The following is a 70,068-nucleotide window of genomic DNA, read 5'->3' as shown; positions in this document are numbered from 1 at the left end:
CCACCGATTGACATGCACAAGTTGCATAAGGTGGCTAGCGGGTGTCTGTCTCTCCTACTTTAGTCGGAACGGATTCGATGAAAAGGGTCCTTATGAAGGGTAAATAGAAATTGGCAAATCACGTTGTGGTCATACGTAGGTAAGAAACGTTCTTGCTAGAAACCTACAAACCACGTAAAAACTTGCAACAACAATTAGAGGACATCTAACTTGTTTTTGCAGCAAGTGCTATGTGATGTGATATGGCCAGAAGATGTGATGAATGATATATGTGATGTATGAGATTGATCATATTCTTGTAATAGGAATCACGACTTGCATGTCGATGAGTATGACAACCGGCAGGAGCCATAGGAGTTGTCTTTATTATTTTGCATGACCTGCGTGTCATTGAATAACGCCATGTAAATTACTTTACTTTGTTGCTAAACGCGTTAGCCATAGAAGTAGAAGTAATCGTTGGCGTGACGACTTCATGAAGACACAATGATGGAGATCATGATGATGGAGATCATGGTGTCATGCCGGTGACAAAGATGATCATGGTGCCCCGAAGATGGAGATCAAAGGAGCATAATGATATTGGCCATATCATGTCACTATTTGATTGCATGTGATGTTTATCATGTTTTTGCATCTTATTTGCTTAGAACGACGGTAGTAAGTAAGATGATCCCTTATAATAATTTCAAGAAAGTGTTCACCCTAACTGTGCACCGTTGCGAAGGTTCGTTGTTTCGAAGCACCACGTGATGATCGGGTGTGATAGATTCTAACGTTCGAATACAACGGGTGTTGACGAGCCTAGCATGTACAGACATGGCCTCGGAACACACGCAATACACTTAGGTTGACTTGACGAGCCTAGCATGTACAGACATGGCCTCGGAACACGGAGGACCGAAAGGTCGAGCATGAGTCGTATAGAAGATACGATCAACATGGAGATGTTCACCGATCTTGACTAGTCCGTCTCACGTGATGATCGGACACGGCCTAGTTAAACTCGGATCATGTTTCACTTAGATGACTAGAGGGATGTCTATCTGAGTGGGAGTTCATTAAATAATTTGATTAGATGAACTTAATTATCATGAACTTAGTCTAAAATCTTTACACTATGTATTGTAGATCAAATGGCCAACGTTGTCCTCAATTTCAACGCGTTCCTAGAGAAAACCAAGCTGAAAGATGATGGCAGCAACTATACGGACTGGGTCCGGAACCTGAGGCTCATCCTCATAGTAGCCAAGAAAGATTATGTCTTAGAAGCACCGCTAGGTGATGCACCAATCCCACAGAACCAAGACGTTATGAACGCTTGGCAGCAGCGTGCTGATGATTACTCCCTCGTTCAGTGCGGCATGCTTTACAGCTTAGAACCGGGTCTCCAAAAGCGTTTTGAGAAACATGGAGCATATGAGATGTTCGAGGAGCTGAAATTGGTTTTCCAAGCTCATGCCCGGGTCGAGAGATATGATGTCTCCGACAAGTTCTTCAGCTGTAAAATGGAGGAGAACAGTTCTGTTAGTGAGCACATACTCAGAATGTCTGGGTTGCACAACCGCTTGTCTCAGCTGGGAGTTAATCTCCCGGATGATGCGGTCATTGACAGAATCCTCCAGTCGCTTCCACCAAGCTACAAGAGCTTTGTGATGAACTACAATATGCAGGGGATGGAAAAGACCATTCCTGAGGTATATTCAATGCTGAAATCAGCGGAAGGGGAGATCAGAAAAGAACATCAAGTGTTGATGGTGAATAAAACCACTAAGTTCAAGAAGGGCAAGGGTAAGAAGAACTTCAAGAAGGACGGCAAGGGAGTTGTCGCGCCCGGTAAACCAGTTACTGGGAAGAAGTCAAAGAATGGACCCAAGCCCGAGACTGAGTGCTTTTATTGCAAGGGAAGTGGTCACTGGAAGCGGAACTGCCCCAAATACTTAGCGGACAAGAAGAAGGCCGGCAACACCAAAGGTATATGTGATATACATGTAATTGATGTGTACCTTACCAGTACTCGTAGTAGCTCCTGGGTATTTGATACCGGTGCGGTTGCTCATATTTGTAACTCAAAACAGGAACTACGGAATAAACGGAGACTGGCGAAGGACGAGGTGACGATGCGCGTCGGGAATGGTTCCAAGGTCGATGTGATCGCCGTCGGCACGCTACCTCTGCATCTACCCACGGGATTAGTTTTAAACCTCAATAATTGTTATTTAGTGCCAGCTTTGAGCATGAACATTGTATCTGGATCTCGTTTAATTCGAGATGGCTACTCATTTAAATCCGAGAATAATGGTTGTTCTATTTATTTGAGAGATATGTTTGATGGTCATGCCCCGCTGGTCAATGGTTTATTTTTGATGAATCTCGAACGTGATGTTACACATGTTCATAGTGTGAATACCAAAAGATGTAAAGTTGATAACGATAGTCCCACATACTTGTGGCACTGCCGCCTTGGTCACATTGGTGTCAAGCGCATGAAGAAGCTCCATGCAGATGGACTTTTGGAGTCTCTTGATTACGAATCATTTGACACGTGCGAACCATGCCTCATGGGTAAGATGACCAAGACTCCGTTCTCCGGAACAATGGAGCGAGCAACCAACTTATTGGAAATCATACATACCGATGTGTGCGGTCCAATGAGTGTTGAGGCTCGCGGAGGATATCGTTATGTTCTCACCCTCACTGATGACTTAAGTAGATATGGGTATGTCTACCTAATGAAACACAAGTCTGAAACCTTTGAAAAATTCAAGGAATTTCAGAGTGAGGTTGAGAATCAACGTGACACGAAAATAAAATTCTTACGATCAGATCGTGGTGGAGAATATTTAAGTCACGAATTCGATACACACTTAAGGAAATGTGGAATAGTTTCACAACTCACGCCGCCTGGAACACCTCAGAGAAATGGTGTGTCCGAACGTCGTAATCGCACTCTATTGGATATGGTGCGATCTATGATGTCTCTTACCGATTTACCGCTCTCATTTTGGGGCTATGCTTTAGAGACTGCCGCATTCACTTTAAATAGGGCTCCGTCGAAATCCGTTGAGACGACACCGTATGAATTATGGTTTGGGAAGAAACCTAAGCTGTCGTTTCTAAAAGTTTGGGGATGCGATGCTTATGTCAAGAAACTTCAACCTGAAAAGCTCGAACCCAAGTCGGAAAAATGCGTCTTCATAGGATACCCTAAGGAAACTATTGGGTATACCTTCTACCTCAGATCCGAAGGCAAGATCTTCGTTGCCAAGAATGGGTCCTTTCTAGAGAAGGAGTTTCTCTCGAAAGAATTGAGTGGGAGGAAAGTGGAACTTGATGAGGTGATAGTCACCCCTTCCGGACCGGAAAGTAGCGCAGCGCGGGAAAATGTTCCTGTGGTGCCTACACCGACTGGGGAGGAAGTTAATGATGATGATCATGAAGCTTCGGATCAAGTTACTGAACTTCGTAGGTCCACAAGGACACGTTCCGCACCAGAGTGGTACGGCAACCCTGTCCTGGAAATCATGTTGTTAGACAACGGTGAACCTTCGAACTATGAAGAAGCGATGGCGGGCCCGGATTCCGACAAATGGCTAGAAGCCATGAAATCCGAGATAGAATCCATGTATGAAAACAAAGTATGGACTTTGACTGACTTGCCCGATGAGCGGCGAGCCATAGAAAACAAATGGATCTTTAAGAAGAAGACGGACGCAGATGGTAATGTGACCATCTACAAAGCTCGACTTGTCGCTAAGGGTTATCGACAAGTTCAAGGGGTTGACTACGATGAGACTTTCTCACCCGTAGCGAAGCTGAAGTCCGTCCGAATCATGTTAGCAATTGCCGCATACTATGATTATGAGATATGGCAGATGGACGTCAAAACGGCATTCCTTAACGGCTTCCTTAAGGAAGAGTTGTATATGATGCAACCGGAAGGTTTTGTCGATCCTAAGAATGCTAACAAAGTATGCAAGCTCCAGCGCTCGATCTATGGGCTGGTGCAAGCATCTCGGAGTTGGAACATTCGCTTTGATGAGATGATCAAAGCGTTTGGGTTTACACAGACTTATGGAGAAGCCTGTGTTTACAAGAAAGTGAGTGGGAGCTCTGTAGCATTTCTCATATTATATGTGGATGACATACTATTGATGGGAAATGATATAGAATTCTTGGAAAGTATAAAGGCCTATTTGAATAAGTGTTTTTCAATGAAGGACCTTGGAGAAGCTGCTTATATATTGGGCATCAAGATCTATAGAGATAGATCAAGATGCCTCATTGGTCTTTCACAGAGTACATACCTTGACAAGATATTGAAGAAGTTCAGTATGGATCAGTCCAAGAAGGGGTTCTTGCCTGTATTGCAAGGTGTGCAATTAAGCACGGCTCAATGCCCGACCACGGCAGAAGATATAGAAGAGATGAGTGTCATCCCCTATGCCTCGGCCATAGGGTCTATTATGTATGCCATGCTTTGTACCAGACTTGATGTAAACCTTGCCGTAAGTTTGGTAGGAAGGTACCAAAGTAATCCCGGCAAGGAACACTGGATAGCGGTCAAGAATATCCTGAAGTACCTGAAGAGGACTAAGGATATGTTTCTCGTTTATGGAGGTGACGAAGAGCTCGTCGTAAAGGGTTACGTCGACGCTAGCTTCGACACAGATCTGGATGACTCGAAGTCACAAACCGGATACGTGTATATTTTGAATGGAGGAGCAGTAAGCTGGTGCAGTTGCAAGCAAAGCGTCGTGGCGGGATCTACATGTGAAGCGGAGTACATGGCAGCCTCAGAGGCAGCGCAGGAAGCAGTCTGGATGAAGGAGTTCATTATCGACCTAGGGGTGATTCCCAATGCGTCGGGCCCGATGACTCTCTTCTGTGACAACACTGGAGCTATTGCCCTTGCGAAGGAGCCCAGATTTCACAGGAAGACCAGGCATATCAAGCGTCGCTTCAACTCCATTCGTGAAAGTGTTCAAAATGGAGACATAGATATTTGTAAAGTACATACGGACCTGAATGTAGCAGATCCGTTGACTAAACCTCTCCCTAGGGCAAAACATGATCAACACCAGGACGCAATGGGTGTTCGATTCATCACAATGTAACTAGATTATTGACTCTAGTGCAAGTGGGAGACTGTTGGAAATATGCCCTAGAGGCAATGATAAATGGTTATTATTATATTTCTTTGTTCATGATAATAGTCTATTATTCATGCTATAATTGTATTGTCCGGAAATCGTAATACATGTGTGAATACATAGACCACAACGTGTCCCTAGTAAGCCTCTAGTTGACTAGCTCGTTGATCAACAGATAGTCATGGTTTCCTGACTATGGACATTAGATGTCATTGATAACGGGATCACATCATTAGGAGAATGATGTGATGGACAAGACCCAATCCTAAGCATAGCATAAAAGATCGTGTAGTTTCGTTTGCTAGAGCTTTTCCAATGTCAAGTATCTTTTCCTTAGACCATGAGATCGTGCAACTCCCGGATACCGTAGGAGTGCTTTGGGTGTGCCAAACGTCACAACGTAACTGGGTGACTATAAAGGTGCACTACGGGTATCTCCGAAAGTGTCTGTTGGGTTGGCACGGATCGAGACTGGGATTTGTCACTCCGTATGACAGAGAGGTATCTCTGGGCCCACTCGGTAATGCATCATCATAATGAGCTCAATGTGACTAAGGCGTTAGTCGCGGGATCATGCATTGCGGTACGAGTAAAGAGACTTGCCGGTAACGAGATTGAACAAGGTATTGGGATACCGACGATCGAATCTCGGGCAAGTAACATACCGATTGACAAAGGGAATTGCATACGGGATTGATTGAATCCTCGACACCGTGGTTCATCCAATGAGATCATCGTGGAACATGTGGGAGCCAACATGGGTATCCAGATCCCCCTGTTGGTTATTGACCGGAGAGGCGTCTCTGTCATGTCTGCATGTCTCCCGAACCCGTAGGGTCTACACACTTAAGGTTCGGTGACGCTAGGGTTGTAGAGATATGTGTATGCGGAAACCCGAAAGTTGTTCGGAGTCCCGGATGAGATCCCGGACGTCACGAGAGGTTCCGGAATGGTCCGGAGGTGAAGAATTATATGTAGGAAGTCCAGTTTCGGCCACCGGGAAAGTTTCGGGGGTTACCGGTATTGTACCGGGACCACCGGAAGGGTCCCGGGGGTCCACCGGGTGGGGCCACCTATCCCGGAGGGCCCCGTGGGCTGAAAGTGGAAGGGAACCAGCCCTTAGTGGGCTGGGGCGCCCCCCTTGGGCCTCCCCCCATGCGCCTAGGGTTGGGAACCCTAAGGGGGGGAGCTTCCCCCTTGCCTTGGGGGGCAAGGCACCCCTTCCCCCCTTTGGCCGCCGCCCCCCCTTGGAGATCCCATCTCCCTGGGCCGGCGCCCCCCAGGGGGCCTATATAAAGGGGGGGAGGGAGGGCAGGAACCTACAGCTTTGGGCGCCTCCCTCCTCCCCTGCAACACCTCTCTCTCTCTCGCAGAAGCTCGGCGAAGCCCTGCCGGAGACCCGCTACATCCACCACCACGCCGTCGTGCTGCTGGATCTCCATCAACCTCTCCTTCCCCCTTGCTGGATCAAGAAGGAGGAGACGTCGCTGCACCGTACGTGTGTTGAACGCGGAGGTGCCGTCCGTTCGGCACTCGGTCATCGGTGATTTGGATCACGGCGAGTACGACTCCGTCATCCACGTTCATTGGAACGCTTCCGCTCGCGATCTACAAGGGTATGTAGATGCACTCCTTTCCCCTCGTTGCTAGTAGACTCCATAGATGCATCTTGGTGAGCGTAGGAAAATTTTAAATTATGCTACGATTTCCAACAGGGAACCGCTTTTTCTTCCGTAAAGAATACCCCAAGTCCTCCTACTAAAATTGCCAAGCTTATGTATTTTCCTAAAAATAAGGGTGAATCCTCTAGCAAGGAAACTACGGATCTCAAATCTATAAGTATTCATCCCAATCTTTTTGCTATCATTAAGGAACATTTGCTACAAATGAATTTTTTGATCTTGTGCCTAAAAGTTTGATAATTACTAAAAATAAAGAAATTCCTAAGGATGATAGATGTCTCATTGAAGAACTGCCTACCAAAGATGGCAATACCTAGATCTATCTTTGCTTTTATGCCTAGCTAGGGGCGTTAAACGATAGCGCTTGTTGGGAGGCAACCCAATTTTTTTATTTTTTTTGCTTTTTGCTTCTGTTTAGGAATAAATATTTGTTCTAGCCTCTGGTTAGATGTGTTTTTATGTTTTAATTAGTGTTTGTGCCAAGTTAAACCTATAGGATCTTCTTGGATGATAGTTATTTGATCTTGCTGTAATTTCCAAAAACTTTCTGTTCCCGAAAATAATTGTTAAAAATCACCAGAACGTGATAAAATAGTGATTCCAATTGCTTCTGATCAATGAACAAATTTTCTAGGTCGTCCTATTTTGGCTGATTTTTTGGAGTTCCAGAAGTTTGCGTTAGTTACAGATTACTACAGACTGTTCTGTTTTTGACAGATTCTGTTTTTCGTGTGTTGTTTGCTTATTTTGATGAATCTATGGCTAGTAAAATAGTTTATAAACCATAGAGAAGTTGGAATACAGTAGGTTTAACACCAATATAAATAAAGAATGAGTTCATTACAGTACCTTGAAGTGGTCTTTTGTTTTCTTTCGCTAACGGAGCTCACGAGATTTTCTGTTAAGTTTTGTGTTGTGAAGTTTTCAAGTTTTGGGTGAAAGATTTGATGGATTATGGAACAAGGAGTGGCAAGAGCCTAAGCTTGGGGAGCCCATGGAACCCCCAAGATAATCTAAGGACACCATAAAGCCAAACCTTGGGGATGCCCCGGAAGGCATCCCCTCTTTCGTCTACTTCCATCAGTAACTTTACTTGGAGCTATATTTTTATTCACCACATGATATGTGTTTTGCTTGGAGCGTCTTGTATGATATGAGTCTTTGCTTTTTTAGTTTACCACAATCATCCTTGTTGTACACACCTTTTGAGAGAGCCATACATGATTTGGAATTTGTTAGAATACTCTATGTGCTTCGCTTATATCTTTTGAGTTATATAGTTTTGCTCTAGTACTTCACTTATATCTTTTAGAGCACGGTGGTGGATTTGTTTTATAGAAACTATTGATCTCTCATGCTTCACTTAGATTATTTTGAGAGTCTTAAATAGCATGGTAATTTGCTTAAATAATCCTAATATGCTTGGTATTCAAGATTAGTAAAAACTTTCTTATGAGTGTGTTGAATACTATGAAAAGTTTGATGCTTGATAATTGTTTTGAGATATAAAGATGGTGATATTAGAGTCAAGCTAGTTGAGTAGATGTGAATTTGAGAAATACTTGTGTTAAAGTTTGTGATTCCCGTAGCATGCACGTGTGGTGAACCGTTATGTGATGAAGTCGGAGCATGATTTATTTATTGATTGTCTTCCTTATGAGTGGCGGTCGGGGACGAGCGATGGTCTTTTCCTACCAATCTATCCCCCTAGGAGCATGCACGTAATACTTTGCTTTGATAACTTGTAGATTTTTGCAATAAGTATATGAGTTCTTTATGACTAATGTTGAGTCCATGGATCATACGCACTTTCTTCCTTCCACTATTGCTAGCCTCTCTAATACCGCGCACTTTTCGCCGGTATCATACACCCACCATAAACCTTCCTCAAAACAGCCACCATACCTACCTATCATGGCATTTCCATAGCCATTCCGAGATATATTGCCATGCAACTTTCCACCGTTCCGTTTATTATGACACGCTCCATCATTGTCATATTGCTTAGCATGATCATGTAGTTGACATCGTATTTGTGGCAAAGCCACCGTTCATAATTCTTTCATACATGTCTCTCTTGATTCATTGCATATCCCGGTACACCGCCGGAGGCATTCATATAGAGTCATATTTTGTTCTAATTATTGAGTTGTAATTGTTGAGTTGTAAGAAAATAAAGTGTGATGATCTTCATTTTTAGAGCATTGTCTCAAATGAGGAAAAGGATGATGGAGACCATGATTCCCCCACAAGTCGGGATGAGACTCCGGACGAAAAAAAAGAGAAAAGAAAGAGGCCATAAAAAAAGAAGAAAAGGCCCAAATAAAAAAAATGAGAGAAAAAGAGAGAAGGGACAATGTTACTATCCTTTTACCACACTTGTGCTTCAAAGTAGCACCATGATCTTCATGATAGAGAGTCTCTCATTTTGTCACTTTCATATACTAGTGGGAATTTTTCATTATAGAACTTGGCTTGTATATTCCAATGATGGGCTTCCTCAAAATGCCCTAGGTCTTCGTGAGCAAGCGAGTTGGATGCACACCCACTTAGTTTCTTTTGTTGAGCTTTCATATACTTATAGCTCTAGTGCATCCGTTGCATGTCAATCCCTACTCACTCACATTGATATCTATTGATGGGCATCTCCATAGCCCGTTGATACGCCTAGTTGATGTGAGACTATCTTCTCCCTTTTTGTCTTCTCCACAACCACCATTCTATTCCATATATAGTGCTATGTCCATGGCTCACGCTCATGTATTGCGTGAAGATTGAAAAAGTTTGAGAACGTCAAAAGTATGAAACAATTGCTTGGCTTGTCATCGGGGTTGTGCATGATTTAAATACTTTGTGTGGTGAAGATAGAGCATAGTCAGACTATATGATTTTGTAGGGATAACTTTCTTTGGCCATGTTATTTTAAGAAGACATGATTGCTTTGTTAGTATGCTTGAAGTATTATTATTTTTATGTCAATATTAAACTTTTGTCTTGAATATTTCGGATCTGAATATTCATACCACAATTAAGAAGAATTATATTGAAATTATGCCAAGTAGCACTCCACATCAAAAATTCTGTTTTTATCATTTACCTACTCGAGGACGAGCAGGAATTAAGCTTGGGGATGCTTGATACGTCTCCAACGTATCTATAATTTTTGATTGCTCCATGCTATATTATCTACTGTTTTGGACATTATTGGGTTTTATTATTCACTTTTATATTATTTTTGGGACTAACCTATTAACCGGAGGCCCAACCCAGAATTGCTGTTTTTTGCCTATTTCAGAGTTTCGCAGAAAAGGAATATCAAACGGAGTCCAAACGGAATGAAACCTTCGGGAACGTGATTTTTAGGAAGAATATGATCCAGGAGACTTGGACCCTACGTCAAGAAACAAAAGAGGAGGCCACAAGGTAGGGGGCGCGCCCTCCACCCTCGTGGGCCCCCTGTTGCTCCACCGACATACTCCTTCCTCCTATATATACCTACGTACCCCGAAATGATCAGATACAGAGCCAAAAACCTAATTCCACCGCCGCAACCTTCTGTACCCATGAGATCCCATCTTGGGGCCTGTTCCGGAGCTCCGCCGGAGGGGGCATCAATCACGGAGGGCTTCTACATCAACACCATAGCCCCTCCGATGAAGTGTGAGTAGTTTACCTCAGACCTTTGGGTCCATAGTTAGTAGCTAGATGGCTTCTTCTCTCCTTTTGGATCTCAATACAATGTTCTCCCCCTCTCTCGTGGAGATCTATTCGATGTAATCTTCTTTTTGCGGTGTGTTTGTTGAGACCGATGATTTGTGGGTTTATGATCAAGTTTATCTATGAACAATATTTGAATCTTCTCTGAATTCTTTTATGTATGATTGGTTATCTTTGCAAGTCTCTTCGAATTATCAGTTTGGTTTGGCCTACTAGATTGATCTTTCTTGCAATGGGAGAAGTGCTTAGCTTTGGGTTCAATCTTGCGGTGTCCTTTCCCAATGACAGTAGGGGCAGCAAGGCACGTATTGTATTCTTGCCATCGAGGATAACAAGATGGGGTTTCTATAATATTGCATGAATTTATCCCTCTACATCATGTCATCTTGCATAAGGCGTTACTCTGCTTTCATGAACTTAATACTCTAGATGCATGCTGGATAGCGGTCGATGAGTGGAGTAATAGTAGTAGATGCAGGCAGGAGTCGGTCTACTTGTCTCGGACGTGATGCCTATATACATGATCATACCTAGATATTCTCATAACTATGCTCAATTCTGTCAATTGCTCAACAGTAATTCGTTCACCCACCGTAAAATACTTACGCTCTTGAGAGAAGCCACTAGTGAAACCTATGGCCCCCGGGTCTATCTTCATCATATTAATCTTCCAACACTTAGTTATTTCCTTTGCTTTTTACTTTGCTTTTATTTTACTTTGCATCTTTATCACAAAAATACCAAAAATATTATCCTATCATATCTATCAGATCTCACTCTCGTAAGTGACTGTGAAGGGATTGACAACCCCTTATCGCGTTGGTTGCGAGGATTTATTTGTTTTGTGTAGGTGCGAGGGACTCGCGCGTAGCCTCCTACTGGATTGATACCTTGGTTCTCAAAAAATGAGGGAAATACTTACACTACTTTGTTTCATCACCCTTTCCTCTTCAAGGGAAAACCAACGCAGTGCTCAAGAGGTAGCAAGAAGGATTTCTGGCGCCGTTGAGTGGGAGCTCTGTAGCATTTCTAATATTATATGTGGAAGACATATTTTTGATTGCAAATGATATAGAATTTCTGGATAGCATAAAAGGATACTTGAATAAGAGTTTTTCAATGAAAGACCCCGGTGAAGCTGCTTATATATTGGGCATTAAGATCTATAGAGATAGATCAAGACGCTTAATTGGACTTTCACAGAGCACATACCTTGACAAAGTTTTGAAGAAGTTCAAAATGGATCGGTCAAAGAAAGGGTTCTTGCCTGTGTTACAAGGTGTGAAGTTGAGTCAGACTCAATGCCCGACCACTGCAGAAGATAGAGAGAAAATGAAAGTCATTCCCTATGCTTCGACCATAGGTTCTATCATGTATGAATGTTGTGTACCAGACCTGATGTGTGCCTTGCTATTACTTTAGCAGGGAGGTACCAAAGTAATCCAGGAGTGGATCATTGGACAGCGGTCAAGAACATCCTGAAATACCTGAAAATGACTAAGGATATGTTTCTTGTTTATGGAGGTGACAAAGTGCTTGTCGTAAATGGTTACGTCGATGCAAGCTTTGACACTGATCCGGTTGAATCTAAGTCACAAACCGGATACGTACTTATATTGAACGGTGGAGCTGTCAGTTGGTGCAGTTCTAAGCAAAGCGTCGTGGCGGGATCTACGTGTGAAGCAGAGTACATAGCTGCTTCGGAAGCAGCAAATGAAGGAGTTCATATCTGATCTAGGTGTCATACCTAGTGCATCGGGTCCAATGAAAATCTTTTGTGACAATACTGGTGCAATTGCCTTGGCAAAGAAATCCAGATTTCACAAGAGAACCAAGCACATCAAGAGACGCTTCAACTCCATCGGCGATCAAGTCAAGGAGGGAGACATAAAGATTTGCAAGATACACACGGATCTGAATGTTGCAGACCCATTGACTAAGCCTCTCTCACGAGCAAAACATGATCAACACCAAGACTCCATGGGTGTTAGAATCATTACTGTGTAATCTAGATTATTGACTCTAGTGCAAGTGGGAGACTGAAGGAAATATGCCCTAGAGGCAATAATAAAGTTGTTATTTATATTTCCTTATATTATGATAACTTAGTACATGTGTGAATACATAGACCAACAGAGTGTCACTAGTATGCCTATACTTGACTATCTCGTTGAATCAAAGATGGTTAAGTTTCCTAGCCATAGACATGAGTTGTCATTTGATTAACGGGATCACATCATTAGAGAATGATGTGTTTGGCTTGACCCATTCCGTTAGCTTAGCACTTGATCTTTTAGTATATTGCTATTGCTTTCTTCATGACTTATACATGTTCCTATGACTATGAGATTATGCAACTCCCGAATACCGGAGGAACACTTAGTGTGCTACCAAACATCACAACGTAACTGGGTGATTATAAAGGTGCTCTACAGGTGTCTCCGATGGTACTTGTTGAGTTGGCATAGATCGAGATTAGGATTTGTCACTCCGATTGTCGGAGAGGTATCTCTAGGCTCTCTCGGTAATGCACATCACTATAAGCCTTGCAAGCAATGTGACTAATGAGTTAGTTGCGGGGTGGTGCATTACGGAACGAGTAAAGAGACTTGCCGGTAACGAGATTGAACTAGGTATTGAGATACCGACGATTGAATCTCGGGCAAGTAACATACCGAGATGACAAAGGGAACAACGTATATCATTATGCGGTTTGACCTATAAAGATCTTCGTAGAATATGTGGGAGCCAATATGAACATCTAGGTTCTGCTATTGGTTATTGACCGGAGATGAGTCTCGGTCATGTCTACATAGTTCTCGAACCCGTAGGGTCCGCACGCTTAACGTTCGGCGATGATCGGTATTATGAGTTTATGTGTTTTGATGTACAGAAGATAGTTCAGAGTCCTGGATGTGATCACAGACATGACGAGGAGTCTCGAGATGGTCGATACATAAAGATTGATATATTGGATGACTATATTCGGACACCAGATGAGTTCTGGGGGTCACCGGATAATTGTCGGAGTGCCGGGGGGTTATCGGAGACCCCGGGGGGACTAATGGGCCAACATGGGCCTTGTGAGAGAGAGGAGGGGGCCATATGGCTGGCCGCGCGCCCTCCCCTTGAGGAGACCAAATTGGACAAGGAGGGGGGGGCGGCGCCCCCTCTTTCCCTTCTCTCCCCCTCTCCTTCCTTTCCCCTTCCCCCTCCTAGTTGCACTAGGAAAGGGGGAGTCCTACTCCTACTTGGAGGAGGACTCCTCTCCTCCTTGGCGCGACCCAAGGGTCGGCCGGCCTCCCCCTCTCTCCTTTATATAGGGGGGCAGGGGGGCACCCTAGAACACAACAACAGACATTGTCTTAGCCGTGTGCGGTGCCCCCCTCCACCATAATCCACCTCGGTCATATCGTTGCAGTGCTTAGGCGAAGCCCTGCGCCGATAGCTTCATCATCACCATCATCACGCCGTCGTGTTGACGAAGTTCTCCCTCAACAGTCAGCTAGATCCAGAGTTCGTGGGACGTCACCGAGCCGAACGTGTGCAGATCGCGGAGGTGCCATACTTTCGGTACTAGGATCGGTCGGATCGTGAAGACGTACGACTACATCAACCGCGTTGTCATAACGCTTCCGCTTACGGTCTACGAGGGTACGTGGACTACACTCTCCCCTCTCGTTGCTATGCATCACCATGATCTTGCCTGTGCGTAGGATTTTTTTTGAAATTACTGCATTCCCCAAGAAAAGCAAATACTTGCACCCAACGCGGGCAAGAAGGTTGTCAATCCCCTTGAACTTGTTACTTGCAAGGATCAAATCTTGTATAGGTAGATGGATAAATTGCAAAACTAAATAAAATTAAAGAAATTGCAACAAGGTATTTTGGTTTTTATAATATGATTAAAGTAGACCCGGGGGCCATAGTTTTAACTAGAGTCTTCTCTCTCGAACACATAACATACGGTGGGTAAACAAACTACTATTGGGCAGTTGATAGAAAAGCGCATAGTTATGACGTGTTCGTCACAATGATCATGTATAGGCATCACGTCCGTGACCATGGCCGGTCCTGAGATTTTCGGGGCCCGGGGCGAGACTAGAAACGGGGGTCCTTAATATAAATATCAAAATAATACTTGATATATGTATATGTGAAATGTTTTAGTAAACACTAAAGTGCATCCAAAATCAAATAATTTATACATTTAACTTAATTTATTCTTCTAAATTCCTTGATGCAATTACATTAATGATGGTATATGAATATTAATCTCATTCAAAAATTTCTGAAGTTATCAAACCATTAAACCTCTCTTGGGACATTTACAAACCTCACATCGTTTTGCATCACTATATAGCTATTTAAAATATGCACATGCTTTCTACAGTATAACAACAAACAATCACATAATGTATCATACCTCGGCCATCAACGCATCCAGTGCCTCCTTATGCATGTCCTCAATGAAAAAAAATGTTCTTTGACGAAGCATTAGAACCATCTTCGGAAGATTCAATATATTTCTTGCTATCATCTGGAAATCCACAAAACTTTATTTTTGTCAACTTTGATCCTCGAGATGTAAGTTCAACTTCTGTAAAAATGAAAGAACCATATGAATGTGTTTGAGATGGTGCTTTTCCAGCATCACTACGAAACCATAAAATCGATCATCGAGTTAATTAAATAGACTAGTTCATAAATAATTCGACATAACTCCCTCAAAGAAAAAAGAATTCGACTTAACTTAGGGGTTAATCCTACTTTAGTAGACATCATCCTATTCTCCTAATTTCCCTAATTCCAAAAGTAACATCATGGCTCCTATTTCGAATTCCAAATGAAAATTCTCTTCACAGTGACTATAATTTTTCCTGTTGAGAGCAAGGAAGGGGAGAAATCTCAGAATCCATACAAGCGCATAGGATTCTAAGGGGCGAAGCGATCTTCACCAGGACCTGAAGACGAGCTTCCCGGTTTGCTCCCTCAGTCTTCCTCCCCACGTTGCCGCCATTGTGGTGTTGACGGCGATGGATTGACGCGATTGGCGGCTAAATTTTGGCCTGGGCGGTCGACATCCATGATGGAAGAAAAGAGATATGGGTGTTGTACGCGCTGGGGCTTCAAAAGCGATTGATAATGCTGCCCACACACTGGGCCAGGCCCAACATTTTAGCGTGGATGATGTTGTGCGCTGCTAGGGGCCCCTGCAATTGCAAGTAAGAAAACATGACGATCGTCGTCTCGGCTACGTCTGCGTGGGGTTTCCTAAAATAATCTGCTACGTCGAGCGGCGTCATCACTACATGGCTTGATGAACTGACCTACATACCTGGCCGGTGGGCCCCCCCCTAGATTTTGGGGGTCCGGGGCGGCCGCCCCCTGCCCCCCTCGGGGCCAGCCCTGTTTGTGATAAGTAGACCGACTCTTGCCTGCATCTACTACTATTACTCCACCAATTGACCGCTATCTAGCATGCATCTATGGTATTAAGTTCATGACAAACAGAGTAACGCCTTAAGCAAGATGACATGATGTAGACAAAGTAAACCCGATCAATATGAATAAAACCCGTCGTTTTACTCTTAATAGCAACAATACAATACATGCCTCACTACCTCTTCTATCACTGGGTGAGGACACCACAAGATTAAACCAATTACAAAGCACCTCTCCTACTGAAGATAAATCAATTTACTTGGCCAAACCCAATGGATAGCTCGGAGAGAAATACAAAGCTATAACAATAATGCATAATAAAGTTCTGAAAATACTTAATTACTTTCAATGAATAATCTGATCATAAACCCACAATTCATCGGATCTCAACAAACACACCGCAAAAGAAGATTACATCAGATAGAATTCCAAGAAGATCGAGGAGAACATGGCATTGAAGATCAAAGAGAGAGAGAAAACCATCTAGCTACTAGCTATGGACCCGTAGGTCTGTGGTGAACTACTCAGGCATCATCGGAAGGCGACAAGGATGATGTAGAAACCCCCCGTGATCGATTCCCCCTCCGACAGAGTGCCTGAAAAGGCCTCCAGATGGGATCGCGAAAGAACAGAAGCTTGCGACGGCGGAAAAAGTGTTTCGGGTGGCTCTTTGTTGGTTTGGGAATATATGTGAATTTATAGGTTTGGAATTAGGTCAAATGGAGTTGCGTGGGGCCCACGAGCTCAGGGGGCCGCCCTGTGAGCTCGTGGCTCTCTCGTAGCTCTTCTGGCCTCCACCCGGACCTTCCAGGGTCCCTTCTGGTCCAGAAAAAATTGCCGTAAAGTTTCATCGTGTTTGGACTTTGTTTGGTATTGATTTTCTGAATGCCAAAAACAAGTAAAAAACATGAATTGGTAGTGGGCACTGGGTTAATAGGTTAGTCCCAAAAATGGTATAGAATAGAAAAAAATGCATACAAAGCATCTAAGATTGATAATTTAATAGCATGAAACAATAAAAAATTATAGATACGTTGGAGACATATCAATAAGTTATGTAGCTTGAGCATGATACCTTATACTACGTCAGCCTGATAACTTTTGGGGTGTCAGCATGGTAACTCTCACTTTTTAGTTACCCTCTTTAACTCATTTTGTTTCTCGGTAATGGTAACTTCAATTGTTTCTACCAGGTAATTCATATTGATTTAGCTTGATAAATTACATCACGTCAGCATGTTTAACTCTCTAACCGCTTTCAACACTTATAATTTACTTCAACAACATAACTTATGCAACTTGAGCTTGATAGCATGTAATATGTCAGTCTGATAACTTGTGATGTGTTACAATGTTTAACTCAAACCGCTATCAACACTCATGTTACTTGATGATTTATGTAGCTTGAGCCTGATAACTTATAATATATAGCCTGATAACTTCAAGCAGGTCAGCATGCTAACAACCACTTTTGTTAGTCTGGTTAATTCATTCTATTTTTTCAGCATGGTAACTCTTCTACTTGATAATTCATATTATTTTAGCCCAATAAATTATATTGTGTGTAGTAGTTTAACTTGATCCGCTTTCAATGCATTTTCTATTTTCAACCTGATAATTTTACGCAACTTGATAACTTATGAAGTGCGAGTATGTTTAGCTCACACTTTGTTAGCATGTTTAACTCATTTTTTAGCATGGTAACTTAAATTGGTTCTACCTGATAACTCATATTGCTTTAGCCTCATAACTCACACTGCTTTGGCCTGATAACTTATACCGTGTCAACATGCTTAACTCTACCCTTGTGTTTTTGTTATGGCATATCCCATTCTAACAAATAACTAGGAGGATGCATCTCTGATCATATCCCTAGGTTTAGGAAGAATTTAACGTAGTTACCAGATTGATTATGCTATAATTATCACCATGGCACGATGCAGGTTACCCAACTTGCTAGGTTATAGCCAAAATACTACAGTAGTGATGTAGTTACATGTGTGGTTATGGTAATATCTAGTATTGGAATCGATAACTATCACCGAGTAGTTCAAACAACGCCATACTGTTGCCGGTAAAAACATATGAATAGTATGGGTCCCTTATAGTATCCAGTGATAAAATTTGACCTACAAAAGTCATTGAAACGGTGCAAAAAACTTTCAGTTTTTCATGCCTGATAAGTTCAGTGTGAACAGGTTGGTAAGTTATGTAGCCGAGACATGGTAACTTTTGACAAAAAAAAGACATAGAAACATACCAACATAGGATCTAGTTTCGAAGATCTCGCCACGATGGATTTATTGGTGAAAATGGATTTTGAATAGGACCAATGGTTTAAGCTACAAAACATTTAGAATTTTTGAATTTAGATGGAATTCTTGCCGACATCAGATTTTTCGTCTTATATGCATGCATGCATGCATGCATGGAGTGATCTAAGTGTGCATGTTGGAGGAGGCGTTCCGATCTGTACCTAAGTTTGAAAACGATCAGAAATTAGCAACGTCCATATGAATATGAGATTAATACATCAGTAGATTCATCATCAATTTTTGCATTTCTTCAATTCTTGTATTCAATCACGCATACCAAGAAAAGTCATGCATGCTAATATTTGATTTTTTGGATAGCGCACGCATGGAATTGAAATAGACAAGAGTGCTTGAGCTACTGGTCCATGTATTATTTTTAGTATATGATGAATATAAAAAAAATTGACCAACGGGGGAGGAGCCCCGCGGCATTATTATTAAGAAGGAAGGTGTGAGTCACCGAGTTTTACATCCGCAAAATAAATTCCACTCACAGGATTCTTACTCGGGTCTGCCAAGGCACACAGCCGTGCTCTTGCCACTGGGCTAGATGCCCATCCACTATATATATGAATATGGGATTAATACATCAGTAGATTCATCATCAATTGTGCCATTTCTTCAATTCTTGTATTCAATCATGCATACCAAGAAAAGTCATGCATGCCATTTGATTTTTCGGATTGCACAAGCACGGAATTGAAATAAACAAGAATGCACGAGCTACTGGTCCATGTATTTTTCAATATATATATGAATATGAGATCTTTTTTTTTTGCGGGAATATATGAATATGAGATCTGACTTGGTAAGGATGTCATGGAGGCGCATCCACATAATAAATAATCTAAGCAAAATGATGAGCTACTATTGCTGAAAAGAAGGGATATATTTGAAAACGAGATAGCAGACACGTTATCTGGGTACTATTCCGATGCAGACCTGCTAACAAACTGTGGACTAAATGCAACAAATGGACTATCTCACACATCAAAATCAGTGCGGGCATATTCTCTTCTCCGGCCACACGCATGCGCACATGGCCTTCCGTTTCTGATCCCTTTTGAGCCGAACTTCTGCCTCTCGGCGGCGGCGTCACGTCAACTGTGAAGCACAGTGCGATGCGACCGGGACATTGTGGAGAGTTGAAAACGCGCATGTGCCTGGGCCTATAAGTAGTCCTGCCCCGTCGCCACCAACACACCAAGAGATGGACATTCAGAGACCATCATCATGATCATGAGGTGCAATATTAATAGTAGTCCGGCCATGAAGGGTTTTGCTGCTAGGCTTGTTATGATCTCCATGCAGGTGTGGTCGATCAGTGCGGCCGCCGCCGCCGGACCGAGTAGCAAGATGGTAAGGCTGGTGCCGGCGATGTACGTGTTGGGCGACTCGACGCTGGATGTCGGCAACAACAACTACCTGGCGGGGCCGAACGTGCCCAGGGCCAACATGCCCCTCAACGGCGTCGACTTCCCCGGCGGCGCCCGGGCAACGGGGCGGTTCAGCAACGGCTACAACGTCGCCGACTTCATCGGTACGTACCTTTTGCTTGCTACTATCGTTCAGGTCGTACGTGATTACTGTATATGATATGCATGATTGATCGATCGTTTGAATGCATGAATGCATATGTGCACGCATGCAGCAATGAAACTGGGACTGAAGGAGAGCCCGCAGGCGTATCTGTCGCTGGCGCCACGCCCCACCGCCTTGGTCCTCAGCGCTCTCGCCACCGGCGTGAGCTATGCTTCTGCCGGAGCCGGCATCCTGGACTCCACTGTATGTTTCCATCCATCCATGTTCTTTCTCCACGTAGTACCCACGTGCATGCATGCATGTAACGATGGATCAATCACGAGTTCCACACGCACGCACGCATGGAGATCAATACCTGACCTGACAAATGCGATGCATGCAGAACGCCGGGAACAACATCCCGCTGTCGAAGCAGGTGCGCTACTTTGGGTCAACCAAGGCGGCAATGGAGGCCAGGGTGGGCGGCGCCGCGGCCCGCGTCCTGCTCTCGAGGTCATTCTTCCTCTTCAGCGTCGGCAGCAACGACCTCTTCGTGTTCGCGGCGGCGCAGCCAACAACGGGCGACGTCGCCGCGCTCTACGCCAGCCTCATCTCCGGGTACTCCGCCGCCATCACGGACATGTATGGCATGGGCGCGAGGAAGTTCGGGGTCATCAACGTGGGGCTGCTGGGCTGCGTGCCGGCGGTGCGGGCGCTGAGCGCGACGGGCGGGTGCAACGACGGCCTCAACCTCCTGTCGGCCGGGTTCGACGGCGCGCTGAGGTCCCTCCTGGCCGGCCTCGCCGCCCGGCTGCCGGGCCTCGCCTACTCCCTCGCCGACTCCTACAACCTCACGCAAGTCACCTTCGCCAACCCAGCAGCATCCGGTACGGTACCTTACCTACCATGTTGCTTTATTTTGCATGGATTTACACGTGATTGATTGGTGGTCGGATCGGATCGGATCGGATGGTGTGTAGGGTACGTGAGCATAGACAGCGCGTGCTGCGGGAGCGGGAGGCTGGGAGCGGAGACCGACTGCCTGCCTAACTCCACGCTGTGCGCCGACCACGACCGCTTCGTCTTCTGGGACCGAACGCATCCTTCGCAGCGGGCCGGCGAGCTCAGCGCCGCCGCCTACTTCGACGGAGCCGCCGGCTTCACCGCGCCCATCAGCTTCCACCAGCTGGCCCGCAAGATTTAGCTGGCTAGCTAGGTCGGCGCTCCACCTCCACGCGCGGACGATGCAACTAGTGCTAGCTACCTAGGCTGCTACTCGTGCACGCCGCGTTCATCTCTACTTATAGATAAAGCTACCACGATACGAATATTCCTTTGTAAACTACAGTACTCTCTCTGTCTGGGTGAATAAGTCATCTTAGGTTGTTCACCGCAACCAAGGTGAAGAGAAAAACGAGAGGACTTAATGTTTATTTGCTAATTAATACCATTGCATGCAACAAACTGACCACTGCATGTCATGTTTTGTAGTCTCAAGTCATTAAAATCATACACGCCCCATATCTCTTATTGGTTGATTCCTTTATTCATGTCAAAAAATAAGAAACAACGTGAGAGTTAATGCATCACGTCTATGTATTTGATTATCATGAAGTGACTTATACACCTAGACGAAGGGAGTAGTATAAGATGTTTTAGATCACTCTTTACTGAACTAAAGCGTCTTATGTTAGTTTTATAGAGGGAGTAGTTCATTAATTAGCTGCGCAACAGAGTAATTCAGTGTCTGGAAGCGAAATGTGTAAGTACAGTCAGGAATCTGGTTCTGATGATATTTTTCTTTTTTGAAATGGAGGAAGACCCCCGGCCTCTACATCTGGATGATGCATACAGCCATTTTATTAATTATTAACACAAGACCTTACAAAGTCATACAACAGTAAGACTAAAGCCACCGTCTAAGCAACATCTGTTGCTACTCCTATCCAGTTGATGAAGGGGCGCAGATAGTCTAGGTCTACTACCCAACAGACCTCGCAGCCAAACCTAACATCTAAGACCTGAGGCCCCAATCAGGACGCCTGCCGGGTATGGGCACCCACCAGTCCGGCGTGCTCCTCAACCAGGACGCCTGCCGGGTATGAGGCCGCCGCAGCCACGTGCCACCAATCCATCTTCAGAGCTATACTGCTGCATCAACCTTGCCCGGTCTCGCTGGCATCGACGCCACCATGGCACCAGACAGATCCACCGCCCTGCGCTCGTCCATCCAGCCGCATCCATCATCGATATGTAGCCGCACCATGCCGCCAAAATCATCGTCATCGACGCGGAAGATACAACGTCGTACCACCTGGCAACCTCCACACCGTCGCCATTGCTGGAGGTACTCGGAGCCCACCATCCACATCATCTCTCCCCCGAACAGCAGGTCCTCCCAAGATGGCGCCTCCATGGAGGATACGACGCGTAGGACACTGCCGCCGCCCAATCCAGAATGAATTTTGGACTTTCGTCCGGGATGGGTTCGGAGGTGGATAGGAGAGACCTCGGCTTCGCCTCCACGGAGGATAACAGCGTTGAGTGACGTCGCCGATGCCAGGCCGGCCTAGCCGACCAAAGTTTCCTCCGGTCCCCATCATATGCCACCAATCCTCCGCCTGCTCCGGATCCGGCGACAAGCCACGATCCAAAACCTGCGAAGATGGAAGATCCATGGGGCTCGACCCACCGGAAAGGAGGATCGAGAAGAACCCGTTGTAGATCTCCAGACGCCGAAACCAGCAATCTGACGTTGCCAGTGACGACTAACATCACCCCGCGGCGGCCGACGGAGTCCGAAGCCAGGATCCAAATGGATCCGATCCGGATCCGGCGGCACCCGCGACCACCGGGCAGTTCCAACGCAGCCACCACCTCGCGACTCACGGGCCGCCACCACCGCGCCGCTCACGACGCCGCCGGGAGACCCGCCGCCGCGTCGCCGAACCCTGCGTTAGCCCGGTGCTCCTCTCGTCCCCACTGTCCCGCGCCAGCCAGAATGAGATGGATGGGAAGAAGCCCCGCCGCCGCCCAGCCGGCCAGGCTTCGCCGGCGGCGTTGCGGACGGCGGTGAGGAGGGAGAGGGGCGGAGGAAATTGCGTAGAGCGGCGGCTAGGGTTTCCCCTCGGGTCGCCCGCGGGGAAAATAAAGTGGAATAAATAAATAATAGAGTAAAGGAATAAAGTGGAATAAATAAATAATAGAGTAAAGGAATAAAGTGGAATAAAAGACTAGCTTCTCTCGTCTACGTCATGTTTCTGTCTACAAATTGGTCCATGAAATACCATCTGATAAATCATTTTTTATCTGAAATCTTGATTATTTTTCTAGAGTTTTATCTAGAGCATCTCCAACCGTGGCTGTAAAAAATGCACACGCGGTAAAAGTCGGTTTTCGCGCGCAGGGGGCGGTTTCCCGCGCTCCAGCGGGCGCGGGAAACTGAGGGCATATACAATGGTGCTATCTTAGGAGTGTCATATAGGATAAATGATGAGGTGAAGGAGAGAGAACTCATAAGAAAAGGCTTGTCTTCTCTTATTTAAGAGAAGACAAGTGATGATCTCTTAGCACGATATGTCTCACCACATTTTTAGGAATGGCTAATTATTGAAGATAAGGCTAAGAGATGACCCATTATAGATATCTTTTTTGTCATCTCTAAATTATATGCAAAACTTAAGATAAGACTATCTTATCAACCATTGTACATGCCCTAAGGCGCGCGGGAAAGGAAAGCGCGCGCGTGAAAAAGCGGCCGGGCACGCGCTAGTTTTGGCGCGCGGCATCCTACGCGCTTTATAAATACAACGTCCGCCACGCGCCCTCACACCGCTCTACACCTCACCACGCGCCCCTACCATCGCTCTCCCCCGAATCTTTCTCGCCCCGCCGCGGCCGCGCCGCCGGGGAGCTTTGGGCTACCGCGGCGTCCGCGCGCGCCCCTCCGGCTCCTTCTCCGCCAAAATCCGGTTAGGCGACATGCGCCTCGGCCTCGGCACTTTCGAGACACCCCACAAGGCCGCCCGCGCGTACGACGCGGCGGCGTGGCGCCTCTGGTGGCATCACAGGGACTTGAACTTCCTGGAAGTGCCGACGCGGGAGATGGCGCAGGAGCTCGTGCCTCCCCGCGGCTTGTCACCGACGAGGGTCGTCGCGAGAACCGGAGGCGGGAGCGCCGTCTCACCCTCGCCGAGATGGACGAGGAAGCTATGGAGTAGTGACGCCAACGCTTTCTGCAAGACGTCATCAACGAGCAGCAGTTCTTCACGCAAAGGAGGGCGGAGAGGGAGGAGAGGAGGGCGGAGCGAGCCGCCTATCGCGAGGACAAGCGTACACGGAAGCAGACCGCGCTCTTCAACATCGAGCTAGGAGCAGCGTCGTCCTGGGACTCCGAGGACGATCGCTATCTTGACGCCTTCATTTAGACGTCAGAGGAGGACATCACTGAGGCGGAGTCGGAATCGGAGGAGTGGGACGAGGTGTAGTAGTAGAACTATCCTTTTTTGTATCTATCTATGCTAGAACTATCTATGTATCGTTTTTATCTATCGTTTTCTATTTATGTATCTTTTTTTATTTAATCTATCTATGCCTACCTATGAAGTTTCGAGTCAGAGTCGAGTGCGTATCTAGTTGGAGTAGATGGAGAAGACGAAAAAAATTAGCGCGTCTGCTGGAGCGGCGCACGCGCACAACTTTTTGCAGCTGCTGCTGGAGCTAGCGCGCCGCGGCGAGCAAAAACCGGCTACTCCGGCGATGTAAAAGGTTTCTTAGCGCGCGGCGCGTTGCGCGCCCGTTGGAGATGCTCTTAGCACATCCTTTTAAGGTTTTTTTAAGACCCAACATTCGCTGGTGTTTCATTGATTTAGCAGATAGATAGCACATGAAGAACAGGATTTGATCAAGTGATCAAATGGATGACAGAAGCAAATAAGATGAAAAGAAGAGAAAGTAAAGGAGGACATAGGCCAAAAATTTTTCTTTCGCGAATACACAAAGATTGTATATCTTTTCATTGTCAGAAGGAATTTGATGAAAGTACAGGTGCCGTAATGGCCAGGGCGCGTACGCGCAGCCGGCGCGAGGCCATCACCTGAGCAGAGAGAGGGGATGCTCAGCCCAGTACAACGCACGAATCTCGGATTGCTATCTCACGGCATATGCCGAAGGGACTTTGTAGGCTGCTTACTCCTGCCAGACGCCGTTGGTCCAAATTCCTTCGTATTGCCCAATTACGTCTTGTTTTGCTGGGATCTTTGCCCTGAAGGTGCAGTCATTTCGTTCATGCCCCGAACATATGAGCATGTCCATCTAGCGGATGACTTTTCTCGCAGCCGGCCGGAGGAGAGCTACCGATGGTGGTTAAGAGCATCTCCAGCCGTTCGGCCCGTCAGAGGCTTAAAAAAGTGCCGCCTAGGAACGCGCCGGCGAAAATATGGACGTGGAGGCGGTCGGTTTCCCAACTGCCGACCCAAACCGAACCCAGACGTCGTTTTTTGAATTAAAAAGTCGGCCAAACATGACACAGATCAGGCAAAATAGGCGATTTTTCATTAATGTTTGTACATTAAAGTCTTAAAAACATAATAGAAAAACTAAAACATGCGCTGTAGCCCTCCGCCCGCCCTACAGGCCGAAGAACGCGCCGAAGACGCTGTAGTCGTCGCCGTAGCCACCGTCGTCAGCCTCCTCCTCCTTCACGCCGCCGCCGTCCTTGCTGCTCCCTTGCCCTGCGTCGCCTTGGCGGACGGGCTTCGGTGGCGGCGGTGGCGCGTCCTCGTCACTGTCCTCGAGGACGATGACGCCGCCCTCGCCGCGGCCGCGGCGCCGGGCCACGATCTCCTCGAGGGCGCGGCATTGGGGCTCTATCTCCAGCTTCGCGTAGTCCTCGTGCGCCCACTTCAGGGCGGCCTCGTCGTCGGCGGCCAGGTCATCGTACTCGTTCTTGACGGCGACGAGGCCCGGCTCCGTCTTGGGCTTGACGACGCGGGGGGAGGAGGAGCCGTCGCCGCCCTCGTTGATGACGATGCCGCGGGTGCGCCGCCCGAGCGGCGTCCCCACGGGCTCGGCCTTCACGCTGGCGAGCCGGAGGAGAGGGAGGAGGAGGAGGACGACGAACCCGCCATACGTCGCGGCAGCCAAATGCTGCCGCTCCGGCGGGGGGCAGGCGCCGTGGCCGCCGGGTACTGGAGCGGCGGCTCGTTGCCACCCTCAAGGTGTGACATGACGTAATGGAGTGTCCGCCCGGGGACGCCCCACCACAGGCGGCGGCCGTCAGTGCTGTGGCGCCCCCTCACCGGCGCGTTGTTGGTGGAGGCGAGCTGCTACTCATGGCGGCGTTGGAAGTACGCCGCCCAGCTCGCGTGGTTGTCGGCGGCGTACTCCTGGCGGCCGCGCACCTCATCCGGCAGGGAGGCCCGGACACGCTCGATCTCGTCGTGGAAGTGGCCGGGGTGCTCGGGGTCGGGCCGCAGGGGGACTGGGACGCCTCCGGCGCTGAGCCTCCACCTCCCCGGCGTGCGCATGTTCGGCGGCGCCGGGTAGTTGGCCTCGTGGAGGAGGTGCGCCTCCCACTCGTGCAGAGTGCGGCGGCCGAAGCCGTTGGCCGCCGCAGCATCGCCGGGGAACCGTTCACCCATCGGAGGTTGGTGGCGGGGGGGGGGGGGGGGGGAACGAGAAGGGCGCCGGCGACGAGAGAGAGAGAGAGATAGGGCGCCGGAGTGTGCGTCCACCGGCGAGGAGGGTGGCTTTTTATAGCCGCCGGGGGGGCAGGCATGTGTGTACGCGTGGCGGGAGGGAAATTAGCAGAAGGCTGACCGACGGCATTACTGCGCCGCCCGTGGGGAATCAGCGGAAGACTGACCGGTGGCAGCCTTGGCATTGATTCCCCACGGGAAAACGAGGCGACGAGGGAGGACGACGATGCGCCCGTGTGTCGCTGACTCGGTGGTCCCACCGGGCTTTCGCGCCAAAAAAGTTTCACCCGGCGCCTCCCAGCGCGCCGGGCTCGACCTGGGTCCGCCGGCACCAATTTTAGGCCGAACCGGTGAAAATTGGGCTTCTTGGGACGCGGCTTGGCCGTTTTTTAACGCTGACGCTAAAAAAATGCATTGGAAGGGTTTATTAGAGACCCGGCTGGAGATGCTATAAGATAATGTCAGTCGTCGTCTTTCTGTCGGCCCAGCCATCCTGGCCGTGCCTGCCGTAGCACCGCCTGGTTCCAAATGGATGTGGCCATGTTGCAGTCACAGAAATCCAGCCGGACATGCACTGATTGACAATGGCACCAGCGGCTGGATTAGCACGTCGTGCATAGATCGTGTAGCACTGTCGTCTGGGTAGCAGTTTCGTCACAGAAAAGGTGGACGGAGGATTCCAGGTTTCTCATGCACCGGCACAGAAATAGCCATTCGACAAGCCACGACGCTGTCATTGCACCAGAGGTGGTGATTCTGGTGCAGCAACCAGGAGAACATTTTGTTTTCCTCAATACCCACGCCTTCCGAAAGGTGGACTCATCGCACATACTTCCTCCGTTTAAAAAAACTTGTTCCAAATTTGTGCCTCAAATGGATGTATCTGGCACTAACTTAATGCTAGAACAAGTTTTTTCGAACGAAGAGAGTACAGAGTACTTAGCAGCGTTGGCCGGGAATGACAGACGATAGGCCGAGCTAGCACTGTATTCTCCAGATGCTGCAGGGATCCATCTTATCTTGTCTTGAACATAAGCACACAGAGTAGTGCCCGTGCTGGAAGTTAATCTCTAAAGACTAATGAACTCGTTTGCGATTGTTGCCGCACATGTGATCACGCACCCAACAGTGGTTATACAGAGCCGCCGCCACAATCCTGTTTTTGCTCCTGGAGTTCCTGAACACCTGGGAACAATGTGTAGAGGGGAAAATTGCCGATCTACCGATTGATTGTTTTTTCTCTGGTCCATTTTCAAGCCCTCTTCTGACCGTCCTGGCTCATCCAAAACCTCATCTGTCCTTTTCGCACTTTTCTTCCGATGCACGCGCCGTTTACCGCGCCACATTCATGCCACCCTAGAGAACGGACCGGTCGGCATTCATATCGCGCGATGTGACCGGATGAAGGGCGGTGCTGACCGACACGACCTCTCGTCAGCTGCCACTTCAATCTGGACGCAACTTTTCAAGGAACCAACTCCGGCTGTTGCACCGTATTGAAGCGGGCTGACCACTCCTTCGCATGGGCCTTACCGCGGTTATTTAAGCTGTGCGCCGGCAACGCACAGAGCCGCACTCCCCTCTCCCGTCTCTGTGCCGAGCCCCTCCTCCTCTTCGACACCAGCTAAGGCGATGCAGAAGTGGTGGTGCTCTGCACCAGCAGGCAGAGTAGGCGGAAGCTCATCCTCCGGCGGTTCTTGGCGCTGCCGCCCACGCTCTCTAGGCCGTCAGCGTTCACGGTGACCGGATCCTCCGTAGCAGCCGCGCCGACTCTTTAAGGAGGCCGCTCTGATGGAAGAAGATTTCGTCCGCCGGATCGAGATAATGACGGGGCGGTCGCGCCGTCACATGGGCCAGTTGCCGCTATTGCCGGCGCGTGTGAAGGAGGAGCGGGCGTCCCCGCTCCTGCATGTGATGGAGGAGCCGGCCTCGCCCCCGAACAACTGTGGCGTCTAGATCAGACGCCGCGTGAAGGAGGAGTCGGCCTTGCCCCAGCACAACCACGGCGTCCCCGCCAAATAGCCGGTACGGCCGCCTGGACGATTGAAATGAAGGATTTAGGAGTAGCAGATGTTATTATAAACATCAAGCTATTGAGAGATGATGATGGTGGGATACATTGTTTCAATCTCACTATGTGAAAAAGATCTTGAGTCGCTTTGGCTATAGTGACTGCAAGCCCTCTCCAACACCACATGATGCTAGCGTGCTGCTTCGAAAGAACCGAAGAACTGCTAGAGATCAATTGAAATATTCTTAGATTATTAGCTCGCTTATGTATTTAGCCAGTGCTACAAGACCTGACATCTCTTTTGCTGTTAGCAAATTAAGCCGATTTGATTCAAAACCGGGAGCTGGTTCATTTGAAAGCTCTAAAGAAAGTTATGCGTTATTTGAAAGGCACTACGAATTATGGAATTCACTACACTGGGTACCCAAAGGTGCTTGAAGGGTATAGTGACTCAAACAGGATCTTAGATACTGATGAGATAAAGGCCACGAGCGGATATGCCTTCACTCATGGAGGTGGCGTTGTTTCTTGAAAGTCTTGCAAGCAGACCATCTTAACGAGGTTAACAATAAAAGCAGAACTCACAACACTGGATACAGCTACGGTCAAAGCTGTTTGGCTTCGTTGGCTTTTGAATGATTTGCCTGTTGTTGTGAAACCTGTACCGGGTATCCTTATGAACTGCGACAATCAAATTGTGATCACGAAAGTGAGCAGCTAAAGGATAATATGAATTCATCAAGATATGTTCAGAGAAGGTTAAAGTCTGTCATAAAAATGAGAAACTCTGGAGTTATTACATTGGATTATATCCAAACATCTAAAAATCTGGCAGATCCTTTTACTAAGGGTCTATCACGTAATGTGATAGATAATGCATCGAATGAGATGGGTATGAGACCCACAATATGAGTCGTTCACAGTGGTAACCTAGTCTATGTGATCGGAGATCCCATGAATTAGATGTTGAAGACAAGCTGTTGTCAACTGAGAAGATAGTATCCTTACTACTAACAATACCACTCCATGAAGATGCAATACTATCCTAATCTGCATGGTAGGTTGATGTACATCTTAATGTATTCTAAGTGGCTTATTTAAGCAGAGATGTTGTCATGCAGAACATCTTTTGAAGAACACACCTATATGAGTCTGATTGTTAAACGTCGCAATCTATGGGAGTACGGTGCTCTTTAGTAAACTCATGAAAGGCCTCGGAGTATGACGCATAAGCTCCACCCGCGGGGAAGTCCCATAGTAGCCTAGTATCTGTCAAGGCTTTGTGTGAAGCTAGATTCACAGAACACTTGCAGTTCAAGGCCTAGTCCATTGTTCAAGTTGCTTACTAGTGTAGCATAGATTTCTAGGTGGAAATTCAACTTAACAGTCTCCACTGTAGTACCGGTATATAAAACAGTGTTTTGGAACCAAAGGCAAATTTTGTGTGTCTCTGGAATCTGGTGAGGGATTGCTGGAATTTGGTCTATTTCGGGCTAGCCCAATAGCCATTTCAGAATTTCTAAGAAATATTAGAGGCCCACTTAGCCCATTCGTGCAAGGCAAGAGGTGGGACTAAAGTTTAGTACAACATTGCTAGTTTGGTAGGAGTTGGACCTCCTTATAAGGGAGGATGTTTCTCCACATGTATGAGCATGAGAACAAGAGAGACATTTACGCACGCTCCTCCTCTGTCGTGCTGCGGGTTGCCGGAATGAGCCGAGCCATTGTCTAAATTTTTGTTGCGCATGTCTCGTATACGAAAGGTCACACGAAGACTGAAAAGTTTTTACTATAGTGGAGATTGAATGCGAACGACTGCTGGTTGTTCGCTTCGTCTCCATCTCTTCGTTTCACCTCCCGTCGCTGCCCATTCGCCTCCTTAGAGACACACCAGAACATCATCTTCCTCTCGCCACCGAGTTCCAAACTCTGATCTACTGCTAGGTCCTTCCCCATCCCAGCTTACAGCATGCACCGCAGGTGGGGACAGTAGGTCTCCGAAACCCCGCCACTTCGAGTCCTGTACGGGAGAAGGGTGATAAGGTTTTTGGGGAGCGCTCTGCGCGACTACTGACCTCTTCATCACGGAAGCCACAGACTCCGATGACTACTTCCTAAACGACGACTTCTTCCCGACGTTGACAACCTCTTCGACAGACATGGCCGGCGAGGATGTTAACCCCGACACCAATGCTTCTGCCGCGGCTCCGTACGTCTTCGTGTTCTTTCTGTTTGAGATCCCGCCACAGTTTCTTGTTCCAGTTTCTGCTCTAGATATATTCTATTCATATTCACTACTTCAGATGCCATTTCCATACTCTCTGTCGGATTGCATGACTTATCTTGTCTCTGCTGTGATAGTCATGTTTTATCTACTATTTCTGTTAATAAAATCATAGGGTAAATTGCTCATATTTCCAACAGATTGTATTTATCCATGATCTGTTAGGAAGAGCAGGGCACGTGATTTTGAGGAACAAGACTACCAATAAGGTGTTATGGCGAATCAAAACAGATAAACTTAGAAGATATTCTTCAATAAACTTTTATTTTCCATGTATGTTTTTTCTATTTTCCCTTTTTTATCTACCTTTTCTTTTTCCGTGTTTGCCCATTTCTGTTTCATTTTGGTATTTTTGATTTTTGTGTTTATTTTTCTGGGAGATAGGCCCAACATTTTAAAAAAAATTGTGTTTTCTTAAAACTATATGAGTATTTTTTAGGCCCGACATTAAAAAAATTGTTTTCTTAAAACTATATGAGTATTTTTTTATATATATATAAAATACGTGATCATTTGAAAATTACATTGATATTTTTTACAAAAAGGCGAAGATTTTATTTAATTACAAGAACTTTAAAAAATGGTAAACACTTTATAAATTAACAATAAATTTTTTAAGTGCCAACACTTTTGAAGAACTACATGCACAATTCTTATAAACATGTGAACATCTTTAAGACTTACCCGAGTATTTGTAGAAACGCATTAGCACTTTTTAAGTAGACAAACATTTGAATAAAATGCGCCAACACTTTTTGAAATTACGTGAACACATTCTTGAGATTACATGAAATGCGTGAAAGTTTTTGTAAAAATCATATGAACATTTTTATAAATATATGTAACAAATATTTTAGTTAGATGAATATTTTTCAGAATATTTGAACGCTTTTGTAAAAAAAAGTTAAATTTTTTCTTTTTATTAAAAAGATCATATAAATCAATGGAACACATGTTTATTATTATTGTTACATACATTTAAAATATTATTAGTAAAATGGATACATTTTTGTGATCTATAGCACAGATAAGATAGTCGCGTGCATCATAATGGAATAAGAAGGCCCACGTAAGAACAGAGTGAATGGATATGGACTCGCGGCGGAGGAGGCCGAACGAAACCAAAATTAACGTGAGCAGAGCAGCGAGACACGTCGTGCTAGAGCAATGGAGCCAGCCGTAATCACAGCAGTGCCGCCGGCCTCGGTGGCCACGCGGCTCCTCCCCACGTCCATCGGCGGAGGCGGAGACAGGGGCGGCGGTCGCTCCGATGGAGGAGGAGGCGGCGGCGGCGGCGGAGGAGGAGACTCTGGTGCCGGCGCTGCAGCGGCGATGGCGCTCGTCGAGGCCGGGATGCTGGACGGCAGCGACGTCATCCTGCTCCACGTCGGGGTACGTAGTTCTCATTAGAATTGCTGGGACGATTTTTTTTCAAAAAGGAGGACTCCCCGGCCTCTGCATGGGAACGATACATACGGCCACATTTATAGATAAATAAAGAGGTTCAACAAGGTTTTATAGTCTGAAAACAGAAAAACGGCAAGCTCACAAAGAGCCACAACGCCAAAAACAAAAGGCCCAAAAGCCACAACCTGCTGGCAAAATAAAGATAGGTAAATTAATCGTCTATCCTATTACATGACCGCCATCCAAACCGGTTGAAAATATCCCGCACTACCATCTCCCACCGGACAGATCCAGTAACCAAACACTCCCTGGCCTCCGTCGGAGTGAGTAATGACCACATACGGATCAGCGCAGTAGCTCGGAATAAAACCTGCAAAAAATGAATAGTTGTTGTTCTGTTAAAAGCCAAATCATTTCTGCAGTTCCAAATTGCCCATAACAACGCACATACTCCTACGCGAATGTGTCTAGCTGTTTCGGACTCTATCCCAACAAGCCACGTTCCAAATAACGTACTGACCGAATTCGAAGGAGTAATGTTAAAGGCAATTTGCACCGTGCGCCACAAAACTCTCGCCAACGGGCAATCAAAGAAGAGGTGCTTGATAGTTTTGTCCCGATCACAAAACTACACCTAGTAGATCCTGTCCAGTCGCGCTTAATCAAATTATCCTTTGTTAAAATGACTTGTTTATGTACAAACGACATAAACACTTTAATTTTCAAAGAAACTTTGACTTTCCAAATAGGTTTGGAACTAGGAATATCACTAGAGTTAATGACATCGATATACATCGACTTGACTGTGAACTCTTCAGACCTAGTAAGCTTCCAACACAACTGATCGGGCTGATGAGCTAGCTGAACCTCCATCAGTCTACTCATCAAATGAAGCCATGCTTCCCACCGTTCGCCAACAAGCACCCTCCTAAACTGAATATTAAGGGGAATTGACTGCATAACCGTTGCAACAAGAGCATCACGTCGTTGAACAATACGATACAGAGACGGATACTGAAGCGCCAACGGCGTTTCACCAAGCCAAGTATCCTCCCAGAAGCGAGTGGTGTTTCCATTACCGACAATAAACTTTGTTCTATTAAAGAAGGCCGCTTTGACCCTCATAAGCCCCTTCCAAAACGGCGAGTCAGTCGGTCTCACTGTCACCTGGGACAAAGTCTTGGACTGCAGATATTTACTACGGAGAATCTGCGCCCATGTTGCCTCAGTCTCAACTGACAACTTGTACAGCCACATACTGAGAAGACATCTGTTCTTGACTTCAAGATTCTCAATACCAAGGCCCTCCTGGTCCTTTGGTCGATAGATGATATCCCATTTGGCGAGTCGGTATTTTCTCTTTAGTTCATCACTCTACCAGAAGAACCGGGATCTATAGAAGTCCAGCCTTTTCCTAACCCCAACTGGTACTTCGAAGAAAGATAAGAGAAACATAGGCATACTCGTGAGCACCGAATTAATAAGAATCAATCGGCCTTCATATGACATGAGTTTGCCCATCTAGCAAATCAGTTTCTTCTCAAACCGATCCTCGATGCATTTCCATTCTCTGTTTGTCAGCTTACGATGGTGAATGGGTATACCTAAGTATGTGAAAGGTAATGCCCCCAATTCGCATCCAAACAATCGTCATTCACTTTAATTCCAACACTCCCTTTTTGCGTGAAAGATTCTACCTGGCGTCGTCAAGCTTCATCAAAACCCTTCATGCGTAAGGCCTGTTGAAGGAAAGGCCATTTGAATTTATCATACGCTTTCTTGAAATCCACCTTGAAAACAACACCATCAAGTTTTTTCGTGTGAATATCATGGAGCATTTCATGAAGAACCACAACCCCTTCTAGGATGTTCCTGTCCGGCATGAAAGCAGTTTGAGTAGGCTGCACCACAGCATGTGCAATCTGTGTGAGCCTAATAGTCCCGACCTTGGTAAATTTTTTTGAAACTAACATTAAGAAGACAGATGGGCCTGAATTGCTCGATTCTCACAACCTCTGTTTTCTTAGGAAGCAGGGTTATCGTTCCAAAATTCAGTTGAAAAAGCTGAAGCTGTCCAGAGAATAAATCATGGAACAACAGCAACAGATCCCCTTTAATAATATGCCAGCACTTCTTATAAAACTCAGCCGGAAATCCATCCGGGCCGGGAGCCTTATTATTTTTCATCTGCGATATGGCCTCAAACACCTCTTTCTCAGAAAAAGGAGCAGCTAAAATATCATTCTCAACAGCAGTAAGTTGAGGCACATCCTCAATCCTAGACTCGTCGAGAGACACACAGTTATCCTCCGGAGAAATGCTGGGACGATGCCTCCCTTTTTCATTTGGTAATTGGTAAGCATTGAAGGGTATGTCGTGCGGCGGATGCGCCGCCAAAGTGAAGCGGATTCTCGAGAGCCAGGTCCGCTCCTCGGCTTTTGCAAAATGTTTCATCGCTTGCACGTTTGCTACGAATACTACTCCCTCACTTTGAAAAAACTTGTCCAAACTTGTCCCTCAAATGTACTCCCTCCATCCGAAAATACTTGTCAAAGAAATGGATGTATCTAGATATATTTTAGTTCTAGATACATCCGCTTTTATCCATTTTTGCGACAAGTAATTCCAGACGGAGGGAGTATATATCTAGCACCAAGTTAGTGCTAGATACATATATTTGAGGGACAATCTTTTTCGAACGGAGGAAGTACGTTATATGCTCGTGTTCATCTTTGTACAGCCTGAGGTTGCTTCTGCCACGATCGACTTGGCCAAGGCGGCCGCGGTGGTGCGGACAACACCGGAAGCCATGGCGACCAAGGACTGGCACAAGGAACTTGGGGAGAAGCTTGCAAATCACCTAAGAAATTGTGGATTTGAATCTCATATGCTTGGTACGGGTTTGTGCTTTTCTGTCTTCCAAGTTTCGATCCAGTTAGATGATGCATGTGGTTTAAGTTCAATAGGTACATTTACATTACCGTACGTGTCAGCACTTGTTTTATACAGCAAATGGCCTTCTCTAATTCTCTTGGAAACTCAAGTGCGCGTGTCTTTCCCATTTGCAGATGAAGCCGAACAAAGTTGATTCAGCGTCGGCACTCTTGAAGTTCTTGACAGTCGGATGGTCTTGTTGAAGGCAGTAACTACTCTTGCAAAAGTTGTACATGTGGTTGTGGCAATATGAGAAATGTTTTGCGTCGAGTTCTGTAGTCTTAAGTCAAATCTCCATTAATTGCATAAACCATCACATTGTGGGCTAGATTTGCAGGACACACGGGTTTACAGGTTTGGAATAAAAAAACCACGGATTCTCAGCCTAATCTTTTGAAGAAGAAAAAAACATTGTTGGCGTCTTTGCCCCATTTGGTGACAACTATGACATTGTTTGTACTTGAGTCACTAGAGGAGACGGCCGAGTTGTTTCAATCAAAACCGGAACGAATCGGTACGGGGTCAAACCTCTCCTCACCCCCCCCCCCCCCCCCCCCCCTCTCGCTCGCACTTTCTCCCTCATAGAAATCCATAAGAATCTGATTTGTTATGAACTTTCGAAACCGGAACCTGTCTTTGAAGTTCAAAAATAAACTGTTAATCCTTGACTTGGAGTACTCTTTGAAGCTTCACAAAAGAATAGTTCTAGTAGGCATGCAATTAGACCATAAACAGGAACCGCTAGCAATTTCTCTTTTATGTTCTATAGCTATTTCCAATTTTATAGATCATGCGCGTGCATATTTTTTTTAAAAGGATCTTCGATCTTTGATGTGGCACTCTGAAACCAGCATCACTTTCGGGTTAGGCTCTCATAAAGATATGCAGTCAAGTGGGGGACTTCTTAAAATGAAAGAGTTATGTCCTTTACTAATTCCACTTTTTGCTAGAAAAAGTGTGGTTAACTCGAATCTAGATTTTGTTTTCTTATCCTCCACACTTCCAGCTTCCCAAATTAGTTTGCCACGTTCGGATGCATACATAGTTGTCCTTATTTTCTATTATGTTATAAAGAAAAAAATGATTTCTAAGTTTACATATATATATATATATAGTAATTTATCCTATCTAATTTGGTGTATTGTCCATAAAATATTATTTCATGTCCCCTTGGTCAATGTATGATCCGCATGCTGAGCACCGTATTGTACTCTTTCTTTTTTTCAAAAGGCCGTTCTACTTTTATCTACATATGTGAGTAGAAACCTTTGATCTAGCTTTGGGGGAGGGGGTACTACAAAGAAAATGTTCTGGTAGGAATTTATGAAAGAAGGGCATACGGAGAGCGGGGATCTTCAATTTCCTCAAAGTTGGTACTGAAATTTCTGGTTTTCTAAATATAGATCTTAAACATTACACGCTATGCATACAAATTCGCAAAAAAAATGTATGCATACTGTTAGAATTAAACACGCATGTTTAATTGGAAGGGAATCTCCCCTTGTTAACTACCATACAGTTGCCATCAGGCAACCGACGCGTCTCTCCCTTCGCGTCCCTCAGTATCGTCGCGTCCCTACAGGATGTATATATTGTAACAAACCCAATCAATGAGAACGGGGATTCCACTACTTGTCAATTGTCTCTCGCTTTTACTTTACAACACATACAAAATTTCTGGCCTTCTAAATATATATAGATCAATCATAATGTGTTGTACTCCCTCCGTAAAGAAATATAAGAGTGTTTAGATCACTAAAATAGTGTTCTAAACGCTCTTATATTTGTTTACAGAGGAGGTAGAAAAGACAAGTGCTTTGTTCCAGAAAAAAGATGGTGAGATGTGAGGAGAAACATAAACATCTAGTTAGTTCACATGTGCTTCGACATTACTTTTGTTGTTTTATTTCCAACATCTATCCCTTTTTTTGCGGGAATCTATCCTATAAACCTATGCACTTCATTGTGGGGAAAATATACAAATGCACAATCTATCATCACCATTATCAAGCTCAAGCAGGAAAAAATGTCAATACAAAGTTCAGCAGACAAAAAATAAAATTAAAAAAACAGCAATAATAATAAGAATAAACAACCCCAGCAAAAAAGAACTTGGCATCGTCCGGATTTGAACCGGAGATCTTCAGCGTGTTAAACTGACGTGCTAGACCAACTACACCACGACACCTTTCAATTTTATTAATGCAACAAGCATATATATTTTATTCAGACGATATTGTCACCAGACCAATTATGACGTCACTGTCACCTGGACAAAACGGAGCAAAACAATTGTGGCATCATCCGGGTTCGAACCGGAGACGCAGCATATTTAATTTATTAATCCAGTATTACTGGTCTAATTATGACGTCACCCTGGGATACAGCCCTTTTCCTGTCTAATCCTGACACGACGGCGACGGCGACAAACTGCAGCAAACAAATTAAACCCTGGCTTCAATGTACTGGAACAGCAATCTCCAAAAAAGAAAAAGATGTACTGAAACATCGACTTGTGAACATCAGCAAACAAATATCAAGACACCATCTTCAAGCGCCAGAACGCACACCGTTGCATGCAGCATCATACAGCGGTACAAACTTCGGAAGAATAAACCTAGTATTCCCTCCGTAAACTAATATAAGAGCGTTTAGATTACTACTTTAGTAATCTAAACACTCTTATATTTCTTTACGGAGGTAGTACATAAGAAGATGAAGGAATATATAGGTGCATAACAAGTTGAAATTAACACTGCAACACTAGATAGTTCCCACAAAGCAAGCAAAAGAAGACGACCGACTCGAGCATACATGCAATTTCTTCCTGATAACAAGCAATCTATCATCGCTCAGCAGAGTACATCATTGACATTCATCAATACTTCAGTCATGTTCATCAAAGTAAGAGCCGTCGTCCGGAAAAGCACCAGGAAGAAGGTCCTGTACAAAAGTTTCCATCTCAATAGCTGGAGAGGAGCTGCAGGATGGTGAAAGGAGGTTTGGCAAAGGTTGGCCTGATGGGGTGTAAGAAGGGTTGCATGATGATGGTGGGGGTTAAGGGATCTATGGCTTCACAGACCCTCTCTTCTTTTTTTGTCTTCAGGTCATACTGATAGATGTCATGTGACGAATCTGTGCACTTGATGTAGTAGATGCAGTTGGAGACGACAGAGGGGAACTTGTCCGCACTGACAGACACGCACCTACGATAACCGATGAAGATGGCACGGCTGCCGATGCTCTCCACTGGCTCGAGCTCATCGCTGTCAGTGTCCAGCCTGAAAATTTTCAGATGTGGCTGCACGTTCTCTATAGCCAGCAATTCTCCAGCAGATTCAACCAGGAAGAAGCGGTTGGCATCTCCTGTCCAGGAACGATCAGCAAACCCCATAAAAACTTTGTCCACATACATCCTGTAAGGATCAATGTGGAGCAGCCTCATCACACGGAAGATCTTGGCAGCCAAAGCAACCGGAAGCGGCGCCACCCTTCCCTGCCAACCATCAGCAGCGTAGATGCCGCCAGCAATGGCAAACGGCATCAGAAAGAATGAGCTCATGGCTTCAATAATCTCTTCTCCATCCAAATCCCGGCAGAAATCGTCGGTGTCAGGAGCAGCCATGTATTGACCGCAACCACTATCCCAGACCAAGATGAGGGTGGGTGAAGAACGGAGGTCTGCAGAAGTGAGCGACAGCGCAAAAAGGCCGGAGAGAGCGGCGGCAGCAGGACCCCTGTAGCAGGGCACGGGCGCCTTGAAGCGGATCATGTGGCCGGTGAAGGGGTTGAGCACGACCGCCGGGTGAGGGGGCTTCTTGTCGGCGAGGACGAATAAGCCGCCGTGGGTAGTAGCAACAAAGCAGTACCGGCGGAGCAGAGGCAGGTCCAGGCGGACGACGCGGCCGCTGACGGTGTTCACCAGGAGGCGTGAGTCGCTTCCGACGTCGAAGAGCTCGTCGATGACGATCCACCGGCACGGGCGGAAGCGGAGCTCGGAGGAGTTCTTGGGGTCATCGGTGGCGGAGCGCCGGCTACGGCAGACGGCGCGGAAGCCCATGTAGAGGTCGAGGTCGTAAGTCGTTGGTGTCCAGGAGGCGGTCGGCGATCCGTCGGACGAGCTCGGGCAGGAGCGAGGACCAGTCCGCCATGGCTGGCTTGATGGATGAGAGGTTTGACATGAGTGTGTGGGAGTTGGATTCTTGCTGCTGTGGGTAGGAACTCTGAACGTGGGTAGATGAAGGTGGTTAAGTAGGGGTTCGGAGTGTGAAATGTGAAGGCGGGGAGGCGGCATTGCGATGGGGCGCATGCGTTGGCGATTGGGGGCGCGGGAACCGAAGGGTGGGTGTGGGTTCAAATTCAATGGGCGTGCATGGCCACCATTGGAGTACTAGCTCTCTTGGAAATGACAACAATGGGCGGCGCAGCTTCGTCTAAATGACTGATTAAATGTACGAGAGAAGATCAAACGACTGATTAAATGCATTTGAGCGAGATGAGTGAGATGAAACTTGAATGATTCAAAATAGAACCTGAAATGCTGAATCTACACAGACCAATTTGCGAGATGAGTGAGATGAAACTTAAATGTACGGTGCGCATTCATTTTTTTTCTTTTCTAGGAATTAAAAATAGAACCTGAAATGCTGAATCTACACACAAACCAATTTGCAAGAGCCAAGAGATACGTACTCCAAAGTGTGCAGGAATCATTCATTGAATGAATGGGACGGGGACTGGTTGCCCTCTGGCTCCAAAAAACACCGTGGTTGGCAGAAAATGTGAAAATCCATGCGCACAATGCTATCCCACTCCATATATGCAAAAAACAGTCGGTACTCGAATAATGCTTAGCAGCTTCAAAAGAGTACTTCAAGATGATCTTCGCATATCTGTAGTTACATCGATTGTTGAAAAATTATAGGACACCACCCACGCGTATCACAAGTCACAGCCCGCGTTATATTCACAACGGCAATAGGATCTTTTTGAGATGGCAAACATGACTATTCTCTGCATGTTTGACGCACTATCAGGTAATGATACTCTGCTCTCTCGTCCGTCTACCAGAGCAGATTCAGCAATCGGCACACAGCCATATTTATATGTGTAAATGTATTTCTTGACCTTTTTCGCATTAGACAGCCATCTTCCCGGCAGCAGCAATGGTGACGTGCGGTTGTTTAGGATGATGCTAGGGACGCTGGCACTAAACATTTCCGTTCACACTGGCCGTGGGAGTATTGACGGCGGGCTTCTGGAAGTCCCTTACCACCGCCGTTCCATCGCTGCCATCGTTGCTAGCCCTCCAGGACCGGTCCTTCTTCCGCTGGGGTTTCCTGCGCTGCTTCTGTGATGCCTGGTGCTGCTTCTTATTTCCAGTGACATTGGATCCTTCGGCGGCGGCCAAGTCGAAAGACTCGAGGTCACTCAAGAGACACCTCATGTCTGGAACTCCTGTTGTATCATCCTGTTCATCGGAGTCATCACTGTCAGATTCATCAGCTGCTGAAGCAGTCGGGCCTTCTGCTGCTGCAACAGTAGGTTCTGTTGTTGCTACTTCATCGTCTGTGACAACACCAGGAGGGAGCTCATAGTGCGGGATTTTGCCGTCGATGTAGTCCTTGAGTATCTGCCTAGCAGCCCTGGTCTCGTCAGGCTGCCCACCATGGCTGACATGGCCCCGAGACGCGCAGTATGCCCGCAACAGCTCAGCTGCAGTTGGTGGCCGAGATTGTGGTTCGTAAGGCTTTGGCTTTGCCAAGGTGATTTTGTAAATCTGCTCCAGGATGTCTCTTGGGACACGATCTGCCACCACTTGGATGGCTTCCCTGTGCTTTGTCATCCGATCGATCGGCAAGACACCGCATGACACCATCTCATGCCTCGAGCTTGAGAATGAAGGGAAGACCAGACCAGGACAATCACACAGCATGAGCTCTTCAGAGATTATCAATGTCTGGAAATGTTTTGTCTTGCCAGGTGTGTGAGTAACACCGGTCTTCTTCTCGCCAACCAAAGCATTTATGGTGGAACTCTTCCCAACATTTGGATAACCAACAAATCCAGCAACTACATGTTTAGCCACTGATGAAACAGAATCGGTAGAACTTGCTTCTTGTTCCCCTTTACTAGCTGAAGTCCTTCTTTGTGCTGCGATAGATTTCGCTTCAGCTTGCAGCCTCATCAGAAGTTCTTCCCTGCCATATATTTTGGTATCCATATCAGGTGAAGCAGAATCTTCTTCACCACTCGACATTTTTCCTTCTAATGTGGCAGTAGCAGCTTTAGCAGACCAGAAAACATGAAGAATATCGTGCTCCTTGAAATAATCTGCCCATATTTTTCTGTATTTAGGCCAAATTTACAAGGACGTCATTTCATAGTCATGCTATATAGTACAACAAATTGATCACAATGGACAAGGTGCAGACCTGATATTTAAAGGTAGTAGATCAGCCTTGTTGACAAGGAGCATTGTTCTCTTGTGTTCATCAAGTTCCTTGGCATATACCTAGTACATATAAGACTCGTCAGATCAACAAAAGGCTGCAGAATCCGCAATAGAACACATTAGGTACAACAACTGATTTTGGTGCCAAACACATAAACCTATCATGAATGCACAACACTAGATTCAGATTAACATATTTTACTTTTGTAGCAGAGAACATGGAAAGTTCATCTTAATATGGAGAAAAGAAAAACAAGACTGAGATCACAGATCATGCTAGCAAGATAATTTTAACAGAGAAGAACTATGAGAAGGTTGAATTATGTATGTTTGCTCACGATAGACAGAAAACCTGGATTTGCTTCGGCCACAAATACAGGGAACAAGCACGTTCTAATAATATAGCTGTTGCAAGCTTCCAACTTGCAAATACTTGCATCAGAAAATTACTAAGCATGTAGTCTCCGAATGAGAATTCATGAACAGCTCTTCTGGACCAATTTTACTACTATTGGCTTCCATGCACAAAACTGGACACTGGACAAACTTAAACCAGGGACAAGCTGCAATCATTTTGCTATGCATATTAGATATTCCTTGAGTTAACCAAATTACTACAGGAACATGACAAGAAGTACCTCAAGATCAGGACATCGGTAGAATAAGGGATCTCGAGCATCAACTACCATGACCAGCTTCATGGAAGAAAAAACAATAGTCAGTACTTCTGCATGATATTCATTATGAGTTGCTTATCTTCAACCAAGGCACAGTAATAGGATTGAGCACAACAGAGTAGCATATTTACAGGATAGTATATACAGCAGTAAGAGTACAAGTTATATTAATTCAGCGTCATTACATAGCACAGAAAGACCACGTGTGACCTTACAAATGCATCTGCCACTCATTTCTTAGAGAATATAACACAGCGGATGGGATAAATCCAAAAAATTGTGCTAACACCTAACAGTTGGGATCACAAGACTGGTAGGCAAGCAGTGAATCACAGGATTTATGGGTGACAATGGCAGCAAAAGTGGAGCATTACTCACCAAATCACTGCGTTCAATTACTCTCCAGAGCTGTCTCCAGATGTCAATGTTCTTCTCGAAGGGTGTAAGGACAAGCTTGTCATTCTCTTCCAATCTAAGTACAAGAATTGATCAAAGCTTTCAATATGTCAAATGGCACAATAAGACACAGCAAGCAGCACATTTGTAAGAAAAATAGCTGTCACAACATATGCAGAAGATGTACACTGATGCTTACGCACGCAACCCATGAGAAGAATCCGTAACACAAATGCTCAAAACATGGTACTACTACCAAATACCATTACCAGTTCCATACAAAAATCAATGGTACAGCTAATAAGTTTAGCTGAGATTATCAGTCCTACAACATGCATTTTGCAGCCGAATTCTCTTCAAACTAGAAAGTTCCAAATCATAAACTGAGTAAAAACACAACTCGGTACCAACCTCGCAAGATTCCTCCGCCACTCAAGGAACGCCTGCCTCTCGCTTGTGTCGAGCTCCTCCGCGGTCATCCGATTAGTCCACGGTGGACTGCAATCACGGGCCACAAACACAGTCAGATCAAAACCACAACCCCTAATGAACTCAAAACAACAGAACAATTAAAGCAAGAGCAATCAGGGGCACTCACCGCCTTGGAACCCCCAGGCTGTTAGCGTACAGCGCCTCTTGCTCCTTCCGAAGCCTTCGCCTCTCCTCGGCTGTCTCCCCGGTCGCGTCCCTGCGCCCAATCAACCCAACCATTTCAGACCAAACACCATTCCAACCAACACAGCCCGGAACCGACGAACATGTCTCACTGGAGGGACGGGAGGAGGCTTACAGGTCGATGACGAGGTCGGAGGAGGAGGCGGAAGCGGCGGCAGCGAGGGCGGAATGGAGGCGGTCCTCCTCGGCGGCGCGCTGGAGGACGGCGTCGATCTCGCTGACGTCGATGACGGACTCGAGGGGCGGGGCGCGGCGGCGGGAGGAGGAGGCGAGCGCCTCGCCCCGCTCCTTGGCGGCCGCCGCCGCCCTGTTCTGCTGGCGTATGAGCGCGCGGCCCAGGTCCTCCGCCCCCTTCCCGCTCTTCTTCCCGCGGCCGGACATCGCGTGGAGACAAGAGACGCCGGCCCTGGCCCACGGACCGTCGGGGATATCGGCCGGCGGCGAGAAGCTCGGAGGCGGAGCGCTAGGGTTTTAGCGAGGAGGACAGGGGAGGAGAAGGAGGCGTGCTGGAGGAAGAGGACGATGCGACGAAGAAGAGGAGAAAAGGTCTGGCAAAGGGGAGACATGGAGTTCGTTTTCTCCTGTGGGTGAGCCTCTGACGCCCCGGCCCCACCTGACAGAGGGCGTATGTGCTGACGCAGCCCACCAGCCAGTTTCAAATCTCTGCTCCTAACCTGAGTTGGTAGTCTCGCCTCACTCCGGTTAATCCTTTCTTTATCCCACCAACACATTTAAACCGGATTTTATCCATGATCTATTTAAATCGATTTTAGCTGCCAATAAAATCAAGTTTCTCTACTTCTAATGTCTGAATTGGTAGTCTCGCCTCACTCCGGTTAATACTTCCCCACTGGTTTTTATCCCACCAACACATTTAAACCGGATTTTATCCATGATCTATTTAAACCGATTTTATCTGCCAATAAAATCAAGTTTCGGCAGTATTTGGTAACTTTTATATGGAAAAGAATAAATCATAATCAATATATAATCAATTCCTGAAGACTAAATCTCTAACTAAAATGGCAGACCGTACGTCATTTCCTTCCTTCGCAGCCCAAACATCTATCAAAAGCATCTTGCATTCCCTCGACCGTCTCAGAAAATAATCCTCCCGATTCTGATTTTTCTCTCGGCCACCGTGGCCGTGATGGCCCTCGCCCGCACACCTCTCGTGAAAGCCCTCCCCGTCGGTTCAACTACAAAAAAATTCAAAAACAAAGTACTATTATTGGCTAATGCAGTATACATGATATTATGCAACTGATTGAAATTTCATAAAACCAAATGTATAAATGCAAACTTACTGCAAATATAACACCTCAGTCTCATCAAAATAAGAAACAATCATCACCTATCCGTGACACAACACAGGGAGGTCAGCAACAAAAGACACCCACATATCTGAATAAGTTCATAGTTTTCGTATAATAAACATAGAAATAAACAGATCCACACAATCATCCATTATCAAGCACAACAAAGTCCATAACCAGAGTCTCATCAGTGTCACCTGCATGTGTACCATTCTTCTGAGCAACATCCTTTTAGCAACAAGATGAGCTCGCGGTAGGAGTCGCCTTCGACAATATGTTGCTTGAGGTTGTTCATGAACTGCAATAGAGTGTAGAATGCAGTATCCTGGAGGTGAGAGATGCTTCCATGGCGCCACACAACCTCAGTCAAGTACCCTTCATCGTTCATGATTGTCAGGAGGGTAGTGAAGTTAGGTGGTTGGAGGTTCAGGATCTCGTGGTAGGGGTTTAATATCTCATTCCACGAGAAGTAGACACTAGTGCTTGTCTGCCTTTAAGATAAGCGTAAAATCCTAAAGTATTAGCCCGGTGGTACATAGATTCAAAACACATTCTAAATGGTAAAGTAGGTTCATTTTTTAAAGCTAGCTATTGTCAAATGCATTTGAATGTAGTTGTTATTTCTTGTAAGTGAACAAGGAGAATTTACCTGGCCACGACTTATGTCACAACCCTCAAAGGCTTGTGGTCCATCACCTGGATCCCAATGCCACAAACCATGTGTATTATCAATAAAAATATTCAAGTGAACTAAGACCAAAAGGTTGCGACAGATAACCAAAACCCCGTTAACCAGTATAACAAAAAAAATCTAGGACTCATTATCTGTCGAATCCCTTTAACCAAACTGATAGCGGGTTTCATAGAGAACTAAACATAGGTTTGGTTGAAGGGATTCGACAGATCTTTCTAGTTCAATAAGTCCTAGGTTTTTTTATACTGTTTAAAGGTGTTTTAGTTATCTGTGACAACCTTTTGGTCTTAGTTCACTTGAATATTTTTATTGATAATACACATGGTTTGTGGCATATCGATCAGGCGAGGGACCACAAGCCTCTGAGGGTTGTGACATCAGTCGTGGCCAGGTAAATTCTCCTTGTTTACATACAAGAAACAACAACTACATTCAAAAGCATTTGACAATAGCTAGCTTAATAAAATAAATTGGAACCTAGTTTACCAATTAGAATACATTTTGAATCTCTATACCACTGAGCTAATACTTTAAGATTTTACGATTATCTTAAACACAGGCAAGCACTAGTGTCTACTTCTCATGGAATGAGATAAACCCCTATGACGGGATCCTGAACCTTCAACCACCTGACTTCACTACCCTCCTCACCATCGTGAACGGTGAAGGGTACTTGACTGAGGTTGTCGAGCACCATGGTAGCATTGCTTACCTCCAGGATAATGCATTCTCCACTCTATTGCAGTTCATGAACAACCTCGAGCAACATACCATCGAAGACAAGCCCTACGACGAGCTCGTCATGTTCCTAAAAGGGTGTTGGTCAAAACAATGGTACACATGCATGTGCCACTGATGAGACCCTGGTTATGTACTTTCTTATGCTTGATAATGAATGACCGTGTGGATCTGGGTCATTTCTATGTTTATACGATATATGAAAACTATGCATTTTATTCAGATGGGTGGGTGTGTTTTGTGGTTGATCTCCCCGTGTTGTGGGGCTGGTAGGTGATGATTGTTTCTTATTTTGATGAGACGGTGGTGTTGTATTTACAGTGATTTTCATCTATATATTTGGTTTTATGAAATTTCAGTAAGTTGTAGAATCTCAGGTATATTACAAAAGCCAATAATAGTACTTTGTTTTTCAAATTTTCTATAATTGAATTATTTGGCATGTTAGGTATATTTTGTGGCAAAGGAAGCTGGATGGAGAAACTGTATTGGTAACTTATCAAAAGTGTATTCCATAAATTATCAAATTTAAAATTTGAGATAGTTTTGGAATAATTTTACATGGATTTGATTGGAAGTTTGGCATGCAAAGTTAGAAACCTTTGCACTTTTTTGGATGGTGGAAATTTCCTAAGATGTTAGTATAATTTAATCCTTAGAAATAATTTTATAGTAGGTCCTTTATGGCACTTCCCATGCCTAAATTTAAAGTGGAATTTAAAACATGCCACACCTCGTACGAATAAAACACTGAAAATGTTACTTTCAACACAAAACCTAGAAACTATAGCAATCACTAAGACCATGTCCAAGTCTTAAGATAGAGCCCACCTAATAGAAACACTTGTACATGTGAACCATCATTTTCTGTAAAATAATAAATTTTAATTGATTGTACAAGTGTTGCGTTATTATATATCTCATTATATTTGCTTGGCTTTCGGTGGCCGAGCCAGGAACGTCACAATATATTTCTATGAGTATGAAAAACCTTACCGTGTATAACTACCCAAAAAATACCCCAAGACGTCATGTGAAAACATACAAAATATTGCTTAACCGCACAATAAATCAAACATTTTAACTCAGTGTTTAACGATACAAAAAAAGATAAAACATGAGGCAAACTACAAATAGCAATACGGGTATGAAAAAGGCTCTAAGAATTCCTTTCTTTTAAGGCACATTCATGTTATATCTATAATATTTAGGTCTAGACCCTTGAGCTACAACCTAAACTTATCACTCAAGATCTATATATTTCTACATCATAGATGGTCGGCACATCATGGACAATGATATTTTATAAGTACTAACATTTCTAGATAGCTTTAATGTTATGCCTTCATTGGTACGGATTTCAACATTCACTCCAATTAATTTTTGCAATCTTACTCGTGTATCCTAACAACATTAGCGTGTTTTCTTCACCTTGTAAGTGTATCTATGTATTTGTCTAAAGTTTCAAGTTGCATTTATTGCTTATGATCCATTTTTTATATATTAGAGATGCTGCCATATTGTATGTATATTGATTTGTATAGATAACACACATTTTTCGAGATTGCTTTCAAGTTATGTCTTCGCCGGTAGGGTTTTCATAATTGTCCACTTTTCATTTCTACGATTTTATAGCAAGAATTTGTGCAGGAAATGATTTTAAGTGTTTGAGACTGACTAGTGGCCTACGTTAGTGCACATGCCCTCTGCCAAGTGGGCCCTCGCCATCAGAGGCTCACCCACATGAGAAAGTGAACTCGATGTCGAGAACATATCATGTGAAACGGGAAAATCTATGCACCTAGTTAACCACGTGATTTTGAGCCATTGGATGGAAATCTGAGGAATGTGGTCGGGCTGGAAGATGGATTGTTGGCATATTTGAAAATTTCTCCTCTGTTTTTTTGAATTCAATCCACACACTACATCTTACTCTCACATCCATAAATATATTTGTTTAATTTTTTGTTCTAGACATAAAAAGGGTTATATATTTTTTAACAAAATGTTTGATTTTGGATGCGTTCTGGCTATAATATTTGTTTTGACGTGATGCTTGAAACAAGATTAATACTGATTAATATCTTTTTGTTTCACTTGGAACTTATGAATGTTGCGGTCAAGTCTCAAAATAATAATAATAATATCCAACATTAGCCTTGTTTTGAACATCTCATAAAAACAAAGATGATGCTCAAACCAAATCTAAATTAGGATATAAGGTTCAACATATATGGTCATTCATATGTTTGGAGAAAGAAATTACAAATATGATGAGAGGAGAAAATGGTGGAGTGTGGGCTGATTTTTATAATGCGTGAGGGTTTTGTTGCTAATGTGCCAACAATCCATTTCCCAGCTAGCTTACATCCGTCAGATATACATCTAATGGTCCAAAGTACCTTGGTGCACCCGGAGCACATATTCCTTCACTTCATTTGATATGTTCACACTACACCCACTTGTGCATGTACACAACATTCTCCATATAAAATTTTGTAAGATTTCACAAAATATTTGACTATAAAATTTGTTGTCAAGCTTGTATATGGGAGACCTTCAATGTCTAGAGTGACGTTATTATGGTAGTGGAGGGATTATAAGACATAATAGCATATTTTAGATAATATACGGTTGATCATCTCTGGTACTGTCTTGCATGCACACCTAGGTATCTAATTTACTCAGCAAAATCCATGCACCACTACGTCAAAGAAATTCAGAGAAATCCCTAGAATATGATTTTACTATAATAACTTTATGTTTTACTTATAAAAGTCATCATGATGATAATTTCTTCTTTTTTGGGGTGGATCATGATAATTTCTACAACAGTGATAGGGCAAGTTAAGAAAGATTATCTCACATCTATGTTGTTGTCTGTTTTGAGATGGATATTAAGGAACATGGGGTTGTGACTTAGGTAAATGCAGAAGAACACAAAGCATTGGCTCCAGGGATTTGTATTGACACCGAAAAATGTTTAGGCAAGGAATACTGAGATAAAATTATGTTTTACTTCTATTTCTGTATCTATTCGATATCCTGGAGTCCATCTTTCACTATCATAAGTACATGTGCAGTTTGGCTCAAGCTGTCTATTAAGGAATTGTCTAGAAAGTCCAAATCATGTATAGTAGACAATATTATATTTGTATAAAAAATATAGCTAAGTAACAAGAACAGTATCTACTAGTCCTATTCCAAGTTCCAGCTATAACTCGATATAAATGGTCGCATTCCAAGAAACCATTGGATAAACTTGAAGAAAAACATGCAACAGACGCCACATCAAGCACCAACATATTTCTTTTTTACATAATTCTGATGACTCCATATTATCGCTAGTGGTAAAAAAATCCAGCTAGAACCGGATGATGGCACTATCGTTGGTGAGGACCGACTTAATTAAAATCCGCATTACTAATTTTATAAATTGCTTTTTAGTTCCCCTACCTCCAATTATCCCCTACTTGATCAGGATGTCAGAGGTAACAATCCTTAGCTATCGACGGAGAAGGATGCCATCCTGCAAGCCCCATTTTCTTACAAAGAAGTTTGTGAAGCTATCTCATAGATGGATCAGAATAAAGCGTCGGGACCAAATGGGTTCGATGAGGAGTTCTATCAGTGCTTCTTGCGAGTCATAAAAAGGATTTTTTGTGTATGTTTGTTGAATTATACAATGGGGATTTGGCTTTGTATAATTTCATTTTTTGTATTTTTTCCATTATTCTAAAGTGACAGCTAATCGGTGATCGCTCACAATGTGTATAGAACGACACAGACGACGTTCATGCCAGGGTGACACATCCTGGAGGGGATTGTTGTATTACATGAAAGGATCCATACGTTGTGGTCGACAAAACTTGACATAGCTATCTTCAAAGTAGATTTTGGAAAGGCCTACAACAAATTTAAATGGCCATTCTTGCAACAATATATGCAAATGAAAGGCTTTCCAACAAAATGGCGTCAATGGATTGACTCATTTGTTTGAACGCTGGAGCCTCCTCATTCCTCTATTTCCTCTTCAAATTGCCCTCTAATTCTTTTCAACGAGGCCAGAGGCCAAATGCTTTCCCCTTCACCCTCGGCATTTGTTTGTACCTTTCCTGGGCTATCCCATACTACAACATACAAATGAGCAATGATTTAATGCTCAATATTATATGCAAATATGGCATTTAAAATGACGACAAGAGTGCTCACATACTTGTTAATGGTAACACTGCTAGGAGATGAGTTCCTTACTTGCTCCAAAAACCTTCCTCGACGGTTGGAACTCTCTTTTGGTCGCTTCCAATCCTTTACACTAGTTTGACCATTCTTGGCGACCGCATGCAGAGTGGTATCATGCCATGCCAACAACATAGAAGGTCTTCTTCATTGATGTAGTTTGAAACTGGAGACGCTTTCTTCATAGAAGATTGGGAGGCATGGAATTGATCCAATTTCGCATCTTTGCTCGCAGCATCCGACCACCCAGTGTGCTCAACAACATTTAACGAAGAGAGAAGTCTCTACTATTCAAATCATTGGTCTCAACTGAATCTTGCATCATACCCCTCAAGGAGGATTCATTATTAACAAGCAATCCTCTGAAATACGTAAAAGCATCACTACGCACAAATATTACACAATTGCCACCATTGTTCTACTAACACCTTGCATTGAAGCAAACAAATCAAAGGACAAAAAAAGGAGCTTTATTTACCAACTTTGCATATCACCAAATGCTTCAAAGTTTGAAGGTGCCAATGCTTTGACAGCTGCTTGAACAAAGTGGGGAGTTGAAATTCGCCTTCTTCCTCCATTTTGTATTGTTCTTCGCTACGGTTGCGCGACCAACACTTGTGGTGGCTGCGGGGGAGGTCGGAGGATGGAGGTGATGCCTGACAGCAGAGGGTCTGTAGCCTGTGCGGTTGCATCGTCGATGGAAGATCCAACAAGGTGGTGTCCTCGGCAACGTGATGTTGAGGGAGGTTGCGGGGAATAGTATGGAGGAGTAGGATGAGCGGAAGCGCATGATCCCGTGGGACACCGGAGGAATGGGATGTAGGGGTCGTGTCGGAGTTCATGGTGTCATCGACATGTCATGTGGCCGAACGGAGGTTGTGCTACGACGAGGTATGTTAGGTGGCGTTGCGGGCGGGAAGAGGGGAGGGAGGGGAAATGTCGCTCATGCCAAGTAGCAATTTTCGGGATGGAGTGCGCTCTAAATGTCCCTCTCCCCGTCCTCCAAATATTGAGGCAGGTCTTGATTCGGTGTTCCCTTCAAACATATGGCAATCGGAGTGGTGGATGGCGACTCTGCTAGAACGACATTTTGGTCAAAGTTGCCAGACAGGTTATTATGTGTTTGGCTTGATATGACAACTATGCTAGAGTTGTTCTAATACCACAAATTTCCTCATGAAGTATTAGACTAAAAATTGTAAACGAGGAAAGTTTGCTACATACGGAAAGAAGACAACTAGTGTTTACTATTTCAAGTATGATTACTTCGAAATTTGAACTCAAATGGAAAAAATAACTCCTGGTTTCTTAAGAAAAAAACTACGGAGAAAAACAAACAAACTTAAATGCCCTCTAATTAAAATCGAACCCGCAAATTCCCACTTGGTAATAAGCAGCCTGAGGGCGCCTCCAGTGCAAATCCCTAAAACAGACACTACAAATGTCCTCAAACGTGTCCGGACGTGGTACGCGGACAAGATGCGGAAGGCAACCATCCAAAGCTACTTGCAAATTTCGTGAGAGAAATTGCAATGGGAGAAAGGAGGAGAGGGCAAGTGGGTGCGTGGTCCCTGTATGCATCGCTGCTCCTCTTGCTTTTGGAGGAGAGATGGGAGAACGGAATGGGTGGTAGCGTAGGCACGTGGTAGCTTTTTGTTGGTCAAGAGGATGTTCGAACTCCCGCATAGCCCCCTCACTCGGGATTTCGAACATGCGGACTGGTCCATGACATACGAGTTCGTATTGAATGACAAAAGCTGATCCAAACATTGTGGTCCGGATAGATACGTGGACTTTGAGGGTCCGTTTTAGAGATGCTCTTAAGCAACGATATTATCAGTAACCTATACTCTAGTCAAGACGGCAAAGATATGTGTGGCCATTGCAGAATCTTTCCAGTTTACTATAATACAATACGGTACTATTTCAATATTCAGTCCATGATAGCTCGTGTGGCCGAGCATCAAAGTACGACTGAGCATTCCGCCTATCGTGATACCAAAGAGAAATATTCTCCGCGGTGCAAGTTTTCGTGCGACATGGAAACTTGGTACAAGTTTCAGACTTTCAGTTCCCACATGCTAAAAATCAAAGTTTAAGGCAAACCTCATGGGGCATCCGGTGGCATCAATCGCCTCCCCTAGATCGACATAGTGTCCCATGGCTGCAGCCAGCTGCAAGCAAAACAAGTCATCACAATCCACAAAGTGAAGAAGAATAACAAAGAGATCCGAACAAAGGTAACTGAAGCTCACCATCGCAGGGCAGAACTTGGATCTGCTCCTCCTCGTGCTCCTCCTCTACCCTGTGTCCTCCAACCAATCCTGTCGGTCAAAGTTCATCAATACAACACGAGCACCTGATGAAGTGAGGTAAAAGTAGAACTGAACCCTTACAGATCTCGGAGGAAGACGGCTGGACGAGGAAGGTAACGTACGGGCTGCTGCGGCGTCGGCGGCCGAGGAGAAGCGCCCGCTCGGTGCCTCTCCCTGACGTACGGCCACCGCGCCGCACCAGAGAGATTCGGCATCCGCTTGCATCAAGGTCCCCCTGGATCATCCTAGCGTCCCATGGCTGCAGCCTGCGAGCAACGGAAATCATCATGATCCACAAAGCTGAGAAGAACATCAAAGGTAAATGGACCGTTACCACCGCTGAACCCGGATCTGCTCCTCCTCCTGATCTGCGGGCTGCTCCTCTGCTCCCCGTCTACCCTCTGTCCAGCCAATCAGATCGGTCAAAGTTCACCAGTGCAGCACGCGAAGAAATGAGGTGCAATACTTACATGTCTATGGGGAAGAAGGCTGGACGAGGAGGTGTTGACGGCCGCGGCGGCGGCCGAGGAGAAGCGCCCGGTGCCTCTCTCTGACCGTTTGACGCCTCCCGGGCAGGCGGCCACCATGCTCCGCCGCGGCGCCGGGTTCCAGTTCCAGCGCGTAGCCCAGCCACCGCCAACTCGGGATCCGGCGGGCGGGAAGCCGTGCCTAGATGGAATTCTAGCGGGATGGAAGGGATCGCGTCGGATCGAATTGAAGATTTGGGGTCCTGGCCTCCCTCGTGGGTATAGACGGGTGCGACGAACTGTAACGGACGCGCGTGAATGAGCAGGCAAGGCTGGCAATTTGAATCAATTTGGTAGGTAGGCAGTGGCCTTTTAGCTATCGGAGTGAATTAGTAATAGACAAGTAATAAATGTACTAGTAGCAAGATTTGCATGCTTATTTCTATTTCTAAAAAATACAGATTTGCTATATTGAGTAATGGTGCAATATTTGGTGAAATAATAGGCAAGTAATAAATGCATTAGCAAGATTTTTTTTTGAGAGCATGGTTAATAAGAGAGCCCGCTGCTGGCTACTCCCTCCGTTCCTAAATACTTGTCTTTCTAGGCATTTCAAATGACTATCACATACGGATGTATGTAGACATATTTTAGAGTGTAGATTCACTCATTTTACTCCGTATGTAGTCACTTGTTGAAATGCCTAGAAAGACAAGTATTTAAGAACGGAGGGAGTATATAGCAAAGCCATGTCACACATAGCTTTCATTAAAGCCCACTAATACAATAGCTTGGCTGTAGACTAGCTATTGAAATAACTATAGCACTTATTACTTGCATGCAAAGGGAGGCAAGGAAGGCCACGTGATTGGAGGAGAGGATGAAAAGTCTGCGTTTTAGCTTTCACATGGCTGCATGGGAGCTGCTTTTTTCTTGTTTCTTGCGCTTCAGCGGACTGCAAGTGAAGCGCCCGCCTCCTTCTCTTTCCTCTTTTCTCTCCCTTTCAAGTAGGATTTTGATGACATGGAATAAGTTATAGCCTGCTGACTAGGACCTATTGTACTTGCTCTGAATGGATGTATAACTCCCTCCGTCCAGTTGCATAGGGCGTCTAACAAAAATTAGTTTTCCAAATATATAAACCACCATGCATGAAAGAATCTATTCATTCCCCGTGATCATTAATTTTTATTTTGCATGCTATTATTCTCATTGGTTAGCGCATTAAATAGGATTTGCGTGCTATTATTTTCATTGGTTGGCGCATTAAATAGGATTCCATGTTACTATTCATGAATTAATGATATGGGAAACCAACATTGTAGTTGGCTCCTCCCAATTTTCCAAGTGGGTCAAATAGGAGTCATTATTGACATTGATTTTTGGTTTAATATTCTCCATCCAATCTTTACGCACCTAGATTGCAATGCGGCTCTTTAGATGCCCTAGAGTAGCAAGATTCACATCCGTATATTTCTTCAAAAAGGTATATTTGTATTCGTATGTTGTATGAGTATTTGTATTTGTTATCCCCTCGCGGGTGAGTTAAATGCAAAGAACCATCACTTTCATGTCACGATTAGTGGAAAGCCGTCACTTTATGATTTGTGACATTTCGCGCTGAAATGAAATTCTGATAGTGGCAAGAAATACTAAGTAAAAAAATGATCTCATTTTGACGTGGCCGATCACCAGCCAGCAGGTAGCGATGACGGCGCGGCATTAACGACCGTTAGTGGCCGCCATTTTTTTCTGCGCTCGGGACGAAGATGCTGGGTCGGGCCGGCATGTTCGCTCGTTTACGTTTGGGCTGGGTTTGTTCGTAAACTGGGCTGGCGCTTTCATTCTGCTCGTTCGATTCTTCTTAAAAAGAAAGAAAACCTAGCGGTCGTTCGATCGATTGACTGGTTTCTCCTTCTTCCAAAAAACCCCAGTCTCCGCACTGCATTCATTCACTCTCCTCTCGCACAGATAATCACCATCCTCTCCATCCAGCCTCCCTCTTCCACAGAAACCAGAACCACAAAGTTTCCAAATATGGAACCCTAGAGTTCCAGCTTCAAAACTTGCTAATACAGAGAGGTAGGCAACTCAACTAGGGGCCCAACCACCACCGTGAGGGTGCGGGCGACATCTGCCGCCGCCGGCAGTGGCGACGATGAAATACTCGAGTCTCTGAAATACTCTAAAACAAATATGTGGTGGCTGCAGCAATCTTCCTCCTCGCTCTGGGTGCCCCTGCCACGCCGGCAAGCCACGCTTCATGCTCTATCCACCACGCCTTGTCCTCACCATTCCCTCGCCGATGGATCCGGAGCCGCCAACCGTCGCCATGTCCGTGAGAGAAAGGAGAGGGAGATAGAGCGAGGGAGGGGAGTGACGGAGGGAGCAGTCGGGTTGGGCTGGCCCAGTCGCTTCGGACAGAGCTGAACGGAGCGATGTCACCGCTGTCGGCCCGCAAGTGATCAGTCACGTCAAAACGCGCTCAGAAATTGGCTCGGTGTTTTTGTCACTGCCAAATTTTCGGTTTGGTGCAAAATGTCACGAATCGTAAAGTGATGGATTTCGGCTAGTCGCGACATGAAAGTAGTGGTTCTGTGCATTTAACTCCCTTTACACAATGCAACTTTTTTTGAGATAATAAATATATCATCATTGTTCTTCGTCGCCGACCTGACAACGCACATGTTGCCGTCACACCTCGTGTTGAACCCTGATTATTACAAAGCTCCTTTTGGGTGAGATATAAAACAAGTATTTTAGACATGTCAAAAATGTTAGAGGTAATATCACCGAGAATCATTGAACTTGTGCTTGATGTTTAGTTTGGTGCTAAAACTTTAAAAATACGGATTTGTGGTTATCAAACTTGGGTTCTCATGCAAATACGGTCACTCCGCTCGCATCGTATGGCCTGCCCACATGGCGCGCTAGCCTCGCGAAGGCCCACCTGTCAGTGGCTGGGAGTGTACAAGGCGTTGGGTGACCCTAGCATGTCGTTGTTTATTTTGCAAACACTCCCTTGTCAACATAAGCTTTCAAATCTATACCTAATAATAAAGGGGCTATTGCTTCCTGCGGTATGCCGTTAAAATTACCCCCAAAGTTGCAAAATATTGCCTACCAATGCATCTATAAGTGACAAAAAAATATTTTGCAGGGAATCCCCCCCCCCCCCCCACACTGGAGAACACACAGCGCGCCCGTTTGGGCCGGCCCATGAGCGGGCACCTGTTTTTTTAGTTTTGTTTTTTATTTTTATATTTTTCTTCCATTTTGTTTTTATCTATTTCAAATAATTTGAAACTTCAAAACACTGAGAATTTTGAAATAAAATGTTCAAGAAAACATAAAATGTTTGTGAATTCAAAAAATGCTTGGGATTTTTCTAAAAATGTTCGCATATTCAAAAAATGTTCGCAATTTAAAAAAAATGTTCGTAAAATAAAAAAGTCCATGATTTTGAAAAAGTCTATGCATTAAAAAATATTAATAAAAAATGAACATAAAAACAGTTCGTTAATTACAAAAGAGTTTATTGATTCATAAAATGTTTGCTGATTCAGAAAATGTTCATGCATTTAAAAAAAAAATCGTGAATTTTAAAAAAAAATCTACCAATTTCGAAAAAATTGTTCTTCTATTCTAGAATTGTTCATCGATTCAAAAGAAAATGCTTAAAAACCGTTTACAATATAAAAAAGTTCAAAATTAAAAAAATGTTTGTAAATAGTAAAAAATGTTCCAGATTTGTAAAAATGTTCACGAATGATCGAAGGTATGTAGTTAAATAGTAATGCTTCTGAATCTTTGTGACTATATACCCGCGTGAATTTTGAAGAATTAACTGTCCGGGTGGATCGAAATATTATAATATATTTTAAAAAAATATTTTTTCAAATTCAGAATAATTCTTTGAATTACCAAGTTTTTTGACAACCATGATATTTTTTCAAAAATGTGAACATTGCTTCAATTTGTGAATAAATTTTTAAAAAGAATCATTTTCTTGCATTTGTAAACAAATTTTCAAAATCATGCGATGAGATGTGAACAAAATATGGTCATCTGTATTGAAGATTATAATTTTTTTCTCCCGTTGCAACGCACGGGCCCTCTTGCTAGTGTAATGAAAAAAGGCTAGTGCAAATGGGGTTTGAACCCTCAACCTTTTTATCTAAAGACTCGAACGTATATCCATCCCACCAGTGCCGGTTCGTGGTGATCATGCACAACTAAAATTTATTTAATTACACACAAAAGCATGTCAAGTTTGTCTCCAACAATCAAATAAATAGGCCCAATGTCTAACTGGGTGATTTAGTTGTGGGGCCACTAGATTCTCAAAAAAAAAAGAGTTGTGGGGCCACTAGTCACTGGGATACTAACAACGGGTTAGGCTCACTAGGTAATTCGGCTTATGTACAAAGGGACCACCTATTGATGGACAAAGGGACCACCTATTGATGGACAGTTTGTCAACCAGAAGTCTTAAGAGCATCTCCAACAGATGCGCAACGCGCTAAAAAACAGAATATAGCGTCGGGTGAGCCAGCTTTTGCGCGCGGCGGTGCGCTGGCTCCAGCGGCCGTCGCAAAATAAAGCGCGCCCGAGCCGCTCCAGCAGGCGCGCTATATTTCATCTTTTTTTAACTACGATTCGATACACATTTGGCTCCGATAATACATAGCCTTCTCCTACGATAGATAGATAAAACGAAAAACTACTACTACTCGTCATCCTCTGACTCGGACTCTGCCTCGGTGATGTCCTCCTCCGACGTCTGAGCGTAGGCGTTAAGGAACCGCTCATTGTTGGAGTCCCAGGACGACGCATCTCCTAGCGCGATGTTGAATTTAGCGACCGCCTTCCGCGTTCGCCTGTCCTCGCGATAGTCGGCTCGCTCCTCCCTCCTCTCCTCCCTCTCCACTCTCCTCTCGGCGAAAAACTGTTGCTCATTGATGACGTCTTGCGGGAATCGTTAGCGCCATGGCTTCCTCGTCCATCTCGGCCAGGCTGAGACGGCGCTCCCGCCTCCAGTTCTCGCGACGATCCTCGTCGGTGATAAGCCGCGGGGGAGGCGCCAACTCCTACGCCCGCTCCCGCGTCACCATGTCTGGGAAGTTCATGTCCCAACGGGACCGCCGGGGGCGCCACGCCGCAGTGTTGTACGCGCGGGCGCCCTCCTGAGCGGTGTCGAAGGTTCCGAGGCCGAGGCGCACGTCACCGGACCGAATCTCGGCGAAGTAGGTGCCGGACGGACGCACGTGGACTCCGCGGTAGCCCAAAGCTCCCCGGCGGCGCGGCGGCATGGTGGCTCGATGGTGGCGTGTCGGCGACGAGGAGAGAAAGCGGTAGAGGGAGCGACGAGAGAGCGGCAGAGGGCGCTGCAATTTATAGGCGCGCCGGACGCGGTGCGCCAAATCTAGCGCGCGAGCTTCCGCTTTTTCCTACGCACGTGCAATCGTTCCCCGCACGCGCTAGTTTTCCGCCTCCGCTGGAGCGCGCGAAAACGTCCCACGCGCGCTAAAATGCGAGTTTACCGCATGCGTGCGTCTTTTGGCGCCGCTGTTGGAGATGTTCTTAACCTGAGTGCATGGATTATTTGGCAGAATAAAGGGGCCTGGCAGATTCGATCTATCTTGAGTGTCGAATCGCAGGAGCTAACCACTACACCAAGTACTCATTGGTGTCTACAAAGAGAAACACTTAATTTTACATTTGGACCAAGATAACTACCCGTATTCAGGTTTTTTTATCCCGGACCGAATTTATGATAACTAATCTATTACCGGAAATTTCGGTCGTCCCCGGAAAAATTTGTTATCGCCTGAAAATTTCAAGTTTAAACGAAAAAACTATGTCAAATATAATATCTATTGTATGCATACAATATCATAACGACCCATCTAGCTAAGCGGTAGGGTCTATGGTTCTATTCCATGTATTGTGAAATATATATTGTTAGAACGAAGAGAGGGATTTGGTGGAATAGTTGATTGTATTGCTTAAGCCTCGTGGGCATATATATAGGAGTACAATGATCAACTTGGAGTACAAGACAAGCCAGGACCGAATCCTATTCTACCTCATCTTTCCTAATAATCAATATACTCAACATCCCCCTGCAGTCACAACGGTAGCGACGCAGACGGTGAGACTAGAGAAGAATCTGAAGGCAAGCCGACGGACACCCCCCCCCCACACACACAGTCGTAACGGGCGACGCATCGCGGAAGTCGTGGCTGGAGTGGAAACCGACGAGGTTGCTCAAGCAAGGCGGTAGCCCTTTGTGTCGATGTCGATGTAGCCGAGAGCGTAGGGTGGTGTAGCCGTGGTCGAGGTAGCCGTGCAAAGAATGCCGTGGTCGATGTCGAGTCGGGGTAGCCGGTGTTGAGGAAGTCGCCGTGGAGCCGCGGGCGCAAGGAGGCGCCGAGTTAGTCATGGGCGCAGAAGTGTCGAAGTAGTGGTGCGCCGGGAAGAAGACGTTGTTGACGACGCGTCGCGCCGGGGTTGCCAACCCCGGGGACACATCGTAGACGAAGGCACGCGTCGGTGTTGCTCGCACTGGGCATGCGTAGACGGACGAAGACGAAGTTGACGAAGCGCCGCACCAGGCTTGCCAGGCCCGGGGACACGTCGTGGACGAAGGCACGCGGCGGTGTTGCCAGCACCGGGCATGCGTAGACTGGGACCTGCACGAGCTGTACACCATGTCGAAGAAGTCGGAGAGGCCAGCAGAGAAGGACTCAATGACGGTTGGGGCGCCAATCGGCACGGGGCCAATGTCGCCCGCGGTTGTCGGAGTAGATGAAGCGGTCGGGGTACATGACGGCGACGCTGGCGACGGGCTAGTGCTGGACAAAGACGAAGGGGGTGGACGGGCGGCTGCGGCGGCTACGGGGGTAGCGGCTCGACGACTAAAGAAGAGCGGCGGCGGCGGCTAGGTTACGAGTGCGGCGGCGATGCTCGAAGTAGGCGAAGAACCCTGACAACGTGACGAAGACCGGCGCAGACAGTGGCGTTCCCGCGCCAAGGGAGACGGCGCGGCGCATACCACGGAAGTCGACGCGCGGGGACGGCGAAGTGGACAGCGGGCCGCGGCGTGATACGTCTCCAACGTATCTATATTTTATGAAGTATTCATGCCATATTTACAACAATTTATATGGTTTTGGTATGATTTGCATGGAACTAACCCGGACCGACGCTATTTTCAGCAGAACTACTGTCGTGGGTTTGTCACGGCAGATGTCCTCGTGAAAGGACTTAGTCGTGGAGCCATCGCTACGGGTTAGCTTAAAGGGGTTAAACTGGACAAGGGACACGAGAGTTTTATACTAGTTCGGCCCCTTACGATGAAGGTAAAAGCCTACGTCTAGTTGTGATGAAATTGTTGGGGTTTCGATGATCAGGGAGCGAATACGCTTTGCCTGAGTCTCGAATTGTTGTCTGTCCTCCTTGAACCGCCGCCGGGTTGTCCCCTTATATACATGGGTTGACGCCCGTCGGTTTACAGAATCCCGAGGCCGGCTCATAAACATGTCCGGCTCAGCCTCTGCTCTTTCTATCTTACAACACAAGTTTACATATTAATACCGGTTTATGTCTACAGGCCTTAAACCGGCTTTGGGCCCTGGGCCTTCATAAACGTCACCGTCTGTCTTCATGGGCTTCAGATATAATGAACTACTTATGGGGTTAACCCGGCCTCTCCTGGCCGGTTTACACCCAGTGGTAATATCCCCAACATTAGGCCCCAGATTGATTTGAACTGGTTCATGTCAATCTTCAATACTTAAGAAAATTTCTTCTTCAACATCTTCACATAATCATGTAAACCGCCGTGACGTCACCTTCCAGGACCATGGTAAACCGCCATGATGTCATCTGTTATTTAAAACTATATATAACCCATCCTCATTAATGGGCCTCCAAAGATTGAGGCAACAGAGCTGTCACACACCCCATTTTTCGGGCTCCTCGATTCTCGCGCCTGCCTTTTATCCTTTTACCTTTATAAATAGGGCCAGGGGGTCTTCCATTCCCCCCCGTATCTCTTCACCTCATCTTCTTCCTCACGCTGCCCGACCTTTGGAGCTCCGCCGCCACCGTCGACCTTCGTTTCTTCCTTCGCAACAACCGCTGCATCAACCTGACCGGACCAGAAAAGTGCGGCGCTCCTCCGCTGTTCCCTCATCATCAGTGAGTTCTTCCTTTCTTTGCTCTATATCCACCATTAGGGTTTCAAGGTTCATTGGAGTCTATCCAATCTCCGCCATTGTTCTCTCTTGTTCCTTTCATTAGCATAAACAACTAGCTGGATCCGATATTTCTTACGCGGCCGTAGCCATAATCTCCTTTTTGTTAGATCTGTTCCTTTACACAAAACTCATCTTGAACCTTGCTGAACTGTTCAAACTCGTGAAATTAGGTCTGAATTTATTTTGATTTTCCAACGCACGGCAGATCTGAAATTACCATGCCAAGCTGTGAAACTTGTTTTTCCTTCACTTGCGCATCTTCAAACTTGTATCTTCAATATCAGATTAGGCGGTTTAACTTCATAGTAAAAATGATGACCCAGTAGATATCATTAGTCCCCTGTTAAACCGCCACTGCATTCCCCATTGTACTGTCTTCATTGTCAGACTCCGGTTTACATGCAACAAGCTCCGGTTTAACAATAAGCTTAGATCCTTATACCACTTTATAGTTGTCCACTGTAAATCTTAAACCGGCAATAATCATGTTTCAGATTTTCATTGCCATGGCCAAGCAAGTCTATGAATGTAACTGGGCTCCTTCTCGAGTAACCGAAGAACATCTAAACAATCTTGTTAAAACGGGCGCTTTAGCCAAGAAAGATGTCATCCACTGGAGGGTCCCTGGCCCGGAAAATCCTCCTACACCCAAGGACGGAGAGGTAGTCGTGTTTGCTGATCATCTGGGTTGAGGTTTTAGCCCTCCCGGTTCGAACTTTTTCCGAGATGTACTAGCCAATTTTCAGCTGCGCCCTCAAGACATCGGTCCCAATTCTGTGACCAACATCTGCCAATTCCAAGTTTTCTGTGAGGCTTATCTACAAGAGGAACCTACAGTCGAATTGTTTAGGGATTTCTTTCACTTAAACCGTCGCACAGAGTTCACGGATGGACCCAATACGGAACTGGGCGGAATGGCGGTTCAGAAAAGGAAGGAAGCCACTTTTCCTCATCCCAAACTCCACAGTCACCCCAAAGAGTGGAACCAGACCTGGTTTTATTGCAAGGATACATCTCCACCTGATGAAAACCCCCTGCCGGGTTACCGCCCTGAACGCCTTAGCAACACACATCCTTTTCCTCAGAGGTTGACTGCAAAAGAAAGGGCCAACTATGCTCCTCAATTATCAAAGCTTAGAGCCTTCACGGCGAACGGTTTGACAGGAGTTGATCTTGCTCATTGTTGGATAAGCTGGAGTATTCTGCCCTTAAGCCGGCGCTCCGGTTTGATGTGTGAATATATGGGGAGTTTGAAGGATGCTCAGCGGCACATTGACATTCAGCTTACAGATGCAGAAGTCACTGAGGCTGTAAAGAAAATGCTGAACGAACCGGAGGCTGTCTGTGCCCAAACCGGACTACTCCCTTTCTGCACCTTCAACAAACCGCCAGATGTAAGAATCATATAATCTTTTTATCTGAAGTTGCTTCTGTCCAAATATTCTCTGAAAGTGTGATTATTTTCTGACAGGGTGATGATCCATTCTGGAACAAGAAACCACCACAAGACAAACCGGCGAAGCCGCAAGACAAACCGGTCAAGCCGCAAGAGAAACCGGTCAAGCCAGTTCGTCCAAAGACCAAGGTTGTTAAAAAACCTGCCAAGAAAAGGACCACTGCATCCTCCGAGCTACCACGATGTGGGTAATCCGAAATCAGAGGTAGAACTTGACTCTCTTGGTTCATTTTTCGTACACCTCATTAACAATGATTATTATTAGGACGACGCTGAAGGCAGTCATGCTGATGATGTAGAGGTAATCATTCTTTCCTCCGATTCAGATCCTCTGCCAACATCAAAAATCCGTCGAGCAAACCGGAAAGTAAAATTTTCTCACCCCCTTGCTTACTTGGACCCAAACTTTCTTTTGAAGACACAGCAGCACGAGGCTCGCCGCACAACCCGGCACAGCGGCCAGGTAGTTACCTCCGCCGGTTTACCGAACACTCCGGTTCGGAAACGCCGATCAGAGGTCTCTTATCCCCTCGACACTTTATGCCCCAAAGCGGGTTATTTCTGTCAGCCTCTTAACCCGTCTGATTCAAATTATCAGGGTACTTCTCACTCATCTTCTGGCGAGTCGTCTGCCACAAAGCTTCCACCCCTCAAAACAGTTCTTGGGTGAGTCATACACTTATTTTTATCCTTGATATGTTATTGTAATATATACTGTACTGATCCTCATGTTTATTTTTCTCAGCGCCAAGCCCAGACCCAGCAAGAAGGCTCGGTTGAATAAACCGGCTAATGAGGACGTTGCGGTTGAACCGGAGAAAACTCCAGATCCTGAAGAGACCAACATTGATGCCATACTGAATGACCCACCGCCTCAAGATCATGACTTCGTTGCTGAGTAGGTAGAAGTTGACACCACAAGCCATGCTGACCAGCCAACCAGCCCTGTCCGAACTGATGACAAACCGGCAAGTCCGGTTAAAAATACTGACAAACCGCCAACCCCAGTAACGGCTGCTGATGACAAAGATGATGACATTATGATTACTGGCACTGGCCATACCGCTCCTGGCAATCCTGTCGCTTTGTCAAAGCATACTGCCAAAGATGAGCTCTCTGCAATTGGCAAAGGCAAATGGAACGCCGATTTGTCAAATTATGCCCATCTGAATGCTCAAGACCTTCACTCCGGCTTCTTGAACCGTCTGTACACCAGCCGTGACTATGAAGCCGGTTTGGTAAATTTGATAAAGGAGCGATATGAGGTAACTCCATAAGTGTTCCTCTCTTATATTCAATTGCAGCTTATCAACTTCCAGTAGCCCCCAAGTGACGGTTTAAGATACCAATCTAAATCGGGACTTTAGTAACAATTTCATGTTCTCAACAATGCATCTTAACTTCACTGATGTAGCCCCCGTGGGCCGGTTTAACTTTATAAAGATGAACCGGGACTTTGCAGAAGATTTCCCATATCAGCAATTATGAGCAAACACACATTAGCCCCCAAGTGCCAAGTTTAATACTTGTATTGTGCTTGGGACTTGTAGAAAGTTCTGATAAAGAGCAAATATGCATTAGCTGTTGGTGAACGTAGTAATTTCAAAATTTTCCTACGCACACGCAAGATCATGGTGATGCATAGCAACGAGAGGGGAGAGTGTTGTCCATGTACCCTCGTAGACCGACAGCGGAAGCGTTATCACAACGCGGTTGATGTAGTCGTACGTCTTCACGATCCGACCGATCAAGTACCGAACGTACGACACCTCCGAGTTCTACACACGTTCAGCTCGATGACGTCCCTCGAACTCCGATCCAGCCGAGTGTTGAGGGAGAGTTTCGTCAGCACGACGGCGTGGTGACGATGATGATGTTCCACTGACGCAGGGCTTCGCCTAAGCTCCGCAACGGTATTATCGAGGTGTAATATGGTGGAGGGGGGCACCGCACACGGCTAAGAGATCTCAAGGATCAATTGTTGTGTCTCTGGGGTGCCCCCCTGCCCCCGTATATAAAGGAGCAAGGGGGAGGCAGCCGGCCAAGGGGAGAGGCGCGCCATAGGGGGGAGTCCTACTCCCACCGGGAGTAGGACTCCTCCTTTCCTTGTGGGAGTAGGAGAAGGGAAGGGGGGAGGAGAAAGAAGGAAGGGTGCGCCCCCCTTCCCTAGTCCAATTCGGACCAGACCATGGGGAGGGGTGCGGCCACCTTTTGAGGCCTTTCTCTCCTTTCCCGTATGGCCCATTAAGGCCCAATACGAATTCCCGTAACTCTCCGGTACTCCGAAAAATACCTGAATCACTCGGAACCTTTCCGAAGTCCGAATATAGTCGTCCAATATATCGATCTTTACGTCTCGACCATTTCGAGACTCCTCGTCATATCCCCGATCTCATCCGGGACTCCGAACTCCTTCGGTACATCAAAACTCAATAAAACTGTCATCGTAACGTTAAGCGTGCGGACCCTACGGGTTCGAGAACTATGTAGACATGACCGAGACACGTCTCTGGTCAATAACCAATAGCGGGACCTGGATGCCCATATTGGCTCCCACATATTCTACGAAGATCTTTATCGGTCAGACCGCATAACAACATACGTTGTTCTCTTTGTCACCGGTATGTTACTTGCCCGAGATTTGATCGTCGGTATCTCGATACCTAGTTCAATCTCGTTACTGGCAAGTCTCTTTACTCGTTCCGTAATACATCATCCCGCAACTAACTCATTAGTCACAATGCTTGCAAGGCTTATAGTGATGTGCATTACCGAGTGGGTCAGAGATACCTCTCCGACAATCGGAGTGACAAATCCTAATCTCGAAATACGCCAACCCAACAAGTACCTTTGGAGACACCTGTAGATCACCTTTATAATCACCCATTTACGTTGTGACATTTGGTAGCACACAAAGTGTTCCTCCGGTAAACGGGAGTTGCATAATCTCAATAGTCATAGGAACATGTATAAGTCATGAAGAAAGCAATAGCAACATACTAAACGATCGGGTGCTAAGCTAATGGAATGGGTCAAGTCAATCACGTCATTCTCCTAATGAGGTGATCCCGTTAATCAAATGACAACTCATGTCTATGGCTAGGAAACATAACCATCTTTGATTAACGAGCTAGTCAAGTAGAGGCATACTAGTGACACTCTGTTTGTCTATGTATTCACACATGTATTATGTTTCCGGTTAATACAATTCTAGCATGAATAATAAACATTTATCATGATATAAGGAAATATATAATACTTTATTATTGCCTCTAGGGCATATTTCCTTTAGTCTCCCACTTGCACTAGAGACAATAATCTAGTTCACATCGCCATGTGATTTAACATCAATAATTCACATCACCATGTGATTAACACCCATAGTTCACATCTCTATGTGACCAACACTCAAAGGGGTTTACTAGAGTCAATAATCTAGTTCACATCGCTATGTGATTAACACCCAAAGAGTACTAAGGTGTGATCATGTTTTGATTGTGAGATAATTTTAGTCAACGGGTCTGTCACATTCAAATCCGTAAGTATTTTGCAAATTTCTATGTCTACAATGCTCTGCACGGAGCTACTCTAGCTAATTGCTCCCACTTCCAATATGTATCTAGACCAAGACTTAGAGTCATCTAGATTTAGTGTCAAAACTTGCATCGACGTAACCCTTTACGACGAACCTTTTGTCACTTCCATAATCGAGAAACATATCCTTATTCCACTAAGGATAATTTTGACCGCTGTCCAGTGATCTACTCCTAGATCACTATTGTACTCCCTTGCCAAAATCAGTGTAGGGTATACAATAGATCTGGTACACAGCATGGCATACTTTATAGAACCTATGGCCAAGGCATAGGGAATGACTTTCATTCTCTTTCTATCTTCTGCCGTGGTCGGGCTTTGAGTCTTACTCAATTTCACACCTTGTAACACAGGCAAGAACTCTTTCTTTGACTGTTCTATTTTGAACTACTTCAAAATCTTGTTAAGGTATGTACTCATTGAAAAAACTTATCAAGCGTCTTGATCTATCTCTATAGATCTTGATGCTCAATATGTAAGCAGCTTCACCGAGGTCTATCTTTGAAAAACTTCTTTCAAACACTCCTTTATGCTTTGCAGAATAATTCTACATTATTTCCGATCAACAATATGTCATTCACATATACTTATCAGAAATGCTGTAGTGCTCCCACTCACTTTCTTGTAAATACAGGCTTCACCGCAAGTCTGTATAACACTATATTCTTTGATCAACTTATCAAAGTGTATATTCCAACTCCGAGATGCTTGCACCAGTCCATAGATGGATCGCTGGAGCTTGCATATTTTGTTAGCACCTTTAGGATTGACAAAACCTTCTGGTTGCATCATATACAACTCTTCTTTAATAAATCCATTAAGGAATGTAGTTTTGTTTATCCATTTGCCATATTTCATAAAAAGCGGCAATTGCTAACATGATTCAGACAGACTTAAGCATAGATATGAGTGAGAAACTCTCATCGTAGTCAACATCTTGAACTTGTCGAAAACCTTTTTGCGACAATTCTAGCTTTGTAGATAGTGACACTACTATCAGCGTCCATCTTCCTCTTGAAGATCCATTTATTCTCAATGACTCGTCGATCATTGGGCAAGTTAATCAAAGTCCATACTTTGTTCTTATACATAGATCTCATCTCAGATTTTATGGCTTCAAGCCATTTTGCGGAATTTGGGCTCACCATTGCTTCTTCATAGTTCGTAGGTTTGTCATGGTCTAGTAACATAACCTCCAGAACAGGATTACCGTACCACTCTGGTGCGGATCTTACTCTGGTTGACCTACAAGGTTTAGTAACAACTTGATCTGAAGTTTCATGATCATCATCATTAACTTCCTCACTCATTGGTATAGACGTCACAGGAACCGTTTCTTGTGATGAACTACTTTCCAATAAGGGAGCAGGTACAGTTACCTCATCAAGTTCTACTTTCCTCCCACTCACTTCTTTCGAGAGAAACTCCTTCTCTAGAAAGGATCCATTTTTAGCAACGAATTTCTTGCCTCGGATCTGTGATAGAAGGTGTACCCAACTGTCTCCTTTGGGTATCCTATGAAGACACATTTCTCCGATTTGGGTTTGAGCTTATCAGGATGAAACTTTTTCACATAAGCATCGCAACCCCAAACTTTAAGAAACGACAACTTTGGTTTCTTGCCAAACCACAGTTCATAAGACGTCGTCTCAACGGATTTAGACGGTACCCTATTTAACGTGAATGTAGCTGTCTCTAATGCATAACCCCAAAAACGATAGTGGTAGATCGGTAAGAGACATCATATATTGCACCATATCTAATAAAGTACGGTTACGATGTTCGGACACACCATTACACTATGGTGTTCCAGGTGGCGTGAGTAGTGAAACTATTTCACATTGTTTTAATTGAAGGCCAAACTCGTAACTGAAATATTTTACCTCTGCGATCATATCGTAGAAACTTTTATTTTCTTGTTACGATGATTCTCCACTTCACTCTGAAATTCTTTGAACTTTTCAAATGTTTCAGACTTGTGTTTCATCAAGTTGATATACTCATATCTGCTCAAATCATCTGTGAAGGTGAGAAAATAACGATATCCGCCACGAGCCTCAATATTCATCGGACCACATACATCTGTATGTATGATTTCCAACAAATCTGTTGCTCTCTCCATAGTTTCGGAGAACGGTGTTTTGGTCATCTTTCCCATGAGGCACGGTTCGCAAGTACCAAGTGATTCAAAATCAAGTGATTCCAAAATTCCATCAGTATGGAGTTTCTTTATGCGCTTTACACCGATATGACCTAAACGGCAGTGCCACAAATAAGTTGCACTATCATTATTAACTTTGCATCTTCTGGCTTCAATATTATGAATATGTGTATCACTACGATCGAGATCCAACAAACCATTTTGATTGGTGTGTATGACCATAGAAGGTTTTTATTCATGTAAACAGAATAACAATTGTTCTCTAACTTAAATGAATAACCGTATTGCAATAAACATGATCAAATCATATTCATGCTCAACGCAAACATCAAATAACACTTATTTAGTTTCAACACTAATCCCGAAAGTATAGGGAGTGTGCGATGATGATCATATCAATCTTGGAATTACTTCCAAGACACATCGTCACCTCGCCTTTTACTAGTCTCTGTTTATTCTGCTACTCCCGTTTCGAGTTACTACTCTTTAGCAACTGAACCAGTATCAAATACTGAGGAGTTGCTATAAACACTAGTAAGTACACATCAATAACATGTATATCCAATATACCTTTGTTCACTTTGCCATCCTTCTTATCCACCAAATACTTGGGGTAGTCCCGCTTCCAGTGACCAGTCCCTTTGCAATAGAAGCACTTAGTCTCAGGCTTAGGACCAGACTTAGGCTTCTTCACTTGAGCAGCAACTTGCTTGCCGTTCTTCTTGAAGTTCCCCTTCTTCCCTTTGCCCTTTTCTTGAAACTAGTGGTCTCGTCAACTATCAACACTTGATGTTTTTCTTGATTTCTACCTTCGCCGATTTCAGCATCACGAAGAGCTCGGGAATTACTTTCGTCATCCCTTGCATACTATGGTTCATCACGAAGTTCTACTAACTTGGTGATGGTGACTAGAGAATTCTGTCAATCACTATTTTATCTGGAAGATTAACTCCCACTTGATTCAAGCGATTGTAGTACCCAGACAATCTGAGCACATGCTCACTAGTTGAGCGATTCTCCTCCATCTTTTAGCTATAGAACTTGTTGGAGACTTCACATCTCTCAACTCGGGTATTTGCTTGACATATTAACTTCAACTCCTGGAACATCTCATATGGTCCATGACGTTCAAAACGTCTTTGAAGTCCCGATTCTAAGCCGTTAAGCATGGTGCACTAAACTATCAAGTAGTCATCATATTGATCTAGCCAAACGTTCATAACGTCTGCATCTGCTCCTGCAATAGGTCTGTCACCTAGCGGTGCATTAAGGACATAATTCTTCTGTGCAGCAATGAGGATAATCTTCAGATCACGGATCCAATCCGCATCTTTGCTACTAACATCTTTCAACATAATTTTCTCTAGGAACATATCAAAAATAAATACAGGGAAGCAACAACGTGAGCCATTGATCTACAACATAATTTGCAAAATACTATCAGGACAAAGTTCA

At 45.2% G+C, this 70,068-nt stretch overlaps 3 protein-coding genes, 1 long non-coding RNA gene and 1 other non-coding gene across 6 annotated transcripts; 2 read left to right on the top strand and 3 right to left on the bottom strand.

Annotated features, from left to right (window-relative positions):
* Positions 1–19,510: 19,510 nt before the first annotated feature.
* LOC109735337 (GDSL esterase/lipase At5g55050) lies at positions 19,511–21,297 on the top strand. Its single transcript, XM_020294551.4, has 4 exons — positions 19,511–19,852; positions 19,964–20,097; positions 20,237–20,720; positions 20,814–21,297. The coding sequence occupies exons 1-4, from the start codon at positions 19,546–19,548 to the stop codon at positions 21,035–21,037; spliced, it is 1,149 nt and encodes a 382-aa protein (XP_020150140.1). The 5' UTR covers positions 19,511–19,545; the 3' UTR covers positions 21,038–21,297.
* Positions 21,298–31,907: 10,610 nt separating this feature from the next.
* On the top strand, positions 31,908–35,439 carry LOC109735031 (uncharacterized). Of its 2 annotated transcripts, XM_020294234.4 has the most exons (3): positions 31,908–32,218; positions 34,974–35,127; positions 35,302–35,439. In XM_020294234.4, exons 1-3 carry the CDS (start codon positions 31,994–31,996, stop codon positions 35,319–35,321), a joined length of 399 nt encoding a protein of 132 aa, XP_020149823.1. In that variant the 5' UTR covers positions 31,908–31,993; the 3' UTR covers positions 35,322–35,439. The 2 variants fall into 2 exon arrangements, with proteins under 2 accessions (XP_020149823.1, XP_045084238.1); XM_045228303.2 differs by having other exon boundaries at positions 34,974–35,439.
* Positions 35,440–37,280: 1,841 nt separating this feature from the next.
* TRNAV-AAC (transfer RNA valine (anticodon AAC)) lies at positions 37,281–37,355 on the bottom strand. The gene has a single exon. It is a non-coding gene; the product is annotated as a tRNA-Val (tRNA).
* Positions 37,356–40,003: 2,648 nt separating this feature from the next.
* LOC109735023 (GTPase LSG1-1) lies at positions 40,004–44,306 on the bottom strand. The gene is made up of 7 exons (XM_020294216.4): positions 43,485–44,306; positions 43,293–43,382; positions 43,106–43,192; positions 42,677–42,770; positions 42,260–42,316; positions 41,602–41,681; positions 40,004–41,514 (listed from the first exon to the last, which is right to left on the bottom strand). Exons 1-7 carry the CDS (start codon positions 43,748–43,750, stop codon positions 40,377–40,379), a joined length of 1,812 nt encoding a protein of 603 aa, XP_020149805.1. The 5' UTR covers positions 43,751–44,306; the 3' UTR covers positions 40,004–40,376.
* A 5,566-nt stretch (positions 44,307–49,872) lies between these two features.
* On the bottom strand, positions 49,873–53,452 carry LOC141023273 (uncharacterized). Its single transcript, XR_012184010.1, has 6 exons — positions 53,142–53,452; positions 53,006–53,072; positions 52,753–52,937; positions 52,612–52,680; positions 50,334–52,530; positions 49,873–50,247 (listed from the first exon to the last, which is right to left on the bottom strand). It is a non-coding gene; the product is annotated as an uncharacterized lncRNA (long non-coding RNA).
* Between the last annotated feature and the right edge of the window lie 16,616 nt (positions 53,453–70,068).

This window comes from Aegilops tauschii, chromosome 5, assembly GCF_002575655.3.
Source record: "Aegilops tauschii subsp. strangulata cultivar AL8/78 chromosome 5, Aet v6.0, whole genome shotgun sequence".
In the NCBI taxonomy this organism is placed as follows: Eukaryota; Viridiplantae; Streptophyta; class Magnoliopsida; order Poales; family Poaceae; genus Aegilops; species Aegilops tauschii.
Note: the sequence above shows the minus strand (reverse complement) of the source record. Positions and strands in the feature narration are given on the sequence as shown.

Bases quoted from the DNA above. Each gene is read 5' to 3' on its own strand.
- LOC109735337 (XM_020294551.4), top strand. From the start codon at position 19,546: ATGATCATGAGGTGCAATATTAATAGTAGTCCGGCCATGAAGGGTTTT. The intron at 20,098-20,236 runs GTATGTTTCCAT...CGATGCATGCAG, and splicing joins CCGGCATCCTGGACTCCACT to AACGCCGGGAACAACATCCC. The intron at 20,721-20,813 runs GTACGGTACCTT...GATGGTGTGTAG, and splicing joins CGCCAACCCAGCAGCATCCG to GGTACGTGAGCATAGACAGC.
- LOC109735031 (XM_045228303.2), top strand. From the start codon at position 31,994: ATGGAGCCAGCCGTAATCACAGCAGTGCCGCCGGCCTCGGTGGCCACG. The intron at 32,219-34,973 runs GTACGTAGTTCT...ATCTTTGTACAG, and splicing joins TCATCCTGCTCCACGTCGGG to CCTGAGGTTGCTTCTGCCAC.
- LOC109735023 (XM_020294216.4), bottom strand. From the start codon at position 43,750: ATGTCCGGCCGCGGGAAGAAGAGCGGGAAGGGGGCGGAGGACCTGGGC. The intron at 41,682-42,259 runs GTACTTCTTGTC...TATATGTACTAG, and splicing joins ACCGATGTCCTGATCTTGAG to GTATATGCCAAGGAACTTGA. The intron at 41,515-41,601 runs GTCTGCACCTTG...GCCTAAATACAG, and splicing joins CTACTACCTTTAAATATCAG to AAAAATATGGGCAGATTATT.